A 72,089-nucleotide genomic window follows, 5' to 3' on the forward strand; every position below is an offset into this window, starting at 1 on the left:
TAATTAGCTGCGCGTTCTCCTGTCCTCTGTCCTCCAGACCGCCCCACCCCCACCCCCCCCACACACACACATACAACGGACTGTCTCAGCTGTTATTTTCGTTACGGAGTGTGCACGTACAGCATGCGCGCCTCGTGCACGAGCCTCCTATTGAAGCTGTCGTTACGCTTTTGGCCTAAGGGGGCAATCACGAGCATAAAAATTCTAAACTCCGTAAAGTCCCTTTAAATACAAACATTCCATAAAACATAACATCCTCATGAACTACAGAAGAGGTAAATCAGTTAAAGCCATGGAGTCATTAAACGAAGATCTTAAATAACAAAACTGGAAGGAGGTATACATCAGTGATGTCAATGCTGCATACACATCTTTCATGAAAATACTGTTGAAGTCATATAATGATAACTGCAAATTAATCACATCTACAGGTAAAAGGGAAAATCAACCTTGGATGACTAAGGGATTAAAGAATGCGTGTGCAAAGAAGAATAATTTATATAGGAGTTTTTTTAAATTGCAAATAAGGGAAGCAGAAGATAGATATAAAAATATAAAAATAAATTGGTAACAATAATTAGGAAGCAAAAAAAAAAGATTATTATGGTAATCTATTAAATCAGAATAAAAATAACACAAAAGCTACTTGGGGAATAATAAACAGTGTGACTAATAGAGAAAACAAAATCCAGTATTCCAAATCACTTTGTCACGGACAAAAAAGATATTTATGATGATAAAGAAATCACTGATGAGTTTAATAATTTTTTTGTAAATGGAGGTAGGAGTTTGATGGAGAACAAACCAATAATAGAAGATAAATTGACCACAATGATTAGTACTGTCAATAGTATTGTCCTTGACAAAGTAGATAAAGAAGAAATATGAAACACTGTAAAAAACTGTGGCAACAAACGATCAACCGATTATCAGGACCTGGACATGATAACTGTTAAAACCATCATAGAATCTGTCATTGAACCATTCACTTACATTTGTAATCTATCCCTTTCTACTGGAAATTTTCCTGGTGTAATGAAAATAGCGAAAGTCATTCCTTTGTACAAGAGTGGTGATAAACATAGTTTCAATAATTACAGGCCAGTGTCACTGCTTCCACAGTTTTCTAAAATATTGGAAAAAGTATTTGTATCAAGGTTGAATAAACTCATCGAAAACAATAATACTTTAAACAATGAACAATATGGATTTAGAACTAAACATTCCACAGCAATGGCAATAATGGAATTAACGGATAAAATATCAACAGCAATTGAATATAAAAATGACTTTGTTGGTGTTTTCATTGATTTGAAAAAAGCTTTTGACGTCAATGATCACTCAAGGTTACTTCAAAAATTAAGTCAGTATGGAATAAGAGGTGTGGCTCATCAATGGGTTAAAACTTATTTAGAAAAAAGGAAACTGTTTGTTCAGATAAAGGACTATAAATCTAAACTATGTGAAATAAATTGTTGAGTGCCACAAGGGTCGGTCCTCAGACCAAAACTGTTCATTTTGTTTATTAATGACTTGGTAAATGTAAGACACTCGGTACCATTCTATTTGCAGATGATACAACACTGTTTTACTCAGGATCAAATACTGAGGAGGTGGCTAAAGTGATAAATGATGAACTAATTAAAATTAAAAACTGGTTTGATATAAATAGATTGACACTGAATCTTAATAAAACAAATTTTATACTGTTTAATGATAAAAAGAACAGTGATGTGTCACTGGAAATAGATGGGATTGCAATTCAAAGAGGAAAATAAACTAAAATTCTTGGAGTTCTTATTGATGAAGACTTGTCATGGAAATCCCATATTAGTTACATAAAAGGTAAAATTGGCAAATCCTTAGGAGTATTACATAGAGTCAAGTTTTCACTGACTAATTATGGTTTGTTGGCATTCTACATTTCACTGATTGTACTCCTGATTGTACTTGACTTATTGTGTAGAAATCTGGGGAGCAACATACAAAAGCTATACACAACCCCAATTTATTTTACAAAAAAGATCTCTGAGAATCATCAATTATAGTGGCCGTAGAGATCCATCTAACCCATTGTTTATTAAATATAAATTACTGAAATTTCATTATTTAAAAGACTGGAAAATCTTACAAACTAAGTACAAAGCCAATTTAGGTACTCTGCCAACAGACATTCAGGGGATATTTGAAAAGAGAACTAGTAATTACATGCTGAAAGAAACTGATGTGTTTACAAAACCTAGATTTAGAACTAAAATTAAGGAGTCGAATATATCTGTAAATGGTGTTAAATTATGGAATAACCTTAAAAGGGAAATAAAAAAAACTCTGTCATTTAATATATTCAAAAAATGTACCAAATTCAGTGTACTAAATGATTATGAAAATGTAAATTAAATCAATGATCATGATCGCACTGGAATTTAGAACAGGAAAAAGTTTAAAATGAATCTGTATGTGTGTCTGACAAATGATAATTATATATAAATTGATTTTTTCTACTGGAAAAGGGGGCAGAAATTATAAGATGTTTTTCTTCATTCTGCTCCTTTTCGTTCAAATTAGATTTTTTGTTATGTATTTCTTATTGTTTATATGTTTTATTTGTTTTTATTTTGAATGAAATAAACAAAGAAAAAAAATAAAAATGACGTCTTTAGTCGTCAATGGCAGTGAATGAGTTAAGCTAATAAATTAAAATGTATTGTGACAGACTGAGAATTGGGCTACAAATGGACTTAATCAGAACATTCGGGGACGTGTGCTCGAGCTGGTGGTCAATCATTTATGGAGTTAGGATTGGGACATGTAACTTGTAACAAGTTTTGTAACTTGTAACATGTTTTGTAACTGTAACTTTCATTTTGTAGCATTTCATTCTCATTTTGGCTCACGTAACTTTCATTTTATAACACATAATTCTCATTTTGTAAAATGTAACTTTTGCTTTCTAGCATGTAATTCTCATTTTGTACCATGTAACTTTCATTTTGTAACTTGCAGAAAAAAAAATCTATGTCCAAGTTTCAAATCACCACTCCCAAAACACACATATCAGTCTACAGTTACAAAACGTGCACAAAACATTTTGGTCCAATTCTAACATACTTGTCCAAAGAACCAATTACAGGCTTTGTCTGACCAGCCAGTTGTAATGAATCAATAAGAGGGTAAATTGGATTAAGTAAATTGCTTAAGAGCTATTTATTTTTATTGTCATTACTTGTGACCCATAGCTGTGATAATCTATTAATTATAGAAGAAGAAGAAGAAGAAGAAGAAGAAGAAGAAGAAGAAGAAGAAGAAGAAGAAGAAGAAAGTATAATTTAGATCGTCTCTCAAGATAAAAATCACGAGGCGCTTCACAAAAACAAAAAATGTAAAAATATAAAAAAGCATTTAGAAAATCTTTAAAAATATATTTAAAATGAGCAAAAATAGGCAATTGTGATTTAAAAAATGTTAAGAAAGAGAGAAAGTGAACAGGAAAGAGGGAAATCAGTGGATCCTGAGGAAGGTGGAATAGGTGGGGAGAACAGAATAAAGAGAGAGTGGTGAAGAAGGTCATACAAAAGCCAGCTTGAACAAGTGAGTCTTCAGCTGCTTTTTAAAGGAGTTCACTGAGTCCACTGATCTCAGGCTCAGGGGGAAAGAGTTCCAGAGTCTGGGGGCCACAGCAGCAAATGGTCTGTCACCTTTGGTCTTTAGCCTGGTGCTGAACAACCAGTAGGCTTTGATCACTGGACCTCAGGGACCTCAGGGAGAATATCACCTGCTTGGTCTTTAAGATGATTAGGCAGAAGATTCTAAGACTCTGTTTATTCAGGGACTGTCATCACTTCATTTAGGATTCAAGAACCAGTCAGGTTTGCAAACAAAAAAATTTTTTTTACAAACAATTTAAGACTTGTCAAATGGTTTAAACCAAGGGTGCCCAATCCCGGTCCTGGAGGGCCGGTATCCTGCATGTTTTAGTTTGAACTCTGTTTCAGCGCACCTTATTTCAACCAGCAGCTAATTAACAGGCTTCTGCAGAACCTGATAAGCTGCTGCACAGGTGTTTCAACCACTGAATCAAGTCTGTTGGAGCAGAAAAGCCACAAAACCTGCTGGATACCGGCCCTCCAGGACCAGGATCGGGCACCCCAGGTTTAAACTATTATTTACTGTGAATGGATGTGAACTAAGAGATGGGTGTCTGGAAGTAGGTGTGAATATAGTATTTCAGAGTCGGTATCATGAGAAAGCTGAATCCTGGATGGAGGAAATTTGGTTTGCAAGTAAGCTACAAGCTGTTATATATCAAACTGCATACAGACGCTATCTGCGTGTTTAGGTTATCCATAGAGGCACCCTCTTGACGCTAACAGCATAGCTGACATTTTAACACTAGTCAGAAGGCAGGAACTGCCCCCTCCTCCTTTGCTGCTCTCTCATTGGCTGAGTTTTCAATTGTCTTCTGCTTAAAAGGAAATATGCACCCACACATATGATACATTAATTCAACCTGCTTGGTCCTAGGAGTCTTGTATTAACTTGATATTGTGTTCTGCATTACCATGGCAACGTGCTTATCAACAAGATTTAATAACATTTTAGACACAACTGTATCAGCATACTGTAAAATAGAAATGTTATTCAAAGTTTAAAAGAGTCATGCGACATTGTACATTGCTTTATTAATGCAGACTCCTCTCATCTGTTACCATGGCAACACAAGGAACTACAAATCACTTTAACCAAGTCTCATAGGAATGAATATGAAAAGCTGAATATTGAGCCAATAACAGACTTCTGTTTTTGATCTTTTTGAACTATCTGTACTTAAAACTAGAAACTAGTTAAATTTGATTGACCGTCAGAAGGTGGGAAAGTGCTCCGCTCCCTCCCAGCTCCCTGATTTGTTGAGAGAGGTCAATCATCTTCTGGCTAAATGGAATTACACACCCACACATGTGGGACATCAAATCGATCAGCTTGGCCTAAGGAATCCATCCACATATAAATCCATCCATGCTTCTATCCATCCATCCATCCATCCATCCAATAAACCATCTAACATCCATCCAACGATCCATCTAATGTTTCATTCATCCAACCATTCATCCATCCCATATCAAGTCTGAACATATGTTAATCTGTCAGTTTCAGATATCAGCAAATATTTCTAAATTCACAGTTCAGCCAATTGTAAAAATGTACCCATTCAACTATTCTCATTCAAATGCCAGCTTTTTAACATTTAAAATTTCGAGTTTTTAATCAATGTTCAAAGATTAAAGTTTTCTGCTGTTTAGCATTTTTTATCCATTCTTCACCTATATTCTGAGCTTTATTACACTTGTTGGTGATTTTTGCTTCTAAATCTTTAAATACATTCAGCTCATTTTGACAGTTTAGCTTAGTTTCGGCTTCACTTCAGCTATTTAGCAGCTTCAGCAATCAGTTTCTGGTTTCAGCATCTGATGCAAATGTCACAGTTCAGCTAAATGTAAAAATTAAACTGTTAAGCTAGTCCTACTGAAATAACAGGTGTTTAGACATTTTAGCTGTCAAGTTTTTTAAGCAACGTTCACAAATTTTAGTTGTCTGCTGTTTAGGATTAGTTTTCTTGATTCTTCACTTACTTTTTGTGCTTTATTTGCTTGTTGGTGCTTGTTGCTTTCACATCTTTCACTACATTCAACTCATTTGCCAGGTTAGCTTAGTTTCAGCTTCACTACAGCTATTCAACAACTTCAGTAATCAGTTACAAAATTTTGCATAAGCTGCTAATTTCACAGTTCAGCTAAATGTAAAGATTAAACTGTTAAACTTGGCAAACTGAAATAACACGTGTTTAGACACTTAAGCTGTCCAGATTTTTATGCAATGGTCACAGATTTCAGTTTTTTTCTATTTAGGATTATTTTTCTCCATTCTTCACTTACTTTTTGTGCTTTATTTGCTTATTAGTGATTTTTGTTTCTACATCTTTCAACACATTCAGCTCATTTTGACAGTTTTGCTTACTTTCAGCTTCAGTTCAGCTATTAAGCTGATTCAGCTAACAGTTTAAGCTATCCAGCATTCAAACAGCATTTCTGCAAGAAATGCAATTTATCTAGTTATACATGGCAATATTTAGTGATTATTAATTATAAAATCTTCTTTCTTGAATGATTATTTTGAAATATAAAATTATTACTTTTAATTATGAAATCTTCTTGTCTTCTGGGAGTAAAAGTGTATCTAACAGAGTTCTGTGCAGAACCTTGGGGAAAAGAATGCTACTTGTTCATCTTACGTTATCTGTTGAAGCTTCAGTTCAGCTGATGAAGTCATCTGATTAAAGAGCATGCGTGCAGACGTTCCCTCTCCTGTCGGGGTAAAATATAGCAGAGCGTGTGTAGCCAGGGATATTTGCTCTGGCCATGCATATGAACTGTGGGATCTAAAAATCAGTCTATTAGGTGACGTTACACAGTTATGAGTCTTATATTCCTGCCCAATCATGTCAGGAGGGCAGATGTCTGTTGCAATGCTCACAACCAAACTTGCTTACATTCTCATGCTTTACCAGATGATGGCTGCACTTTTTAGAGAAATTAAACTGATGTAAATGTAACTGATGTAACCCGTATTTCCTCACGTTACATAAATAAAGAATTTACATTTTGAATTAGAGCAGGATTTCAAATCCGAGACACATGATTGGCTGATATGACAAAACCTGTCATTGGTTCTTTGAGAAGAAAGCTAGAAATGAGACAAAATGTTTTGTACATGTAGACTTAAGTTTTGTAACTGTAGACTGAGATGTGTGTTTTGACAATTGTGATTTGAAACTTGTACAAAGAATTTTTTCTGCAAGTTACAAAATGAAAGTTTCCTGTATACATTTCGAAAGTTACATTGCAAAACAATAATTACTTGCTACAAAACAAAAGTTACAGTTACTAAACCTGTTACAAGGTACAAAACTTGGTACAAGTTACATGTACTATTGTCCCAATCCTAGCTCCATAATAATTGAGGTACCAAGTATTCAAACAAAAAATAACAAGCAAAAATAAGCCAACAAGAACCGAAAAGTAAACAATTCCAACCAACAATCTCATAATGAACGTTTTTCAGACACTTGCCATTAAAAACCCAAACTGACGGAGCAACTGAGCAATCATTTGAATAACTTAAAGATTTTCTTGCACAGTATGCTGTTATTGACTCCTCCAAGCTTGTGTTTTTTGTGAAGATAAGACACCAACGTCGCGAATCAGAGACAGCGGTAGTGTCGTGTTGCTGTTAGATAATCAGGAGAGAGATGTTTGAATATCAGAAAATAGACTCCAAATCCTGCTGTTTGAAGCTCCCCTCTGCTCTGGCTAACTTCTAGTTCCCAAAACAGGAGCGCCAGAGCTTTTTTTCACCCAGAGATTGACTCACAAGATATTCATTTATACTAAAGACCACTGCAAATTGAGTGAACTTGGTCTTTAAATAAAAATAATCAGATTTTTCACCTATGAGAAATACACCTATATAAATACAACAAAAACTATATTTGTTTAGCATCTTCCTACAACCAATGGATGACCAAATTGCTGTACACCACATAATCACAGACGAACTTCATAGAAGACCAGAATGGAGGAGTAACGCCCATTGTTAGGCTGACCGGAGCACATTTGCAGAAACGTAGTGATACAGAAGACTGGATAAGCACTATCCTGCAGGTACTTTAAAAAACCAAGAATTTTTTAAATCTTCAAATGGATAAATTGATTTCCATGTGTTGTCCTCTGTTGTCTGGACCTTGTGTTAGCCTCCTGCTGCTAAGCTGTTGACCTCTGATAGAAGCTGGAAGCTTAGCCTTCATTAAGCCCGTCTTCTCTGTACAAGCTGATTATTACTGCTATTAGTTAACCCACAGCTGGACATGTGACCTGACCAACAGCCACCTAACTTTCCACACGCTGAGCTTACGCTGCAGCAGCCTGGTCTGCTGTGTTCCCATATTTTTAGCTACTGCTCCTCCGTGTTGATTTTGTTCATCAAGCTTTCTCCAGATATTTCAGCTCATTTTTCCTTTTTGTGAGTAAATTTTTTTTTTTTTAATATATTTTCAGGGCTACCAACACTCACACATCTGACTGTCTTCACACGCTCTCATGCCACACCTCTGATTTCTAAGCTAAATAATTGCAAGTAGAACTGCCTTCAAAGCTCTGGTACCCACAATGGGGAGGCTGCTGTACGTACACATTTGAAAACCTCACAAACACCTTACAATGATCCTCTGTGTTCTGGTTTTTCCCATCAACGTCATCCTGTGTGTTTGGGGGGGGCTAACAAAATTGTGCTATTTCTTCTCCCGTTACCCCTCCTGCTCTCCTGCACCTGTTCGTTTGCTCAACAATCTGTGGTGTCCTGTCAACCAACATGTCGCCGCCTACACAATTTGTTTTGTCAGCTCACCTGTCATTTCTAACAGAAGGTGATTGACTGCGGAGACGGCGTCCACATACCAGCGTTGGATGACGAGGTGACACATTTTCCATCTGTCTCTCTGTATGAAGGTTTTAACACTAGATTTTTTTTGTGCCGAGGTGATTGCAGCCATCAGTCTTGGCTGAGCTCTCATTATCTCAGTGAGTTTATGTCTTTTGAGATCACAGGTGCAGTAAACGCAAAAACAAAGATCTCAGTGGGGCTACCCAGAATGTCTTTAGGTCCATTTCCTGCAGTGTGTGAACAGGGCTGCTTGTGTGTGTTGATGACGTGTTCGTGTTTTTATTTTGTGAGAGTGGACATAGAAAGGGATGAGTCACCGAGGTCGTGAAATAGCTGGATTATCTCCCAGACAAGCTGTCAGACTGAAATAATCTAGAGAAGGAAAAGACACTAATTGTATGATGAGTCAAGGTCAAAACCGCAACCAGATGTGTACAAGCTAATGTAGCTAACCACCAACCCGGTTTTCCTCATCCTAAAAGCCTTGTCAAGGAAATAATACACACATGACTAATTGTTTGGCTTCTTCATTACAGCACATTCTGTAGGCTGTAATTCAACATAATGGCTATTTGTGGCATTTTCATCACAGCCACTGGAGGTTGGATGGGTGGTCTGGATGTTCAAGTTTGGGTCACTGCTGCACACCATTGTAAATAACATCAACATAGCAAAGATGAAATGCCAAGTGCTGTAATATTTTCTGTCCACTGAGAGGACGCGGTGGAGCGCTTACGTCTTAGAAAATTATCTAAGAGCTCAAATATCATCTCGTTTAAAATGAAATGTTTGACATTTCCTGGAAAACAAATCTGGTATCACCCACCTCTTTTATTACTGGAGTTTAACAAAAATAAAATAAAAGGTATTTTCATATTGAAAATTTTGGTTTTTGTTGTTATTTTTCTCAAATACTGAAAATAATAAATGTGATGTTAGATGATGCGTTGGCTCTTACCCCTTTTTTCCACCGGAGCCGTCAGCAGCACGTTACTGCAGCAGCACGTCATAGCTGCTGATAGGAACCGCTGTGGTCAACAGAACCTTTTCCACCAGAGCCGTTAGCAGCCGTCAGCAGCGCGAGTCGGCCGCGTCTCGGGAGCAGCATGTCGCGACCTTTACGCGCCAGTTCTATTTTCTACGCGCGACGCCTCTGAAACGGGTCAAGTTCGACATTTTTGGGGAAGGAAAGACAGGAAATTGGACACGAAAACGGAGCGAAGCTCCCGAGATTTTCAGAATAAAGAAACGTACTGCCTTCCGGTTGCTTTACTTTTAAAAACAGTTACTAAATGTGCGGCCCCGTGAGAAGTTATCACCTAGCTAGCGGTCTCCTTTGTTTTTCAGGTCCGTATTGGCGATTATAAAACGGACAGAACATAAAACACAAACCTTTTGGAGCCATGTTGTAGTTTTCTCCTGCTTGTTGTTGTGTTTACTGACGAAGTCACTCGTGCGACTTCGTGCTCTGTCGGTGACAGCTGCTCCCCTGCTGCTTCGCGTCTCTTGGGAAGGGCCAAGCAGCAGTTTACGCGAGCAAGATGTGCTGCTGTAGTAATGTGCTGCTGACGGCTCCCGTGGAAAGAAGGGGTGAGACTGTGTTTGCAGTATCTTCAGAAGCGACTGAGTTATGACCCCATCGGCCTTAGGTGGTTGTGCTCTTGACTGAGAAGTAAAGCCCCATTCCCACCTGTACCGGGTCGGCCCGGGCCGGGCAGCGTAGGTTGTTTACATATCTGGGTGGCCTGGAATTTTCCCGGGCCAACCAAGGCTCATTCTCAGCCCTCTTCTCAAGGGGGGTCTGCTTCAGGCCGACCAGGGCCAGCACACCCACTGCTGACAGCAAATTCACACCTTCCATTAGAGCAAGCCTCTGATTGGTGGGTAGAATCAGCCCACATGAGCTTAAGGCATGCTCAATTCATTATCATTCATTATCATGCTGATTACCCAGAAGCTGAAAGTGTCTCTGACTGCATTCCTTGCATACCTAAGCAAGGATGTGTGGAAACAACCGGGCCAGGCTGGGGCCGACTGGGGCTACCCGGCCTGGGCCGACCCGGTACAGATGGGAATGGGGCTCAATAGGAACATTTAGAAAGGAAACAAAAAATCAGATTTTTGAAGTTAAAAAAGCTCACCATTGAGTGTAAACTGACGTGTTTTCTAACCTACATTCAGCAGACAGCAGCAGCAGAGATCAGTGATAAAACTGACCTCCATCAAACTGACAGCGGTGTTCCAGATACCTGCTAATCCCTCCACACACAGCAGTGGGCTCTCATACTTTCCTGTTTTCACTCATTCCTGACACCTAACCTCACTGCAAACTGTCTTCTGTTGCATGGAAGCATGACGGATAACCTCATCACCTTTGAGGAATTAAAGGTGAATTTTGATACTCAAAATGTCTTATTTGAGTCTGTTTGTCTCAGTGGTTTATTCGCCTGTTTACCAGTTTAACTGTGTAAAGATCTTGCTATCAACCATCCTTTATGAAACGTGTCATGGATTTTATCAATATGTTTATCAATAACCCGTTACCTATAGTGAAGAGAGAAGGAGACAATGAGCAGACAAGTCAAACAGATATAACTGTGGCAAGATGCTGAAGCAAATGCCCCCGAACATCTGTTCACAGACTTTATTTATAGAGAGGAAGATAAGAAAGGAGTGAGGTCATTGTGTGTATGAATACAAGAATGTGTGTGTGTGTGTGTGTGTGTGTGTGTGTGTGTGTGTGTGTGTGTGTGTGTGTGTGTGTGTGTGTGTGTGTGTGTGTGTGTGTGTGTGTGTGTGTGTGTGTGTGTGTGCATATGAGTGGGACAAGAATGTGTGTGTGTGTGTGTGTGTGTGTGTGTGTGTGTGTGTGTGTGTGTGTGTGTGTGTGTGTGTGTGTGTGTGTGAGCATGCAGAGAGGCATAGAGCAGTACATATTACGTCCAGTTGGTTGAGTCCATGATCAAGAATTAATAAACATAAATTTTTCCATAACAAAACGTTACACTGATGACTTGCTGTTAGGACTCTCTCCATCACATAACTGTAAAACATTTTTAAAAATGCCACTGAGATCAGCAGTCTGTAGCCTACAGAGTTGTAAAAGAGCCTATTTCTTTCCTACTTCGCCTTCAGGCTTTTGGAGAGTACAGACGCTTTTTTTCTCCTCTCCCTCCCTCCTCATCCCAAAGCTCTTTGTCCTGTCTTTGTGTGTACGGCGCTTTCTGCATTTTTTCTGGAAACTGAAAATTATTAAAAATGGGTCTAGTCAGTTGGTCTCTCAACGCGATTGACAACATTTTTTCAACGATGAGAATGGGAGAAGGGGCTCCCGGATGCCCCTCTGGGATAAAGCCAGCTGGGTATATCAAGGACTCCTGGAAACAGTGGAACCTGATCTGCCTCTCTCAACTGTCGCTGGGTCCCGGGCTCAGCCGGCTAGGGGGTGGGAGGCTGCGGGCAGGCCTGTGGGCTTGCCGCTGATATCTCCCGGGACTCTGCTGGCTGCTGGTTGTGACCCCCAGTGGTGATCCTCTGCGCCTCTCGCGGGGGGCAAGGGCCTTTCTGGTTGCAGTCTCCTTGGGGTTCCTGTATTCTGGGGCAGTGCCTGGATCTCTGGGACTTGGAGCTCCCTCCGTCTCCTACGCATCTTTGGGGGGCAGATCTGTGGCCCCTCACACTCTCTATTGGATGCTCCTATAGAGAAACCTTACATATACAAGCGTGTGTACACACACAGGTGCTCACATGGTGCTCTCATAAGTATGGACTTGGGCACGTTCAACACATGTCTTAAGGCTGTGGTTGGCACTAAATGCACTATGATTCATCATCGTGTGATTGTTCAGTTAAACAATGTTGACTGTATATTTCATCAAGTTGATGCAGTGATAGCTTGATCTTGTTGTATTGTTGTGTGTCCCATTTTTAAATTTTTAAAAGTTTTTCTCTTTCTCTTTCTGCAGGTCTAGAAGCAGACTCTTGTTCATTATTGTTTATTTTTGTGCGACAACGTCCTCTGCTGCCCGCGGATAAAAGAAGGAAGTGACGCCACCATCGGCATCAGCCTGATGATGTTTGCAGCCGCAAACGAAACGTTGCAGGTAAATAAACCTTTTCTGTGTTTTAAAAAGAACTGAAAGATGGAAGCTGAGAAACATTCTCGTTAGTCTCCGATTTATGAAGCGTAGATTGCGTGCAGCTGTGCGTACTCCATGTTTGATAGATCACAAACCTACTTGGGTAAGTACTTTTTTTTTGCTGAGCTGAAGTACGGTTTTAGTAAGGATTCTATGCAATTTATGATAAATGAGACCCCTGGTCACTAGTACAGTTTAGTGCGCAAATGATGCCTTGGCTGCTTTCAGTCCAACCTCCTCCCAGTTTACTACCACATTAGAACATTTGAACTCCCAGTTAACTTACATCAATAAACATACGACGCCACGAACCTCCACTCTCGGCATTCATAAATACTTCAAAGGCTTCCTGAAGACCTCCCCCAGTGGCATGTCATCTCACTACAGCCTGTCAGTTGCTGCTTTTCATAACCAGTTTAGGAGATTAGGAGGTGTCTGCTGCTGTCAGAGTATTCAAGCCAGCAAACGCTGATGAGAGGAAGTTTATGTCTCCAGCGATTCTTCCTTCACAAAACTCAGCCACTATAAGAAACAATCTCCTAAAATAACATTTACTGTCACATTATGGAGTCCGACTGAGGAGCCCAACTACCTTTAACCTTTTATCCTTCACCAATGAAGGCGATGCCCTCTCGACATAGCAGCTGAACCAATTTCACCCTGCATGCCCAGACTGATCCATATCAATTATAGCCTCAATATTAGTGTATAGTGCACTCACATGCTCCAGTCTCCTCATCTCCACCTGTACTTTAATGGACTGAGCCACCAGCAGACCCTTTGCCTCTCCATGAGCAGTCCTGTGTGTAGAAGAAGCTCCAGGAAAGGATTAGAGCTGGTTGCCATGGTGCCTTTTAAAACCTTGCAGGCTTTTCACAAACTACCCGTTTTGTCTCATAATAGAGAAAACCAAAAGGTGTTTGGGTGTCGTTTATGTTGGAGGACACTAGTTGAAATTGCTTCTTTGATTTCTAATTGTCTACATAGGTTTATGGAGGAAAGCCTTGTCTGTGTCTGGATGTTTCTGCAGCTCTCCTCCAAATGACATTAATTCCAGTTCATCAGCTGATGCTTGGCTGCCATTGCTCTGTGTCAGAAGGCATTTATATTAAATAACTATTCTGTTCTTCATCAGAACACTGACACATTGCTGTCTGAGGCAGAAGTGGCTTTGCCTTACGCTTTGAAACCCAAATTTATTTTTTCCTACTTTAGTTATTTTATTCAGTCCTTAAGCATGGCATGATCCTCGTATTTCTAAATACATTTTGCCCCAGAATGTATGGATATTAGTGGTGTGCATCTCTACCCTCCTCACGATTCGATCTGATTCTGATTATTTGCCTAACGATTCGATTTGAGTCTGAAATGCATCACGATTCTTCACACAAAAATTTTCATTACTTAATAAAAGCAGTAGAATAGTTTTCAATTGCTTTTTGATTTCGAAATCCCTGAAAACAACATTCATCTATTCACTATAGTGAGCAATAATTTTTAAAGTGTGCTGCCTATAATTACTTAAATAATATAAGAAATAATGTTTTCGGTAGAGCAGCTTTAAGATAGAATATTACTGAACTTAAAAATAGTAAACAAATACTGTGTTAAGTGATTCTTTCACATCCAGGATCCCAAAACCGAAATTAGCCCAGACATCTGATTTAAATGTAACGGGTACATCTTTGATTACTGGTAATGTTGGGCTGGCCCTGTATCCCTGTATCCCTGTCTGCCTTTTCTGTTTTAAATTGGCGCTAGGGCAACGCAGTGCGCATGTCATTGCAACTTTGCCCCCAGAAGTAATTGTAAAACCTCAAAACTTTATTGTCCTCGCATAGACATAGACATAGGGAGAAAATCTCATTATGTCACGTTGCTGCATCGATGCGGAATCATGCACGGCTGAATCGCGATGCATCTTAGAATCGATCATTTTTCCCACCTCTAATGGATATTTATCTCTACCTAGTGGACGTTGGCTTTTCTTGTTTACTACAAGGCACTGGCTCTATAAGTTTGAAAACGACACTGTACTAGTTGATCGAACCCCTACTTCACACTGGAGGCATCAGCGGCGTGGAAGAGCAGTGGAACAGTTTACTCACGAGTGTCGCTGTGAGCCAGTACACACCAGGAGAATCTCAGCCACGGGGCAGCTTCCCTGCCATGCTCCTCACTGGACTCGCAAGATCACAAAATGACTTGATTCTTCAAAGGTCACGTTTTTCCTTTTTTTTATGCCTTCCGCCACTAACCAAAAAGAATATCGCTGTTTGATGTCATATATGATGTTGTTTCGCTCCTCTGCCAGGATTAAAGCTATTAATACACACCGCTGCTCCTCTTGAATGGTGCTGGAAGTAAGCCATTAGGTCACATGTTTTGATGTAATCTACATAGATATGAAATCTGTCACACCCTGTCCTGTCACCCCGTTTTGTTCAGCCTTGTGTCTCCATTAATTGCTCCCAACTGCCTCTCGTTTCCCAATCACCTTAGCTCCCGGCCCTGGTGTATTTAAACCCCTTCTGTTCTGTGTCTTGTGTCGGATCATTATTTCATTGTCCAGCGTGTCTCATATTAAATAAGTGTAAGAATGCCTACCTGTCTGCCTGTTTCCTCCCCGGTCTGGATCCTCGCCTCACCTCGGCTTCATTCACTGGCACGTGTGACAAAAATCGCATCGCTGCAATAGTCTTTTATTTTGACAATTACCTAGGGCTTTACACTGAAACCATGTGTGATTTACTGGCTAGCCCTATGTTAACTGTGAAAATTGATGTCCCAGAAGCTGCTCGCTGCTAAATTAGAACCCGATTCTATCTTTAGCTGCGCCTTTTCTCAGATGTGCCTGACAATTTCCACATTACAGCTGGCTTGAATCACCCCCATAGACTATTATAGATTTTATTTGAAGCAGCAAAGTTGTAATGCCGTTTAGCACCACTAATGCTTCCAGTGTGAAGTAAGGGTTAAAGGTTGAATAGGGAGCCTAAGTCTCCTCCCTTTCCGGTTGGCTCATGGGTCCCCAGAAGAACGAAAAAAGTAATGCTAGTTAACGGGGCTAAAAACGGTATTTTCTAATCCACTTTGCCTTACGCCCTGGATCACACATATGTTGTACTGCAATTTAAATGAAAAGTAATGATGGGTGTTTCGACCACGCCAGTCACGTACTTTGAGATTTATCAGTATCGTACAGGATAAGGACTCATTTCTACTAATACATTTATTTTACAAAACTATTTACTGTTAGAACATCTTGTGGGCTCAGAATCAGCTGCTTGACTTGTCAAGTCCGCCATTTATTTATTTTTATTTTTTTTTCTTTAACGTGTCCTGTCTTGCTGTGAAGCAAACAGAATTGATGTCTGAATGCTGGTAACAAGCCTTAAAGATTTACTCTCAGGTGGAGCATCAAAGCGTCTGCTTTTAATGTCACGCCTGATACTTAAAACTTTGTTATTGTTTTTGAATGCTTTGTAATTCCGACCAGATACGGAGTCAGAGGTGAAAGAGAAAGGAAAAGACAAAAGGTGGGGAGAGAGGGGAGAAGGGGGTGGGGTTCCACAAAAATAAACAATAATGAACAAGAGTCTGCTTCTAGACCTGCAGAAAGAGACAAGAAAAAAAAGGAAAAAAAAAAGCAAACAAAATGAGACACAACAACAATACAGCAAGATCAAGCTATCACTGATGAAGAAATATATAATCAACATTGCTTAACTAAATCACAGTGCATTTAGTGCCCACCATAGTCTTAAGACCTGTGTTGAACGTGCCCAAGCCCATACTTTTGAGAGCACCATGTGAGCACCTGTGTGTGTACATGCGCTTGTTTATGTAAGGTTTATCTATAGGTGCGTCCAATAGAGAGTGTGAGGGACCATAGATCTGCCCCCCAAAGATGCGTAGGAGACGGGGGTAGCTCCAAGTCCCAGAGATCCAGGCGCTGCCCCAGAACACAGGAAACCCAAGGAGACTGCAACCAGAAAGGCTCCCGCTCCCCTCGAGAGGCACAGAGGATCGCTCCAGGGGGCCACAACCAGCAGCCGGCAGAGTCCCGGGAGACATCAGCAGCAAGCCCTCAGGCCCGCCCGCAGCCTCCCACCCCCTAGCCGGCCGAGCCCGGGACCCAGCGACCTGGGACCTAGGGGCGACCACCCCCGCCGGGGACCCAGCAGAGCCCAGGGACCCAGACCCCACCAGGCCGCCACCGGGATTGATCAGGCAGACGCCAAAAATCTTAAACCCCCTGACCCAGGAGCCATGAACACTCAGGCAGACCAAGGCACCACACTCCACACCAGGTGTGGCAGGGGGAGGGGAGACGAAGATCTATATCATCAAAAGAAGTCCCAGGAGAGGGGAGGAGTCAAAGGCCCCACCTGACAAATACAGTCATACACAAACACAGTCACACACTCCCTCCCTCATGCTCACACATGCACATACAGCCGGACATCCACGCATGCTCCCCATACACACCCTATTCACTCTGGTCCCGGTACTGCTGCACATGGGGTACGACCATCACCAGTTACCAGAATTTGACCCTTTCTGCTTGGGTGCTGATGAGCAGGCTCCCCCGCCCAACGCTGAGCACAGCAACCCACCACCCCAGACCCAAACCAGACGGCCAGATCTCCCTCCTAGCCTCCAGCCCCAGGAAGCCAAGCAACAACAGAGGTGTGCTAAAGTGTGCAAAGACCCCTAGTCTCCCTCCACCTGCTCCAATATAGTGATGTGTGTTAATGAGGTGTATTCCATGGCTGTGGTGAGCGGGCAGTGCGGGCATTGTCTGGCCTATGCCAGCTGATGCCACCGCACCACCCCACTTGCACCCACAGCCCTCTGTGTCTAAGTGCAGTTTAAAATTAGAAGTGGAAACCGGCACTCGGGAGGAGGCTGAGAAATCCTCCTGCCAAGTGCCGTTGAATGTGCTCACTCCCAGGGCCCTAAGTGTGTGTTTGCGTGGAATGTCGTCGGTGGAAGTGTATAAGGTGCAAATAAAATTGGGGGGCAGGATGCCACAGGAAAGTGGAAATGGGGTTCATACCCGCACTCCCTGACTTGTCCACCCCCCAAGATCCTATGTGCATGTTTGTGTGATGAGGTGAGGGAGCAGGAGGAGAGAACTATGCGGGGATGGGGAGGAATGGCTGGTTGGGCTTAGCCCTCCAGGGAGCCAGCTCCCCCAATGGCCCCAATAGGCACCTCTGTTGTCAAATTGCCACCCAGGGCATGGAGACCCCAGCCCATCCTGCCAGGGCCCAAAGCAGCAGCATTACAGAGCCTCACGGAGTCCGAGGGCACCAACCCAGCCCCACCCCAGCAGAATATCTATGCCCATCCCTGCATTTGCACAACTTCCAGAATATATAAGACATAGGACATCCAGGTAAGGTTGGGTCCTCCCCCTCCTTGACCTCCCCCTCCCCTGTGATGGGACAGCAGAGGAGCCAAGGTCTACCCGAGGCCCCTGAACCCGGGCCAGGCACTGCTGCATGTTCCTGCCTTCTTCCCGGCAGCATACAGTACATGTCAGGACCCGAGCCCCAAGGCCCCGCCCAGATCCCCACACGGGGCCGGCCACCCCAACACCCCGAGTCCCCCACCCAGGGGCAATGCAGCTGCCAGGCAGTGACCCATGACCGCCACCAAGACCTCCAAGGGGCCCCACTCACAACCGCCAGCAGTCCACCCCCAGAGGCAACCCAAGCACCTCCAGAGGGGGGCAACAGCCCCCCAGTCCCAGACATCCCAAGTGAACCCACCCCCAGGGAACATCCGGATACTCCAAACTCAGTCCCTCCACCCCCCCACCCACATCATCCCGCAGGACAACATCAACGGTCCCCCATCATCGCTAAATGATGGAACCGATCAAAGGAGCCTAGAGAGATTGATTTGAAGTGGAAGCAGAGGCTAAATCAAGTGTATGATCTAACATAAGATTTCTATACTGGTTAATGCAGAGAGTTTCTCTATTTTTCCAATTCAAGAGGATAGTTTTCTTAACGATGCATATGGCAGTCAGAACCACGTGAACCAAAGATGTTTCAATCGGGACATCGTCCAGGTTTCCCAGTAAACAAAGAGAGCGGGTGGTTGGGATATGACATTTCAGAGACTTTGACAGGTCTTCACATACTCTACCCCAAAATTCCTGGACAGGTGGACAGGACCACAGTGCATGAATGTAATTGTCAGGAATGTTGTTTGTGAAGTGTGTACAGGTGTCAGACGACACAAACCCCATCTTGAACATCTGATGACCTGTATAGTGTACTCTGTGTAGAATTTTGTACTGAATTAATTGTAAATTGGAGTGTCTGATCATTTTAAAAGTTTTTAAACAAGTTTGGGACCAAAAGTTCTGGTCACAGCTGACTGATAGATCCACCTCCCATTTTTCAATAGGGATTGCTATTTTATCGTCTATTTTGGACAGTGTCTCATATACTTTAGACAGTAGTTTGGGGGTTTGAGATTATAGAAGTCTAATACCCTTGGTGGTGTTTGTAATTTTATTGAGCTTAAATTTTTGTTTGACTACAGATTTAATTTGGTGGTATTCTAAAAAGCTATTCTTATCAATTCCAAATTGGGAGACTATTCTATTAAATGGGATGAAGTCCAATCCTTCATATGTGTTCCAGGTATAGGATTCCTTTATTTTTCCAGTGCGGAAGGTTAATCATTTTATTATTTTGCAAACGGGAGCAGACACTTCTGCCTTTTCCTCCCTTATCTGTGTTTTCCCAAGGCTCTTTTTGTCCCGTCTGCCTACAGAGCGCTTCTCTGCATTTCCTCTGCAATCACCTTTTATTTTTCAACATTGACTTAATTAATTGGTCATTCAACGCGACTGATAAGATTTTTTTCTACAATGAGAATGGAGGAGGGGGCTCACGCTTGTCCTCAGGGGACACATGCAGCGGGATATATGTTCGATTCCTGGAAAAAGTGGAATGTCATCTGTCTCTCTCAGCTGCCCATTGAGGACGTCGAAGATATGTGGATATTTGGCCTGATGACCGTTGGATTTCTTCTGATTGGAGTGGGAGGATATCTGGCTTTCCGCAAAATTGGGATGACGGGAGCGATTGGAGGGCGACCCGCAACCATGGACGGCACCGTCCGTGTGGATACCTCACAGACTGGGACGTTGCTCGAGGTGAATCGCAAGCTGGACAATGTCTTAGCTGCGTTACCGGTGTTAGCACGCAGGATTGATAACATCTCGGAAAGGGTCACCGGACGGTGTGGAGATGTTTAATCACTGAATTGGCTTCACTGGAGGACTTGAATGATCAATACAGACTTAAGGCAGAGAGGAAAAATTATCTCTGTCTGACCCGAACAAAGTTTCTGTTATCGAATCTGACGCCATAAGCAGCCTTGGAGTTGCATGCAAAACCCCCACGCTGGAAGGAATGCAGACAAATGCTGTGAATCTCTATCCACCTCCCCCCCCCCCCCCCCCCCCCCCCCCCCCCGCCTTCAGAATGAGGTCTCCACCGAGGTCATCAAGCTAAGGACTCACTACTCTCTGTGCTTCCCCATGACCTCCCTCCCACCTGCGGAGCCAGCTGGTTGAGCGCCACACAGGCCGCCCCCGCTGAGGAACCAGGATCCCAGCACCTCCCCCCTACCTACCGGGTCTCATGTTGTGAACTGTGACGTTTGTTGCTTACATGTCGGGTGTTTTTTTGCATTGGAGTGCTACACCCTGCTGGTGTAACCCTGTTAATGCCTTTTTTTTCTCCCTCCCTGAACTTCCCTCATGTAACACCCTTTTCATCTATCTATTAAGGTAGCGCGACTCATGTTGCGAATGACCGCAGTCACCAATTCTTGTTGTGTCTTACCCACGTATGTCTGATCTTTGAATTGTGTGTGCTGAAACCAAATTTCATTTCTCTGTATGTCCTGCACATGTGGAGAATATGACAATAAATGACTTTGAATCCTTTTTGAATCCCTTTTGAATATCAGGATTATTCCAGATAGGTGTGCGTCTGCATGGTACTAGTGAAGACTGTCATTTTAAGATACTCCCACTATGCTGTCAGAGAGGTGCTGATACAAATATTTTTGAAGCCTTCATGTTTTCTTATGCTTGAGCTAATAAATGGTAAGTCTGAAAGCTCTATCGTATTGCAAAGTTTCCGTTCTATGTCTAACCAGGACTCATCTAGTGGGTTATCTTGCAACCATCTTGGTATATATTGCAGCCTGTTGGCTAAGAAATAATAATTAAAGTTGGGTAGATACAGTCCTCCTCTGTCTTTGGTCTTCTGAAGCGTTTTTAAGCTAATTCGTGGAGGTTTATCCGGCCAAAGGAATTTGGTAATTGAGGAGTCCAGAGATCTAAATCAGCTGGTGGTTTGTTTGGGATCATTGAAAATAAGTAATTTATTCTGGGTAAGACCATCATTTTAATTGTAGCAACTCTCCCCATGAGTGATATCGGTAAGGATTTCCGTCTTGCAAGATCATCTTCCACTTTCCTTAAAAGTGGGATGTAGTTTAGTTTGGTTAGATCTACTAACTTGGGAGAGACATTAATTCCCAGGTATGTGATATTCCCTGACTCCAATTGTGTATTAAGTAAATTGACAAAAGAGAAATTAATTGGTAGAACTGTGGATTTTAACCAGTTTATAGAGTAATCTGAAACTTTTGAAAAAGAGTTTATCAGTTCTATTGAATGAGAGAGAGATGATTGAGAATTCTGGAGAAAGAGTAAAACATCATCTGCATAAAGACTGATCTTATGTTCTATTTTCTTACATTTAATGCCTTTAATACCTGTTGTTTGCCTAATTGCTGCTGCTAGTGGTTCAATAAAGATAGCAAACAGTGAGGGGGAGGGTGGGCATCCCTGCCTGGTCCCCCTCTGAAGACAGAAGCTAGCTAATATTTGGTCGTTTGTCCTGACACGTGCAGTTGGTGAACTGTTTAATGTTTGTAGCATGTTTATGAAGAAGTTCCCAAACCCAAATGTATGTAAAGTTGCAAATAAGAACTTCCAGTTAACTCTATCAAAAGCCTTTTCTGCATCTAGAGATAATATACTAGTTTCTATGTTTCTACTGTAAGAGAAATCTATCAAACTAAGTAATCTACGTGAATTAGTGGATGACTGTCTACCCTCGATGAAACCAGTTTGGTCATGGTGTATTATGAAGGGGGTTACCTTTTCTAATCTTTTTGCCAGGGCTTTACAAATTATTTTGAGATCAACATTAATAAGGGAAATTGGGCGATAGCTGGTAGGAAATGCAGGGTCTTTGCCTGGTTTTAACAAGAGACTAATATTGGCTGAATTCATGTTTGGCTGTAATCTGCCTCTCTCTTCAATATCCCTCACCATTCTGAAAGATGTTGGAGCCGGAATGATCCAGAATTCTTTGTAGAACTCTGCTGAAAACCCGTCTGGACCTGGAGCTTTCCTATTAGTCATGGATTTATGGGCTTCCTGGAGCTCCGCTGATGTTAGTGGCGAGTCCAGGACTGTAACTTGGCTGTCTGATAATTTAGGAAGTGTTATCCTATCAAGGAACTCATTGATCTCGTTATCTGATGGGTTTATCTGTGGTGAGTACAAAGTTTGGTAAAAGTCTCTGGAAGTGTTGTTTATGCTTTCAGGGTCATAAACTATATTCCCGGTTGAGTCTTTAACAGCAGATATGGTAGTTTTCTCTTTATTTATTTTTAACTGGCTAGCCAAAAATTTACCGGATTTTTTACTATGTTCAAAGGTTTCTATTCTTAGTCTTTGTGCTAAAAATTGTGTCTTTTTGTCAATAATTCCATGAAGTTCTAATTTAGCTTTACGTAATTTGCTCATTAACTCTTCTTCTGTGGATGCCTCTAAAGACTTAATGATTTCCTCTAACTCCTGAATACGTTTGTTTTCTGTTTTTTTCTTGTGATGAGAAAGAGATTATTTTACCTCTCATCACTGCCTTTCCTGCCTCCCAGAGAACAGATGCTGATGTTCCAGGCAGGTCATTATGTTCTATTATAAAGCCCACTCCTTTAAAAAATTCTATAAAACCTTCATCTTTAAGCAGTGATGTATTAAACCTCCAGTTTTTGCTTGGTGGGATTGTCTTCTTGTTTACCAGAGTTAAAGAAACCGGAGCATGGTCGCTGACAACTATGAGGTGTATCTCAGTGTCTGAAATGTCAGCCAACAATAAGCTGCTGACTAGAAAATAATCCAAACGTGAATGAGAGTGATGGACGTGCGAGAAAAAAGTATACTCTCTACGGTTAGGATGAAGAGATCGCCATGCATCACAAAGCCCATAATCACTCATGTACTGTTTAACTATATTAGTGGATTGCCAATTGCGCTGAGTCCCAGATGTACTGAGCCTGTCTGTTAAGGAGTTCATCCAAAAATTAAAATCGCCTCCAAGTATAAGTGGACAGTCCAAGTGTTCGGAGAGTACAGAGAAAAAATTATGAAAGAACGAAGGGTGATCAATATTTGGACAGTATATGCTGACAATACATAAGCTTTGATTCTGTACAGATATTTTTAACATTATAAATCTACCCTCTAGATCATAAACTGTGACCAATACTGTGAAATGGATGCTTTTTGTGTATTAAAATAGCTACACCTCTTTGCCTAGAGTTATAGCAGACAGAGAACATGCTGGGAAACTCTGGTGTTTTAAGTTCATCTGCGGATGTGGCAGGTCTACGAGTCTCTTGTAATAATATTACGTCTGCTTGCACTCTCTTTAGCTGATCAAAAATCTTTATTCTTTTCTCTATGGAGCCAGCTCCATGTACGTTCCATGAGACAAACCTTAGTGCACCCATAGAAATATGACGCCTTCATGTGAATAAGATGGAATACGTATCTAAATGTATAAAATAGCATGTTAATAAATAATAGAAAAATAAATAATAATAATAATAATAATAATAATAATAAAGATCCAACAGTGTTTGTGGTTGTATTATTTGACGCATGAATTATGATATTGTGCTGTGGATTTAATATATATATTTGTGTGTGTGTGTGTGTGTGTGTGTGTGTGTGTGTGTGTGTGTGTGTGTGTGTGTGTGTGTGTGTGTGTGTGTGTGTGTGTGTGTGTGTGTGTGTGTGTGTGTGCGCGTGTGTGTGTGTGTGTGTGTGTGTGTGCCGAGTCTGACGCAGTGTTGTAAAGTTGTGTGGTTGTGCCATACAGGTGTAAAGGTACAGAAGCAGGTAAAGAGGAAAGGAAAATACAGATACAGGTTAAAAAAGAAGAAAGACCTAAAAAAAGGGTGATAGGGGTGTGAGGTGGTGATGAACAGGTGATCTTATCTAGAAAACGGATTTAGCAGCTGTTTAATCCTGACGTGATCAAACCCAGTGAATCCTGACAAGAATGATAAATGTCTGACCTGATGTTGGGCAAATACAGCCAGTCAGTCACTCCTCGCTCCTTGAAAAGTTTATTGTCCACTGAGATGGCAGCCCTCTTCCCATGCTGGATAAACTTTTTGCGCAGCGGAAAGAGGACTCGGCGCTGATTCAGGATTTCCCTAGGGAACTGTTCATTTACGCTGAAGTCTTTCCCTTTGAGCTCTCTTCCGTGGCTTTTAACAAGATCCTTCTGCTTAAAATGTTCAAATTTAGCCACGATGGGATGAGATCTTCTGCTGTCGACTCTTTTAGCTCCAAGGCGGTGTACCCGGTGAAAGGTGATGTTTTTTACCATTTCTTCGGGTATCTTCATTTGGGTCTGGTGAAAGTTTTTTATTGTTTGCTCGCAGTTCTCCGCCCCTCCCGCCTGCTCCGGCAGGCCTGCGAACACCAAATTATCCCTCATGCTATGGGCCTGAAGGTCCAAAACCGTCTCCTTCAGAATCTTGTTGTCCAGGGTGATCCGCGTCATTCCCTCTTCCAGGGAAGAAACGGACTCCTGCAGAGACGCGTTCTCAGCAGCGAGCTGCTCCACCTGCTCCTGGCTGAACTCCAGAGACTGACGGAGGTTCTGAAACTCCTGGTGTAGAACTTCTAGCAGATGAAGACGCCCCTCAAATCCCAGAAGCCGTTTATCTATAGAATCCAATAATTCTAATATGTCCTTACGGGGAGATGAGGCCTCAGGCGAGTCCTGAGGACGGCTCCTCTTGGTCCCTGGTGTTTCAGGCTCAGCTGCTGATTTCTTCGGACCCATAACGAATAACTCAAAAACTTCGTCAATATAATTTTGTAAACTTTTTAAATTTTCTTCACTTACCTCCAGATTGAGTGAGTTATACTTACCAGATTATTTTTTGCGTTGTCAGTAAATAAATTAGGCGAAAATATGTCTTAATTGTTTGTGGATGTTTGTTAACGAGCTGCCATCAGCTTCAAACGCTGCCGAGTATCCGGTGATCGGCCGTCAGTGCATGCTCAGCCTCTCTAAGCAGCCAAGTCCGCCATTTTAAACAGTCTCCGCCTCGCCTTGCTGAGTGGACTTTTTAGTGCAATGATGCCCTCTAGTGGCTGGTAGATGTAAACGTAAATCCTGTCGTGCCCGTTAAAAATGTATTTTTATTATTTCTTTTTTAAAATATAGCTTTTTATTTAAATGTTCCATAATCCAATCCAAGGGTTAAGATGGCAGTGATCCTCTCTGGAAGTGTGTCCATTCAGAAAAAGCCATTTTTGGGGCTGTTAGCTCATCAGTCATGAAGGATGTGAACTCTGTTTCACTGACTTGAAACAAATGTTCAACATATAAAATAATAAATAACTTTTACACAGAAACACTTAAAACAGCTGAAATCTCCAGTTAACGCTCTTAATTCTGCAATTGGGTCACACATTGAGAAATAAATAAAAACATTTATTATTCATCTGCTGTAACACAATTGATTCTGCCATGAATGATGTCAGATTTGTATAAGCCTCTCATTATAAGTTGTAAATGCCAGAGTCAGCGTTAGTTGCTACCAATCATCCTGGCTTAATTCTCTCTCCCAGCAGATTTAGAAATTAATTTACACTGTTGTTATAATTTCCTCTATTTCCCCCTCAGAGCTCAGCTGATCTTCTGATCTTCCTCCAGTGTTTCCATCTTCTGTCCACCGTTGACAACAGTTTCTGTCTGCTGCTGAAGCCTATGCAGATCATCTTCAGGAAATAGGACTAGCAGAATTAGAAGTGCGATGGCTTCCCCAGGACCACAGTTGGAGGAACAGTTGCTGTATTTGGGATTTTTTCCACAACCTTTGAGGAAATAATACTGAGCTGTAATGTGTGTAGCGTGATGAATTGTCCATTTCTGACCTAAAAGGCCCTGCTCTGTTTTACTCTGCTCAAAGCAAAACCAGAAGTTTCTGACACAGAACTAATCTGCATGAGATATTGCTCAAGGTCTCATGCTCTGTTCCTAAATTGTTTCTTCCTTTCCAGCTCAAGAGAAGAATGAAGACAAAGGACTCTTTCTTCTAATAAATCAGAAGAACTCTATTTTTAATAAAGCTAATCAAACAAAGTGTTAGTCCAATAATAAAATGTGAACCAATCTGTGAAATGACAATGCTTATGATCAGTAGTTATAATAAGTTTATAACTTTAAATATTTCCACTAGACATTCTCATCCACGGAATGTTAAGAATCACATGACACATTTCCTTTTGCTGATCCAATCAGAGCCTCCCAGATCTGACGTGAGGTGTGGTTTTGGTGGTGCTTGGTAAATCCCTTCTTGATGTCCCTTTTTGATTTGACCGTGAATCAAAACATCCAAATTATAAAACTATGCCCACGTCATCTTAAACTTCAGTTCAAGCGTTCTAGAGAAATTGTCGGAGTGGCCATTCCGTAACTTTCCTCTTCAGCCGAAAGAACCTAACGACAAGCTGGATAAAATCCGTTGCATGTTCCACCTACTGCAACTGTTCCTTTCAGAATAAAAGCTGAACCATCACGACCCCCTTTTTGGGTCACACTAGATGCCAATAAAACTATCGTGACCCGGAAGTTTCTCAAGACTGGTCTGGTCGGCAACCGCTGCTTTTCCTACCGGCTTCGGTTCCAGAGAAGGTCAAGCTGGACCTCGACGTTCCTGATCTAACGGGACTTCCAAAAAGGGTACGTAGGCCGGCAGAATGGCGTCTCAATGCGTGTTATAAATCTCCAACCAAGCTTAGTGCGAAACATCATCTTCACTCCCATCAGAACTAATCGTTTCTCTGGATTTGCTGGTTCTGAACAACATTTCACACATACACCATCCTCAGTCTTACTTCACCTTAGTTACACCACACATTTAGTGTATAAAGTTAGTCTAGTTTTAATTTGTTTAGTAATAAATCTTTAAAGTTTTAAAACTTGACTCTCTTTTGTCTCTGAGTTAATATGAAGTGGTTACATAATCCCTGCAATAAAAAGTTTCAATCTTCTGGTTTAAGTTATCCAAAGATCTATAAGATTGATTTCATTTTTCCCTTGGGAATCTCACATTTTATGGTTCATTAAATAATATGTAAATTTAATTGTTACATAATTGGCGTGCCAGCCCGTTTATTTGTACATTTTTAATACTTTGTGCTCATTCTGAGACAATTTAATCAGTTAAACCAGGGGTCGGCAACCCGCGGCTCTGGAGCCGCATGCGGCTCTTCCATCCAACTGATGCGGCTCTCTGTGCTTGAAAAATAATGAATGGATATTTAAATAAAAAGCTTTATATTTTACTGCATTAATTTTACATCTGTAAGCTAATTCTAAATGTAAAGATTGTCTGCGTAAATCTGAACAGGTCCAACCCGGTCTTACTGTGAGATCGGGTTGACGCGTCACGCTTGTGCGTAATCATATGCGCTTCCTGAGCTGTAGAGGATGTGAGATTCTGGGACTTTCCTCAGACAGGCTCCTGGATGCGTCGCCACATTGGAGACAGGAACAAGCACTATTCAGCCAAAGTTTCATAATCAGGGAACATTTTCTAAGTGAAAAGTCTCTCTGAGAGACAGGGTTTGGAAAACGCTCGCTTCAGTCGGAGGAATCTTCCTGCATGCGCTCTGGTTCTGCGACGCGCTCCAAGCCCCTCTCCACATCTTCAGCTCGCTGTGGACCTTATGCAGTGTTGGGAGTAACGCCGTTTAAGTATAATGGCATTTCTAACTGTGTTCTTTTAAAGGTAACAGAATAATCTAATTAATTACTTTTCCCGCCGTTGCAACGCCGTTACCGTTACTGGGGACGGAAGGTTGTGCGTTACTATGTGCTTGTCGAACATTGAGCAACAGTGTGAGGCTTTCTGACCGCCACACTTCAGCTGCAGCCAGGGAGAGAGAGGTGTCGGTAACGCACTTACAAACACGATGATGATTGGCCGGGTGGGCGGAGACCCTCACCGTCTCAGTCGCTGCCTGCTGTAGACACAACTGAGCAGTGATGGGAATAACGCCGTTTAAAATAACCGCGTTAATAAAAAATATCTCTTTCAGTAACAAGCAAACTAATTAATTACGTCTTCTTTTAACAAGACAATCGCTTCTGTTACTGATAAGAAAATGCGTGCGTTAAGCAGCGCGGTGTGTTGAAGCTGTCAGCTGATCAGGAGCTAAAGAGGCAAATGTTTTCATCCAAGCGCATCACGGCCGTGAAGAACGAGGAGGACGTGATGAAAAGTTACAGCTGCAGACCCGCAGATTCGCTGCTGCTGGTGGGATGCGGGTCTGCAGCCGTGCCCTTCTTGGCGTGACAGCGGGACGTCCTGAAGGTCCGCTCACCCATTCACCGCTCAGACGTCCTCATCTTCTGCCTTCCTAGATCATCCAGCTGTAACCTGTTTCTGATCATGTCTTTAGTCCCGCTGTAACACTGATGCATCACGTCATGGAGCTCAGGTGTTATCAGAACTACCTGTGTGTGTTTACCACCCAGCTTCAGCTTTTCTGTGGTTGGGTCTGACCCACGTTAGTACATTTAATTCCTCCATCAGGCTTATGCCTCTTCTAGTGTCATTTTAAAGGATATTAATTTATTTATTTAACCATTACTAGATTACCAGCAACAGAAATGCTGCTAAAAACATACAATTATGTGAAGCTGGAAAAATTAAAATGCTGTGCAAAATTACATCCATTTCTGTAATTTAACTAGACCGAGATACCATTTAAAGGCTCGGGAACCTTTACAGGTGTTTTAAATGTTAGCTGATTGGGGTCTTGTTAAATATCACACAGTGACCTTTTAATAGTCTAGATTAGTGTAATGTTCCTATTATTAGTTCCTCCTGTTAAATGCTTATTTATTTAAATTATTCAGGTTTATAAAAACATTTTAACATACATTTTATTATGTTCCAGTCATTAGTCATTTATATTTTACTATTGTAGTAATTCTTGCATTCTTTAATGAAAAAAGTAACTAAGTAGTTATTTTTGTTGGTAATTAGTTACTTTTATGATCTTGTAACTCAATTAGTAACTGAGTTACTTTTTTGACAAAGTAATCAGTAACTATAACTAATTACTTTTTTTAAAGTAACGTTCCCAACACTGACCTTATGTAGTACACGCTGACAGTGAGCTGCGCTGAGCAGTGTCCAGCTCAGATATTCAGATGGGAATCTTTTCTTGCGTGATTTAGCTACATCTGCGATGTGCGTAGAATAAAATGTCAGTTCGTCTGCATGCGTCGGGGTAATTCTTTCTATTCTTTCTCCATCAAAATAAACGATCAAACACGGGAACTGTCCAGTCAACACAACACAAGCCCTACTTTTAACTGTTCTGTTTTCTTGTGAAAATAGATCAAATCAAACTTGATTAACACCAGAGCCAGGCGCACAGCGCCGTTATCTCCGTCACTGTAAATGAGGGAAAAACAAATTGATCGGATCCTTTTCTGATCTTCCCCACCTACAAAGTTTAATTACAACAATCAAATATGACAGAGCCTGGATTTGTATTCTGAATAGTCTAAACATGTTTTAAAAAGAAACATATGACAAAAGTGGCACCTGCTTAGTAAAACCATCAACAGGGTGAAAAATATCAAAATATTGTAGGCAGAGACGGGCTACAACTTCTGGATCCATTTTATATAAATTGTTTTATTGATTATCTTTTTTATAATAGATAACTTTGACATACACGAGCGACCGGTACCGGCTGCTGTCACCTGTTGTGATTGGTTAAAGCAGCTCTCTGCTGTCTGAGGGTAGGCCCCGCCCACAACGCCGCGGCTGCTGCGGCTCCCAGTGTTTTCTTTACTGTGGGAAATGGGTAATAATGGCTCTTTGTTGGGAACAGGTTGCCGACCCCTGAGTTAAACACTCAAAATTTGATGTTTCTGGTTGAAAAGAGGTGATATCCTATCAGTCACTAGAGTGCAGCAGACCTCCATTGAAAGTCTAAGGGGGGGGGGGGGGGGGCACTAGTCACCTCCGACAGGAGGCGCTGATTCATCTCTCTTCACCTAAGGCTGACGTCAGCTCAAGCCATGTTGGATTTATTACCACAAATCTAAAAACACAGGCTTCTTCCTGCTGTCATTTTAAAGGTAAATACATGTTTTTATGTCTTTTTCTGAGTGGTTTCGTGACCACTGTGTATTATTCTTGTGTAACGGAGATAAAAGAATTTCTCCACTGGGAGCTTAAAGCTTCCTCCGATTACCAGAAGTGATCAACCAGAAATCAATCCCGTAGCTTGACTAGCATTCAATTGTGACAGTCCTTATAAGCTTTTAAAACGGAAGAGCAATGCTGCGTCACAAACTGCACATGCTAATTTGTCCGAAAAATTTGCACGAAAGCGTCACGAATGTTTGGTTGCTCGGACTGGTCAATTCTAAAAAGAATTAGACTGCAAAAGTCCTGTTTAGCTAACAGGCCCCGCTAGCTTAGCATGCCCAACTGCTAACTTTTAGTTATCGATTTCGGCAAAAGGGAGTAGCTATCCCGACAGTTGTCTATTGACCGACATAGCGAATCTGTCTCCTAAAATCCGCTATTTCCTACGGGACAAGCTCCGACATCGCTCGAGCAGAATTAGCGGCGTTTTTTAACACTTTCGGTGTGAAAAACGAACTTCTTTCTGCCATCTTGGCTACCCGCCATTTTGGGGATAAGGCGCATGCGCACACTTGCTGCCATCTTGCCTGGGTCTGACCCGCGTCAGCACCCACTCCTGGCACTCTGCCGCCATTTAGTGACATCTCTTGTCATTACGATTCTGGTGTTTTCCTGAATCTGGTGATTCAAAACACTGCAGTTTCTCCTGTAACAAAGCTCATTTTCATCCATCCAGTTGAGCAAGGGTTTTCTATCTAGCTTCCATTAATTTTATAACAAATTAAAGGATCTGTTACATCAGTACAATGGCTTCAAGCCAAAATAATCATTTGACTTCTCTCATTTTCCAGAAAAAAAATGAAATTCAAATTCAAAATCAACTCCAAATGCAATTACAGATGCATATTTCCCAAATGCAAATGCCACTTTTCCAGTGGAAAAATGACACACAGACCCAGATGCATATGCAGCTTTCTGAAATGAAAAACATGCAGATGCAGCTTTTCAATCTGCAACAGGAAGTCACGAAAGTCCAAGCTATTGGAAATGCCCCCCATGTGGGAGGGGCTCCATCCCTGTGCTCTGCTGATTTGCCTCCAGACAAGACGGAAACGCTGCAACCGGGCATACTAATTGGCTCTGAACTACAGGAAACACACAAAATGTCTCATCTCACTCCATCCACACAACCTCCATGGACAGTGGCCCAGCGCCCCCTGGTCTCAAGCCTGATGAACTACTGTTGGGACCTCTCCTGCCTCAGGGGATGGGTGGTAAGCCCACGGTATCTGTCATATTGCAACAGGGGCATCCCTGCAAAGCGCTTTTAGAGACTGGTTCAGATTTTGCAACCATGAACAAGTCTCTTTTTGACTGCATCTGCCTGCATTAACTGTCCGTGTCTTATCTCCTTCTACAGTGCTCTTGTCTTCCAAGACTCTGCTCCAATTCACGATCGGGGCTATGAGCTTGACACACCCCGTTTACATCTGTGAGAGTGGAACCATGCCTTTGATCATTGGCGTCAGTCTTTTGAAGCTCTTTGAAGCTTTTATTCAGTGCATTTACATGCAGCCAGTAACCCTTTTAAAACCCGAATATTCACAATAACCCGGTTCCGCAGGTCCTTGTAAACACTGCCAAAAACCCGGATATGCTCATAACCGGGTTTTTAAAAACCCGGTTACTACACCTGGGGTAACCCTTTTCTAACCCGAATGTTTGGTCGTGTGAACGCATATCGGGATATCCCCATCAAAGCGTGTGTTCTGCGCATGCTCTGTTTGCAAGGAATCTTGGTCTTCAGAGTAGCAAGACGTCTTGTATGCGCCAGAACACCGGAAGTAAACAACAAGTTGGGAGCAAAATGGCGAGTCGCAGCACAGCACCACACTTTTGGAGTGACAAAGAAACTAAAGCACAAACAAACGCGGTCGCTATCTCTTCCGAACTGGGAAACATGTTGTTGTTTTCACGGATACCGGAACAAGAAGAACCGGAAATGAGGCATATTGCGTCTGGACGTAGTCCATACGTCTTGACGCTACCCCAACGTCCGCATTTAAATTGGGTTATGCAAGTTAGGGGTAACTCTTTCTATTTATGCTCGTAAACGGGTTATTCTGATCAACTCAGAAACCCGAATACCGACCTTAACCCGATTATAACCCAGATATTGGCTGCATGTAAACATAGTCATTGATCTTGGAGAAGGGGAACTGAGGGCAGGTGTTAGAAAACCTCTGCTGTTCATTCCACCTTCTTTCCCCTACTCACTGCCTTGCGGTAGGTGACCCTGAGCATGGGGAAACTGCATGCTCACTGCCGAGCTCAGAACCTCCATCAGAGATCCCCTCTGATGTTTTCTCTCAAACTGAACAGGTCGTGGACCAAGCAGATGCTCTTACCAACGGCGTCGAGCGGGACAAACTACGACAACTTTTGTTAAAATACAAAGATTTTCTTTCACTCGACTCCTTGGACTGTGGTCTAACCAGTATCCATGAGGTCAGGATTCCTACACTGCCACATGCTGCGCCGACTTTTGTGCGTCAATACAAGATTCCCCTGGCGTCCCACGGACCAGTCCAGCAAATCATTGAAAGCCTCTTGGCTAAAGGGTTCAGCCGACCCTGCAACAGCACCTACTTGGCTCCATTGTGGCCAGTAAAGAAGCCTAATGGTAAGTGGCGACTAACCATTGACTACAGACAACTCAAAAAACAGGTTCCCTTGTCTAGGTGGCTGATGGCACGCCTGGAACAAGAACTCCCAAAAGTAAAAGACGCTAAATACTTCTCCACCCTTGACATTACGTCTGAATTCTGGACTATTCCTGTCCATAAATCTGACCAATATAAACTAGCCTTTTCGTTTGCTAACCGCCAGTACACCTTCACTCGGTGTCCTTTTGGTTATTCCAACTCACCAGCTGAGTTCAACATCTTCTTGGACAAAGCCTGCCCTGATGCTCGAGAATGAGGTACCCTCATCTATGTCGATGACAATCTTGTTCATAAGCGTACCTTGGATGACCACCTGTCTAAGCTGGACCACGTCATGGGTCAGCTCGCAGCTGCTGGTGCAAAGATTTCTCTCGCCAAAGGTCAGTGGTGCAGGTCAAAGGTTCAGTTTGTTGGCCTCCTGGTGGGACCACAGGGAGTGCAGCCTAAACTTGGGAGAATTCAAGGCGTGGCCACCATGAAACCTCCTACGAATGTCTCTGAACTTCGGAGTTTTCTAGGTGTGTGCAACTACTGGCGCCAGTCCGTACAACACTACGCTGAGATAGTAAGACCTCTGAATAATCTACTGAAGAAGGGTGTGCCTTTCGAGTGGAGTGAGCAGCAGCAACAGACCATGGATGACCTGAAGGTCGCATTATGCTCAGCTCTGTGCTTGGCGCTTCCCGATTGTGACAAGGAGTTCCACCTTGAGGTCGGCTTTTCATCTCACTGTTGAGTGCCGTCTCTACCAAGTATATGACTGCTACAGGCGTGTCGTAGCCTATCCTAGTATATATACTAGTATATTTCCTCTGCCATTCCAATGAGTAAACAAACCAGATAGTTATGCTGGTATGACATTGTGATGATGCACTAGAAACCTTATTTTGAGGAATAAGAAATTAGAAAGCTGTGAGCTTATGAGAGCCGGGTGAAAAACCCGCCAGTAGATGGCAGCACCGGGCTAAAGGAACATGATTAATGGAGGTGAGGCACGGTTGCGTCACTCCCTTTAATCAGATCCACAAGCGAACTGAGCTATTTTAGCTGAGCTTTCATATTTGGCTAAAAACATGGCAGTTTTAAGACCCAAAATGTCTACCCCAAAGGGATTTTAATGGAGACGCAGCGTGTCTGCGGCAGGAATCCCGCTCAGTTCTGATGTATCAGATCTTATCTCAGGCACGACGAATGCTACCGCTCGTTGGCAAGGCCTGGATTTGAACAGAATCAGGACTTAAAGGGGCATTATGGAAGTTTGACAGCCAAAACATGTATAGAAATAATAAATGTCTTCATACATTCTCCTGCAATGCCCTGGTCCTGTAGAATGAGCCCAGGCATTTTACTGTGATTGCCTGTTTTTCTGTAAAATCACAGAAAAAGAGAGATGCTCGGGTCGAGCAGGCTGCTTCATGCACGTTCACGCTCAGGCATAGCCCGTAGCATTTGCTATCAGTAGCTTTAGCAGCAGAGTGAGGTAGTGCCAACTCAGCGGCTTTGTCGCTGTTCCTCATGCCTAGTGGCGACGGTGGCACAGGAGTTAAGTGCTCGCCTCGCAATCGGAAGGTCGCAGGTTCGAGACCCGCTCAGTCTGTCGCTGTCATTGTGTCCTTGGGCAAGACACTTAACCCACCTTGCCTGCTGGTGGTGGTCGGAGGGACCGGTGGCGCCAGTGCTCGGCAGCCTCGCCTCTGTCAGTGCGCCCCAGGGCAGCTGTGGCTACATTGTAGCTCATCCCCACCAGTGTGTGAATGTGTGTGTGAATGGGTGAATGACTGATTGTGTTGTAAAGCGCCTTGGGGGGTTCTAGGACTCTAGAAGGCGCTATATCAAATACAGGCCATTTAGTGATGAACCTAGCTACATTTCTGAGGACCCTTAGCTACTTTCTTCTAGATGTTTCCTGCAAATTAGCAACAAAATAGCCATTTTCGCTCCGAACCATTCTTTGAACGTCATCAAGGATATAAGAGCTACAGATACAAAAAATGTTACTGGCATTTTAGCTCATCTAGAAAGACGAAGGACTCCCGTGCAGAAAATCCGGGTTCGGTTCTGGATGTGAACTTAATTTATTTAGAGTTTACTTTTTACATTAATGGTATATTTTTTACAGTAAGATGCCCAAATTTTTTATTTGAGACTCGCCGAACGTTATTGAATTCACAGATAAAAAAGATGTGGGTTCAACTTTCATTTTGAAACAATTTTTCAAGCAAGGGAAGGGAAGCTCTGTGAAGCTGATGGACTGACCCATCTTAAACCTTTGTCGGCTGTGCTGAAGATAAAGGTACAGAACCAAATTATTTAATTAATTAGCTGCGTGTTCTCCTGTCCTCTGTCCTCCGAGCCACACACACACACACACACACACACACACACACACACACACACACACACACACACACGGAGCTGACTGTCAGCTGTTATTTTCGTTAAGGAGTGTGCACGTACAGCATGCGCGCCTCGTGTAAGAGCCTACAATTGGAGCTGCCGTTACGCTTTTTGCCTGAGGGGGCAATCGCGAGCATAAAAATTCAAAACTCTGTAAAGTCCCTTTAATAGGTTAGTTTATGTCCAATGGGACAACCTCTTCGACTGCAACGGACCTGTGCACTGGTTCTCGTTGTCTTAGGCCGGGTTTCAGCATATATTTTGCGTGGTTCATACGCACACGTTTACCGCTATTGTGGCATTCAGACGATAGCAGGCTGTGCTAGTCACTAGCTAAGCGGATGTAAATGCGCACATTCAGTGATGTGTCGAGTTTGAGCACAATCACTCTTCAGACCACAGTCTGGTTGTTCCGAAGGCTCCGAAGAGTCTGAGTAGTTGCTGGAAAAGGTGCTATTTAACAGGTGATCAGACTGTCTAGCGATTAGCTTTGTGCTAACGTGAAGAGAGAGAAACGAGTTTCTCTGACTCAGGAGTGACACAACGTATACAGACAAGGTGACGAATAAACGAATAAACACACAAGTAAACATACATTCACTTACTTTTAGGAATTAGAATGTAATTTGAAGGGAAGCGATTTGCTTTGGATAAACAGGCTTGGCTGCTGTTTGTGGGAGCTGGTGTCACTGTAAAAAGCTTCCCTTCCGGTTTAACCGGGGGAAGAAAAATAAAGGGACAACTTCCCGTTTGTAAATTAATATAGAATTAAACACAAAGTAGAGTGCTTTAATTTGAACGAAACTGGCTCTGCTCACCATATATGCATTTATGGTTCATTAAATAATATGTAAATGTTATCGTTACATGTGCAACAGTTTGTTGGAGTCTTCTGTTAATCTCCACACAATATGATGCTTACATAATCGCCTGCTGCAGTTATATCTTTTGTTATTCCTGCTGCTTGATCCCTTTATCTGCACTCATCTGCTTTATGTAGGAAGGGCTCTCCAGAGGGTGAACGTTTGCAGCTCCTTTCTGAGCGCAGAGACCCTCGGCCTGCTGCAGTGCATCTACCCGTCCTCTGCTTGACCTCACATCTCACTTTCTCTTCTTATGTTCAGAAAAAACACAACCCATCCACAATCCTCTTTTATAATACCAGCAGGAAGGGAGGAAGATCTGTTCCACAGAAGGAAAAAATGTGTTTAGTAAAAGATGGAGATGTTGTCATGCTTTATTACTAATTTCATAAATATTGTCTGTTTACATAAAAAGCCGATTGCAGCAAACGGATGGGATCTGCTTTCTGTTTGCCTCATTATTACTCCAGGACCAAGTCTATACATATGCTGGCTGTTGATAAGGAGGAAGAGTGGCTCATCCATTAATAGCAGGATTCTCTTATCCATGCGTCACACCATCTGTTTGTTTTGCTTTATTTGTTGTTGCAGCAGGGTGCCAAACCCTGTACCACTAAAATAGACTAAATTAATTCCCAAATCCTTGATATACATTTTATCTCAGCCCGCCCAATAAAAACTCACCTCATAAACAATTAGTGTGAAGGAGTCTAGGGTCAATAATATCATAAAAATATCTTGGTAATGTTTTAAGACAGCAAAATGGCAGATCTGTTTGTACCAGCACCAAATACGGAAGAAAAGATTAGACATTAAATTTGGAGTTTTAAATCAGATTTTATTCTGAACCACCGTTCGTTTGTTATACAGGGTTCTTTAAATCCATAAAGTTCTTGGATTTTTAATAAAGTGCTTTAAACCGTAACTGACGTTGGATTTTAGCACAATGACCTTAATGAAACAGGAAAGGGAAATAATCCTTTTGAGCATGCATGCTCTGTGTAAGTCGTCGCTAATGTAAGACGGATTACGATCTTGAAAAGTCACATTATAGGTGCTTTAAAATAGTTTGTGTCTGACTCCGTCTAAGGTTTATGAGCTCTGATTATAAATGAAAAACATCGACAAACATGTGTAACGTCCAAAAGGGTCAAATTTCACCTATATATTGACCAACATAACAAACTTTCATCTACAGAAATAAATCCGCTTTCTAGTTGGCCGTCTAAATCCAGAAGGTTCTGTTCAGCGCGTGTTTACATACAGAAGACAAACCATTCTCTCCCATGGTCCTGCACTCTCTGCATGAAAGCCAGACGTCAACATTCTTCACTCTGAATCAGTGAAGACTCCACGATTTTATAGTTATAAGTTAAATAATCATATGTGATGAATGAACAAGATGTTTAAATGAAATGTTTGAATAATCTGTGCTTAAATCAATGAATTTGAAATATTGTTCTTACAATGATCAATTTATATCACAAATCACTATGTGTTTGATTTAACACGTTATTCATTGTTGACACTCACACACATTACAATAAGATACATATTAAGGTTAATATGCACCTCACATAAGAATTTTAACGATTCTTATTCACAAAGTGTTAATAAATCTTTGTATCTGAAGGAGGGCGTGGCTTTCTGAGGGATGTTGGTAAATACTCAGAAATTCTCTCCCAATTCTCTCCACGGCTTCGGATACCTTGAGGTCACCCGACTTCTGACAGTCCTGGATCTGCACTGATGGTCTTCACACAGGAAGACACAGCAGATTGCGTCTGATGCTGTTTTTAATAAACAACTCTCTAGTCATCAGAGACGGCTACAATATTTAACAGAGAAGGCAAGGAAGCTGAAAGATACTGAAATGACGTGACAAAAGACTCATTATGATAGAAGGTCCCAGTCAGCATCGTTTCAACCCGGCCAAAGAGTCTTCCTTCAGAACATGAGGCTGAGAACACGGGGGAACCTGGCTGACAGGTGGGAAGAGAGGCCATATGTGATCATGAAACACCCAGATGCCAACTTGCCTGTTTAAACATGATGGAGAAGAACAGGAGAAAGTCGTCCATGGAACTTGCTGAGACCAGCACCAGAGACTCAACCGGGAGAGGGCCGACCCAGTGGGAACCCCCCATGGGAAGGGTTTTGGGTCTGCACAGGTTCAGGAGCTAGAAGTCCTCCCCCAGACAACCACGGAACCAGCCCAGAGGTCGTCGAGCCAAGACGGTCGACCAGAAGGACCAGAGGGGTGCCACCTCCATGTTATCAAGATGCTTGACGCGGACTGGTCGTTGAGGACAACGACCGTTAAAGAAGGGAGGGATTTAATCTGGTAGAGCTGTATCACACTCTCTGTGTGTGTGTGTGTGTGTGGGGGGGGGGGGGGGGGGGCTGGGGGGTGGCAGCAACACAGGTGATTTAAATTAGAAAAAGGTGTGCTCTACATAAGGGGAAGGCACACATAGCTCTGCATCTATTGCAGCTCTGCTGAACTCTTTGCAGGTAAAGACTCACGGGAGAACCTTGCTGTCTCTTAACTACTTCCTCTTGTTAGTTTGTTTTAATGTATTTAATGACTTTTATTGATCTATTGCGGCTGTGCTGAACTCTTTGCAGAACTCCTCGCAGAAGCTCACAGGTGTGCCAAACAGGGGAGACCAGGAGTTTACTGATCAGAAGGACCAAACACCTGTCCAGCACTGAGTCGGACGGCTGGAGGCACTGGGCCGATTGGGGGAAGCTCAAGTCATCGTCACTACCTGGCTTCATACATGTTGGTTTGGTGAAGACAATTCAACTTCCCCCTGGATTTTAACTGGTCTCCCTGCCCTGTTTTGTAGGCACAACCTGCACAGACTGAGCTTTTATATGAACTTTTAGCTTTTGTAATTTTTAATAAATTATCTATTTTTGAAGCGATCCGATTCTGTGCTTCATTGCCCACATTAATGCTGGTTGGTCAGATTCTCTTCATGTAACATTTTGGGGGTTGATCGGCGGGTGTTTCACTTGATATGTGAAGTCAGTGTTTGTTTGTTTTTTACTTCCGGTTGATTTAAAGGCTCAGTGTGTGAAATAGGTGTTGCTGAAGTGAAAAACAATGTTTTTATTGTTTAGACTAGCTTATTCCCTTTATGTGTGTGTGTAGATTGCTTATATTGGTGAACATTAAGTGTGGTTTTGGAACGACTTTAAAACCGGAAGTAAATCCGGACCCGGTATCGGGTCCGTGGGTTTCAAGAGGTTAAAGCTGAATTTACGTTATTTACACACAACACACAGTTCTGAGATGATTTCATTCACTGTTCACATGACTAAACAAATACCCCCCCCCCCCCCCCCCGAAACAGGCAAACAAATGGAGACGGGATGGAAAAAATATCGGTTAATATCGGCCCGGTTTTATTCATCGAACCAATACCAATATGTCAAAAAATAACTAACATCGGCCGATTCCGATAGTGATGCCGATATATTATCCATCCCTATTTAAGTCGTCCCTATTTAAGTGGAAATTAATAATAATACATCAAAAAATATCCTGGTTGGTTGTGTTTATAGAGCACCTGGTGCTTGTATTAAGACATTCACTGAAAGAATCAGTGAATTGGGCGATCACATAAAGAACAAAACCTTGCTCTTGTGTGGAGACTTTAATATTAATATAGAGCAGCCTGCTGGACAGAAAACAAATGATTTCATCAATTCTATGTACAGTTTAGGATTATTTCCGTTAATCACCAAACCAACCAGGATCACAGCACATAGTGCTACTATAATTGATAATATATTTACAAATAAAAAAGATGATGTATTGAGGAGTGGGGTATTGATAGCCGATATTAGTGATCATCTGCCTGTCTTTGCAGTACTGAAAAATAAACAATTGATAAAGCAAGAAACCTCGTTAAATTACAAACGAGATGGATCATTTAGAGCATGGGAAGCGCTAAAGAAGGATCTTGAAATGCAGAATTGGGAGGAAGTATATGTAAGGGATGTCAACATTGCATATAAGTCCTTCATGAAAAAATTGATGAAATTATATAATAATAATTGTAAATTATTCAAAAGTAGTGGTAAAAGGGTAGATCAACCATGAATGACTAAAGGAATAAGAAATGCATGTGCAAAAAAAACCAGCTGTATAGGATTTTTTTTAAATCACAGACAAGAGTAGCAGAAGACCGATTTAAAAAATATAAAAATAAATTAATAGCAATAATTAGGAAAAGGAAAAAAGATTATTATGGCGAATTATTGGAAAAGAATAAGGCTAATACAAAGGCTACATGGGGAATAATAAATAGTGTGACGAACAGAAATAAAACTGGATCTAAGGTACCAAATTACTTTGTCAAGGACAATGTAGACATTTATGATGTAAAAGAAATCTCTAATGAATTCAATGATTTTTTTGTAAATGTAGGGAGGAGTTTGATGGGTCATGACACTTTAATTGAAGACAATTTGAATACAGTAGTAAATAATGTCAGTAGTATTTTCCTTGGCAAAGTAGAAAAAGAGGAAATACGAGAAATTGTAAAAAACTGTGGAAATAAGCGATCAACTGATCGTGAGGATTTGGACATGATGACTGTAAAGACCATAATTTAATCTGTTATTGATCCTTTTACTTATATATGTAATTTGTCACTTTCTACTGGAGTCTTCCCTGATGCTATGAAAATAGCAAAAGTGGTTCCACTGTTTAAGAATGGTGATAAACATAATTTCACAAATTATAGGCCAGTGTCACTACTTCCACAGTTTTCCAAAATACTTGAAAAAGTCTTTGCATCACGGTTGGATAAATTTATTGAAAAAAATATGATTTTACATAATGAACAGTATGGATTCAGGACCCAACATTCAACAACAATGGCAATAATGGATTTAACAGAGAAAATATCTGAAGCGATAGACAATAGAGAATACTTTATTAGTGTTTTTATTGACTTAAAGAAAGCTTTTGACGTTAATGATCATTCAAGGTTACTGCAAAAATTATATCAGTATGGAATACGAGGGGTTGCTCATCAATGGGTTAAAAGTTATTTAGATAACATAAAGCAATATGTTCAGATAAATGGCATTACATCAGAGCTACGAAATATTGCTTATGGAGTGCCACAAGGGTCGGTCCTTGGACCAAAATTTTTCAACCTGTATATCAATGATTTGGTAAATGTGTCTGACAAACTAGGTTCTGTTTTGTTTGCAGATGATACAACATTGTTTTATTCAGGGTCTGATATAAATGAAGTAACTAATGTGATAAATATTGAACTGATAAAAGTTAAAAACTGGTTTGATGTAAATAAATTAACACTTAATCTTAAAAAAACTAATTTAATTCTATTTAATGACAAAGAAAATATAGACGTAATATTAGAAATAGATAACATGGAAATTCAAAGGGTAAAAGAAATCAAATTTTTGGGAGTAATGATTGATGAAGCTCTAAGCTGGAAATCACATATAGGCTATATAAAAGGTAAAATGGCCAAAGCCATTGCAGTATTATATAGCGTAAAGTTTCTACTCAATAGTGAAGGATTGTTATTACTATACAATGCACTGATTCTGCCATACTTAAATTATTGTGTAGAAATCTGGGGAACTGCATATAGAACGTATACACAACCTTTGTTTGTTTTGCAGAAAAGAGCAATGAGAATTATAGACAACACTCATAGTACAGCTCCATCTAACCCAGGGATTCCCAAAGTGTGGTGCGCGCACCCCCAGGGGTGCGCGAGCTGCCGCTAGGGGGTGCGCGAGGTGAAAAGTGTAATGGATGCGGAGCTCAGAGAAGTCTGTCATATGTCACCATTAGCGTAGAAACTCATTTGTGGGTGGGCCAAAGAAAAAGTAAGTGGGCACAATAAATGTAATTGAAAACAAGTATATTTTTGCGCGCCTGTCCTCCACATGTGCCCTAGCTTCATAATAATAATGCGCCGAGCTTCAGCACTCTGGCCTGCGCACGCTGATATGTTCCGTATTTGATCATGTTTAACGGTGTTGGAGGAATCTGAAGGTGGTGAGTCATTCTGGCAGATTGTAATTAACACCTGTCTCATGCAGATGTTCTGACATTGTAAACCTCACACACAGGACATTGTGGATGTAACAAAATAACAAGAAATGATTCCCATTCAGGCTTTTGACAGCGCGCTGAAGATCTGAAGTTCAGAGTGCGTCTGTCAGAGATCAGACGCGTTCCGGCTGAACCACGGCTCACGGGTGCACAAGTGAGCACATCTGGGCTGGGCAGAAGGAATTTTACAACATTGGTTTAAATAGCGCGAGACGCGGTGACTTGAGCGGCTGTGCGCGCGCGGCACACACACACACACAGATTCAATAAGCGCACACGCTGCTTTAACTCCGGCCCGCTGTCAGACTGAAGGCAGAAATGAACGCTGCCTCCACCATGATAAAAACTTTTAAGAGGTTATTTTTCATTCAAGGTCAAATTAAGATATTAGCTTCTGGGATGAGTCGGGTCCGCTCCAGCCAGTGACTCCGAACCTGACAAGTCCACTGCAGCATTATTCCAGTCCGCATGACAGCGGATCGCAGATTCAGCCACACCATAAAACAGCAATAAGTCGGTCTGAGGCAAAAGTGAACATCATGGCTATATCTTGTCCCCTATTGACATTTGATTACGCACAAGTAGGTGATCAGCTCAGGTTTACGCAGAGTAGAAGGAAGGAGAGCGCTCTGGCCGCACAGGTTAAACGTTCCTACTTTAAGAAAACCGTTAAATTGCATTGTTTATGTGCTACCTGGGCACTCTAAATATTTATTCAAAATGAAATCAAAGGAAATTGTAATGGTATCGAATGCTTATTAATTACTATTTAAAAAATGAAAGCGATGGGGAATTTTTTTAACCCTTTCTGTTTAGCTTGACATCTGATATATATATATATATATATATATATATATATATATAGAGAGAGAGAGAGAGAGAGAGAGAGAGAGAGAGAGAGAGAGAGAGAGAGAGAAGAGAGAGAGAGAGAGAGAGAGAGAGAGAGAGAGCCATGCCCCGATGTGGGGGCTGGTGGGGTGGCGGGGGGGGGGGGGGGGGGGGCGTCGACATGGTCGGGACATAGAAGGGGGTGCGCGGCTAAATAAGTTTGGGAACCACTGATCTAACCCATTATTTATAAAATATAAAGTAATCAAATTTCATGATTTGGTCAACTGGAGAATATTGCATATAATGTATAAAGCAAATAAAGGTACATTGCCAAAGAATATTCAGCATATATTTGAAAAGAGAGATAGCAGTTATTCGTTGAAGGGATTTGAAATCTTCAAAAAAACCTAAATTTAGAACAAGAATGAAGGAAATGAGCATATCTGTGAATGGTGTGAAGTTGTGGAATTGCCTGGACAGAGAATGGAAAGAGTCAAGAACTCTAAAAGTGTTCAGTCTACACATTAAATCACGTGTGTTGAGTGGATATGACAACGGACAATTGATGTGGACGTAATAATTAACAAATGTGAACAGTTATGGGACTGAAAGAATTGATGAGGGACTGCACAAATATAAATTGATATTTAAGTTTAAAAAGGGGGCAGAAATAATAAGATTGTTCTTCTATCTGCTCCCTTTCATTCAAATATACATTGTGTTTTTTGAATATTGTTTAGTATCTGTTGTGTTATATTTTTATTGAATGAAATAAAGATAATAAAAAAAATAAAAAAAAAAATCCATAACTTTTTAACGTGAAATTATCTAAATGTAAGCTTTTCTTTAAGTACTGTGATGATAAGTGACACATTTCAAAATTAAACCAAAACTGACAATAGGCACAAATAAACTGTTCATAAATATGTTTTTAATTCAATATTTCTAGAAACATGAAGCATTTAGATGCTTTTACATTCTGGAATAGCCGTGTACTTGGACCAGCAAGAGAAAACGGTGAATCCCTGATCAGTATTTTACTCGCTCTGTCCCCTCAAACAAAGAATTGTAACAAAAAGAAGTTAAAGGCTTTGGCCCTCAATTGAATGGGAGTACATTGTTGATTTAGATTAGATTTTTAACCCCTCACACCAGGTGTGGCAGGGGGAGGGGGGGACAAAGATCTATATCATCAAGAGAAGTTCCAGGAGAGGGGAGGAGTCAAAGGCCCCACCTGACATATACAGTCATACACAGTCACACACTCCCTCCCTCATGCTCACACATGCACATACAACCCAAGACTTACAAAATGCACGCCGGACACCCACTCATGCTCCCCATACACACCCTATTCACTCTGGTCCCGGTACTGCTGCTCATTAGGTACAACCATCACTGGTTACCAGAGTTTGACCCTTTCTGCTGGGGTGCTGATGAGCAGGCTCCCCCGCCCAACGCTGAGCACAGCAACCCACCACCCCAGACCCCAACCAGACGACCAGATCTCCCTCCTAGCCTCCAGCCCCAGGAAGCCTAGCAACAACAGAGGTGGCAAAGACCCCTAGTCTCCCTCCGCCTGCTCCAATATAGTGTTGTGTGATCATGAGGTGTATTCCATGGCTGTGGTGAGTGGGCAGTGCGGGCATCATCCGGCCTATGCCCGCTGATGCCACCGCACCACCCCACTCACACCTTCAGCCATCAGTGTCTAAGTGCGGTTTAAAATTGGAAGTGGGCACCGGCACCCAGGTGGAGGCTGAAATATCCCCCTGGCAAATGCCGTTGAATGTGCTCACTCCCAAGGCCCTAAGTGTGTGTTTGTGTGGAATGTCGTCAGTGGAAGCGTATAAGGTGCAAGTAAAATTGGGGGGCAGGTTGCCACAGGAATGCAGAAATGGGGTTCATACCCGCACTCCCTGACTTGCCCACCCCCCAAGGTCCTATGTGTGTGTTTGTGTGATGATGTGAGGGAGCAGGAGGAGAGAAATATGCGGGGATGGGGAGGAATGGCTGGTTGGGCTTAGCCCTCCAGGGAGCCAGCTCCCCTACTGGCCCCAATAGGCACCTCTGTTGTCAAACTGCCACCCAGGGCCAGGGCCCAAAGCAGCAGCATTACAGAGCCTCACGGAGTCCGAAGGCACCAACCCAGCCCCACCCCAGCAGAATATCTATGCCCATCCCTGCATTTGCACAACTTCCAGAATATATAAGACATGGGACATCCAGGTAAGGTTGGGTCCTCCCCCTCCTGGACCTCCCCCTCCCCTGTGATGGAACGACAGAGGAGCCAAGGTCTACCGGAGGCCCCCGAACCCGGGCCAGGCACTGCTGCATGTTCCTGCCTTCTTCCCGGCAGCATACATGTCAGGACCCGACCCCCAAGGCCCCGCCCAGATCCCCACACGGGGCCGGCCACCCCCAAACCCTGAGCCCCCAGGCCCCCACCCAGACCCGCCCAGGGGCATTGCAGCCGCCAGGCAGTGACCCATGGCCGCCGCCAAGATCCCCAAGGAGCCCCACTCACAACCGCCAGCAGTCCACCCCCCGAGGCAACCCAAGCACCTCCAGAGGGGAGCAACGGCCCCCCAGTCCCAGACACCCCCAGTGAACCCACCCCCAGGGAACATCCGGATACTCCAAACTCAGACCCCACACCCCCCCACCCACACCATCCCGCAGGACAACATCAACGGCCCCCCACCCTCGCTATGTGATGGAACCGATCAAAGGAGCCCAGAGAGATTCATCTGAAGTGGAAGCAGAGGCTATATCAAGTGCAATATGATCTAACAAAAGATTTCTATACTGGTTAATGCAGAGAGTTTCTCTATTTTTCCAATTCAAGAGGATAGTTTTCTTAGCGATGCATTTGGCAGAACCAAAGATGTTTCAATCGGGACATCGTGCAGCTGTCCCAGTAAACAAAGAGAGGGGGAAGTTGGGATATGACATTTCAGACATTTTGACAGATCCTCACATACTCTACCCCAAAATTCCTGGACAGGTGGGCAGGACCACAGTGCATGAATGTAATTGTCAGAAATGTTGTTTGTGCAGTGTGTACAGGTGTCAGACGACACAAACCCCATCTTGAACATCCGATGACCTGTATAGTGTACTCTGTGTCGAATTTTGTACTGCATTAATTGTAAATTGGAGTGTCTGATCATTTTAAAAGTTTTTAAACAAGTTTGGGACCAGAAGTCCTGGTCAAAGCTAACTGATAGATCCACCTCCCATTTTTCAATAGGGATTGCAATTTTATCGTCTATTTTGGACAGTGTCTTATATACTTTAGACAGTAGTTTGGGGGGTTTGAAATTATAAAAGTCTAATACCCTTGGTGGTGTTTGTAATTCTATTTTATTGAGCTTAAATTTTTGTTTGACTACAGATTTAATTTGGTGATATTCTAAAAAGCTATTCTTATCCATTCCAAATTGGGAGACTATTTGATTAAATGGGATGAAGTCCAATCCTTCATATATGTGTTCCAGGTATAGGATTCCTTTATTTTTCCAGTCCGGAAGGTTCATCATTTTGTTGTTTTGCAAAATGTCAGGATTATTCCAGATAGGTGTGCGTCTGCATGGTACTAGACTCGGTCATTTTAAGATATTCCCACCATGCTGTCAGAGAGGTGCTGATACTAATACTTTTAAAGCCTTCATGTTTTCTTATGCTTGAGCTAATAAATGGTAAGTCTGAAAGCTCTATCGTATTGCAAAGTGTCTGTTCTATGTCTAACCAAGACTCATCTAGTGGGTTATCTTGCAACCATCTTGGTATATATTGCAGCCTGTTGGCTAAGAAATAATAATAAAAGTTGGGTAGATCCAGTCCTCCTCTGTCTTTGGTCTTCTGAAGCGTTTTTAAGCTAATTCGTGGAGGTTTATCCTGCCAAAGGAATTTAGTAATTGAGGAGTCCAGAGATTTAAACCAGTCAGCTGGTGGTTTGTTTGGGATCATCGAGAATAAGTAATTTATTCTGGGTAAGACCATCATTTTAATTGTAGCAACTCTCCCCATGAGTGATATTGGTAAGGATTTCCATCTTGCAAGATCATCTTCCACTTTCCTTAAAAGTGGGATGTAGTTTAGTTTGGTTAGATCTGCTAACTTGGGAGAGATATTAATTCCCAGGTATGTGATATTCCCTGACTCCAATTGTGTATTAAGCAAATTGACAAATGAGAAATTAATTGGTAGAACTGTGGATTTTAACCAGTTTATAGAGTAATCTGAAACTTTTGAAAAAGAGTTTATCAGTTCTATTGCCTGGGGGAGAGAGGATTGAGAATTCTGGAGAAAGAGTAAAACATCATCTGCATAAAGACTGATCTTATGCTCTATTTTCTTACACTTTATCCCTTTAATATCTGTTGTTTGCCTAATTGCTGCTGCTAGTTGTTCGATAAAGATAGCAAATAGTGAGGGGGAGGGTGGGCATCCCTGCCTGGTCCCCCTCGGAAGACAGAAGCTAGCTGATATTTGGTCGTTCGTCCTGACACATGCAGTTGGTGAACTGTATAATGTTTGTAGCCAGTTTATGAAGAAGTTCCCAAAACCAAATTTATGTAAAGTTGCAAATAAGAACTTCCAGTTAACTGTATCAAAAGCTTTTTCTGCATCTAGAGATAATGTTTCTATGTTTCTGCTGTAAGAGAAATCTATCAAATTAAGTAATCTACGTGAGTTTGTGGATGACTGTCTACCCTTAATGAAACCAGTTTGGTCAGGGTGTATTATGAAGGGGGTTACCTTCTCTAATCTTTTTGCCAGGGCTTTACAAATTATTTTGAGATCAACATTAATAAGAGAAATTGGGCGATAGCTGGTTGGAAATGCAGGGTCTTTGCCTGGTTTTAACAAGAGACTAATATTGGCTGAATTCATGTTTGGCTGTAATCTGCCGCTCTCTTCGATTTCCCTCACCATTCTGAAAAATGTTGGAGCCAGAATGATCCAGAAATCTTTGTAGAATTCTACTGGGAACCCGTCTGGACCTGGAGCTTTCCTATTAGTCATGGATTTATGGGCTTCCTGGAGCTCCGCTGATGTTAGTGGCGAGTCCAGGACTGTAACTTAGCTGTCTGATAATTTAGGAAGTGTTATCCTGTCAAGGAACTCATTGATCTCATTACATGATGGGTTTATCTGTGGTGTTAGTGTTTTCTTTATCCAGATGTACACTGGGAAACAAAAGTGCTTTACCACATATTGTTGTGTGCCTTGGGAAACCTCTGGAATCAAAATTAAACTTCTAGACACAGTTTATATACATTGGAATGTCTATTTTGCCACAACCATAATATGAGATTAAAGGGTAACTACACTCAATAGTCAGCACCATATTCTATCGAGCTGGGTGGTGAAAGGGTTACAATTTGATTTAGCAGCTGATGAAGTCTCGAGAGATTTGGTTATCCTGCAAGCCCAGCGAGCACGGAACGAGGCGTCGGGCTGCCGTTACGTGCCGCTGATGCCTCCAGTGTGGACCCGGCGTAACCCAGAGACAAAAGAAACCACAGACTGAACTATCAACAATCAACAAAGAACAGCCAGCAAACAAAATAACTTTAAAATATGAAAACCCGATTGAATAAACACAACACAAGAGCAGATATGGAGGTCGCTCTTAACCGCAAAAATGCCAAAAGCAGGAAACTGCTGCATCCAAGGAGCAAACTCTGCCTGCTGAAAGAAAAGCAAACATGGAAGGGACAACAATGAACCCTAACCCTCCTCCTCTAGGTGCTGGCTCCAAAACAGAGCAAGTTCCCATTGACTCCCATGTTAAATAACATTAATCTGTTTGCTTTTTATGATCCGAGTGTAACCCCATCTATTTAAGAGAGGTAAAGGACTTTATTTTTTATGTTCAGCTTGCATGTGAAACTCAAAGTGTTTAAAAAGTAACAAGTAAAACGGTTTCTCACTAAATCTGCTCTTTAATTGTAATCAAATTACATGATATCTTAATCAACCATCTCTATTATCAGTTCTTGGTCACTCATTGTTTTCCTAACAGGGTAGGAATTTACTTTGTGACGCCACAGGATCAGCCATCTTTTCGGGATTATTTCCCTATTTTTGCACTAACAACAATCTTATATGACTGAATTTACTTCTGATATTAAGCTTTGGGATCTGTCTGTTGTTTGTGCACAAACCACGTTGCCTCAGCAGAATGAGGCCTGTTTTTGAGGGTGAGATATTGAAGGATTTTTGATAAATCACCATCAGGGACTGAAGTAGATTAAAGTGGTTTATAAGAACTGTTTACGCAGGGAGAAGACTTCTAATTTTTTTTCCCTATCACACACAAACACTGTGATGTAGGTGTCATCTGTTCATGATGGAGCGAGCTTTTGTCAGTATTACTCTCTTGTTTGTGGGTTTCTGGCAGTCTGCGGCCGGTTTACATAATCTTTGTGGTGCTTTAGTCACTGAGCTGCACCGTCATCCCGACACCTGCCGCGGCAACTTTAGTGCCCGACCCCTGCTAGGCCAGCACGAGGCCTCTCTTCTGTATCGGGAGGGGAAAGAGAGCAGAGAGACGAGTGGGTGAATCGGTGACGATGGTTTCTTCAAGACAGCATGCTGTCAAATATGAACAAAAGAGAAAAGTACAATAAATAGAGATGTTCTCATTTGCCCTTGATCGCAAGAGGACTGTATTTTATCCCTAATAATTTGGGTTTAAAGCCTTAGAGTCGCCTTGACATGTTGTTGGCAAATCCTTGGTAAATTATGCCCTGTAGTATTTTCTCTTCTTGATTAAATTTTGGACTTGCGTTAGTGAGAAACGTATAAAAATCTTCCATTTACCATATTTAGACGCAACAATTATTCTGTTATGAGGCAACTATTCACCGCTCTGAGCATGCATCTTTCATCAAATCATCCATTATTTGTTTCAGAACTGTGGTTATAAAACTGCTCCTTCAAGCAATAAAAGACAAACACTGATAGACGCTGAGGGGAGAGCCTGCACAAGTAGGAAAATCAATGCTGTCATGGAGACAGCCGCTCCATCCTCCTCCTCTCTCCTCCCTACACAGCTCAGTTTCTATCTTCTTAATTTCTCTGCTATAATCACTAAACTCTCCTTTCAATTCAGATCTGGCCCGCTGCACCTGCCCTCCAGCCACCCACCAGCTGCTGCTGGGCATTCCTCGGCTCCTCAGCTGCTCTTTATAAAGTGGTGAGGGACCGGAGTTATCAGCTCGCTTTGTTCCCTGAGCAGGAGCAAAGCAGCGTCCAATTTACCCTGGCTTAAATGGGCCTTAATTGTACTTTACTTCAGCTCAAAGCAATTAATCACTTTTGGCACTCCATTCTCCTCCTGACTTTATAGCTAAGGCCCCCTTCACACTGGATAAGGACCCCGCTACCTCCTCCAGGGTATATTAGAACGTGGCTGGATCACGGCAAATTTGGAAACCCTTCCGTCTGATGTCTGTCACAAGACAGCAGGGGTTTCCGTCACTAATTTCAACTTCTACATCAGTAGCGTGTTCTCATGATCATCTTACCTAATGGCGCCCCCAAGGGGTGGCCAGGGGTGGCCATGGCCACCCCTAGAAAATTGCTGGGCCCCCAGCTAAAGCCATTGTTAACCAAACATATTCATATTCACTCAAACCATAAATTGATCTTATTTATTCAAGACACAATTGTAAAGCAAAATAAAAATAATACAATAAATAAGAAAAGAAATAATCTGAATAAAGATATATAAATATGTTTCTGCTGCTCACCATTGTAAAAAAGTTTTTATCTCCATCGTTTTTTGTGAACACAGCAACAGGTGAATTAAACAAAAAATAACACATTTTAAAATAAAATTTGAAATAACATTTTAAATAACTGAAATGTTTGCGTTTGTAAAATTTAAGTTAAATACTTTGGATACGTACGTTTTTTTTTTTTTTTATAAAAACAAATGAAGGAGCAATCCTGTACATCACTACAGGTTAAACTTTCCCAGAGTTACCACAAGGACCAATTTGGTGTTCCACCCCAAAAGTTTCTTTGGCCCCATCTGGCCACCCCATCAAAATTTTCTGGAGGCGCCCCTGATCTTACCATGCTAACCATGACAGGAGCATGCCTTTGGCAAAGACAGGGTAAGACTTGGATTGTGTCAGAATGCGGGTACAGCAACGTCGGGCTGACAGGGTCTGAGCCATGTCCATCTGATTTCTACATTATAACTAACTTTCTGTTGGGCCTTTGAACCAGAGGAGTAAGCTTGGCGCATCATCCACGAATCGTAGTACGCATCAATTAGCCGCCATTATAGTGGGTGCGTTGCCATCAGCTGCGAAGCGTTGCATTTTGGACACATCCCTGAGTGTAGGGATGCACAGCTCTGCTAAATTTACACTTCAAGTCTATTTTTTATGTGCTAAGATTCCAGATTCCAGAACGGGTCAAGCTCAGCAGTTCACATCAGGCTGGACAGGAAGTCAAATGCAAAAACTGTGTAAAACATCTGGAATTTTTCAAAATAAGCCACGTGAAGATTAGTTGCTTAAATAATAACTACGTCATTTCCTATAAAACCGCTATGAGGTAAATATAAAATAAAGCACAGACCTTATTGGAAACATGCTGCTGTCTGTCTCCCTGACCTGTTGGAATCACGAGTGGATCTGGTCATTTCGTGACCTCATGGTACCAGCTGCGTGGAGCGCTGTCTTTTTGCATCGAAAACACTCACAGTGAGATGGGACTTTGCAGGGAAAACATGTCTATTACATTACGTATCCAATGGAAAGTCGGGTTAGTCTGCTGTGTTTTTATTCATGGCTTGCTTGTCAAATTTGTTCTAGATGGGAGTAACCGTAGAATAAATGCTTGATATAAATGCTGATTTAAAGTTTTAGTAACCAGTAATCTCCAGTAACCCAAAACAAGCCTCCAGTCTACCACCTTACGATGGGGGCAGCTGGGACGCCTTATGTGATTCTGCAGCTAGGCTGAGATGAAGGTTTGTGACCTTAACATTTTCTGTAGCCCAGAACTTTCTCAATTCTGCTTTACAAAACCACAAAGCCGGGTCTTTTTGTCTCATCTCTTTTTTAACTTTGCCAATGCATCCTGCAGACTATAATCGACTAACATGTTGCTCATGATGCAGGAGTTTCAATTCTTGCTTAAATTTAAAAATAAATAAATGGATCTAAAACACGATGACCAGAAAACTACTGTTATTATACAGATGAAAAAATGCACCACTGTGTCACGAACAGAACTCAGAAGACCCGTAATGACGCCAAACACCGTAAAGTTCCTTAAAAGTCTTTATTTTGATGAGGAGTTACCAGAGAAGGGCGAGGCAGGAGACAGAGTCGGTGGGCAGGCGTGAGTAAAAACCAGATCGGCACAAGCAGGTACAGGGAGCAAGCTGGAGACGAGGTAGAAGACAGGCGAGGGTCGAGATGGCAGGCAGAGTTCAAGGCAGGGGTCAAGGCGGTCCGGAGGCAGAGATCAGGCAGGTGGATGGCTGGAGAATTTACTGGCAAAGGCTTTCAATAATCTGGCTGTCTGGAGAATATATAGCAGGGGAAGCAGGTGTGTGGGATGAGCTGAGGAGTCAGGAGCAGGTGAAGTGGATGAAACTGATGACAGGAACAGGTGAGATGAATGGAGTTGATGAGGTGCTGACTGAGGTTGCTAGGGAAAACAGGGCTTGCCAGGAGCTTGGTGAGGGGACCAGGTGAGCTGAATGAAGGTTAAATGAGGAGGGTGAAGGATGGGAGTCATGACACACTGTGCACTAATTTTGGTTCGTTGTACATTTTCAACAGTTCAAGGTCTAACAAGTTTCAAATTCTCTGATTTGTTTTTCATCTATTCATCATTTTTATTTTGAGATGTATATTAAATCAGTGTTGCTGGACTCGTAAACTCAAGTTATTTTGCCTGAGCCAGTAAATGCTGCTCTTGACTGGTCTGTTTGCTGTGAAGGATGACCCTCTCCAGTGTCCTCAGTGCTCTTTGCACCATAATTTAGACTGTTAGATCTGAATGTGTCCAACACATCCTGACTAACTGATTCCGACGTATCTGCAAAGCTTCACCTTTCAAACTCCAGAGCTTTGTCAGTATTCACAGAGTTTTATCTTTGCCTTTTAATTTCTCGTGGTGCTTCCATATTTTTATCACTTTAATCTAACAGCTGAACTGTCTCCTCAGCCTTCATTAGTTTCTACAGGAGTTATTCATCACTGAAATACGCTAATCAGCTGTGTTCACGATCTAAAACATGCAGGAAACATGCTGGAAGCAGACTCCAGTGCCAGGCAAGTCCAAAAGGGAGCGGGCAGGCAATCTGAAGTTGCAAGTGTGGTATTCTGGCCACAGGGGGTGATGGGGCTGGGTAGCCTTTCATTAACCCTGTAAAGCACAGGTGTCAAACTCCGGCCCTCGGGCAAAATTTGGCCCGCGGTCTACTGTTATTTGGCCCGTGAGATAAAATATCAATTTTGCAGCAAAGACTACAAATCCCACGGTGCTTTGCGGTGTTAGCGCATCAATCGAAGCTCCCCCTCCTTTCTGTTTACAGTCATTAGCATCCATGCTATTAGAATTAGCATATGCAGCAATACCCTCCTCAGTCTCAAACAAACTAAAAACACTCCTCTAAGCGCTGAGTTTACGCAGCCATTTGCTGACTTTGAAGCCCAGAAATGGAGATTTCAACTGCTCTGTAGTCCGTCTGCGGCTGACATGAAAAGCTCGCCAACCAGCTTCCAGACGGAGCTGATAGAACTCCAGTTTAATGACATGCTCAAGTCAGAGTATGACTCTATAGAGCTCCGGACGTCACGTGACTCTCAGAGAGTTGACGCCATGTTGGCAGGCAACAAAGGTAAACAAAATGAATGGGATCAGCTTGGATTTTACTCCGTCGGAGTTTACTTCACACTTTAAAACCGAAGAAATCATTTTACATAGTCAGAAATTAAATAGACTAAACATCTCCGACCCTTACTGTGCCCCTGGGATACTTTTTAAAAATGCCAGAAGCTGTCGGAGCGGACCTGGCCAGGGAACGCCTTGGGATTTCCCCGTAGGAGCTGGCCCAAGTAGCTGAGGAGAGGGAAGTTTGGACCTCTCGACTTAGGCTACTGCCCCCATGACCCAACTCCGGATAAGCGGATGAAAATGGATGGATGGACAAATAACATAGATTTACATATAAGTAGTTTAAATAGAGTGCCGTGCTGTTTGAATGTATAAACTGAACTCCAAGAGAAATCACTAGTCTGATTTGTTTTATTGCAATGATCCAACGTTCATCCCAGTTTTTTATTTCGGCCCAGTGTGAATTTGAGTTTAACGTCCCTGCTCTAAAGGGACATTTTAGCACATGCTAGCTCAAGAAATCATATGAAATGTTGAAAAAGTTACATAGTTTCTCTTAAAGCTTTAGATCTAACTCAGGATGCCAGCCTAGTTTTGGTTGTTGCTTTAGTTTAATCTTTAGCCTTCGGTTTGCTTTTCAGTAATAAAGCTGCATTAAATGAGTTGTTTTCTTGGTTACCATGTAGTTTTGTGGCAGATCTTTGGTTAACTAGTTAAGTCCTGTTAAACCGTGTTAGCTTAGTTAGCTTTTCAGTGTTTCTTGTTTTTCTCTTGTAAGGGTTAGTTTTAAGTGGTTGTAAATTCTAAAGAGGCATTTTTGTTTTGTGTTATTTCTTGTGATTGGAGTGGAGGGCCCTTCCTTTGTGTGAGGTCAGAAATCAGCTACCACAGAGACAAAGATAAATCTATTTACTTTTATTTACACCTCACTCATCTCTTTATGTCACACCCTGCCTCATATTCCTGGCAAAACCAAGTAAGGTTAGAGAGTTCTTCCTTATTCTTTCTTAATCTGGAGGATTCTGCTCTTTGGTTTCCCTAAACATGTTGCAGAGGTGTGACCAAGTCACTGCTTTGCAAGTCACAAGTAAGTCACAAACCTTTCCAGTCAAGTCTCGAGTCAAGTCCAAGTCAAAGACAACCAAGTCCAAGTCGAGTCCAAAGTCAATGATGTGGAAGTCCAAGTCAAGTCCAAGTCCTTAACTTTGAATTTTCAAGTCATAACTTTGAAGTTTCAAGTTCCACTTCTGTAATCGACACTTTGATTTACTCATTGTGAAGTTACACTTCCTCTTTTTAACGAGGTTTGCCATCCTCAATCGGACAGTCGATCACAGGAGAAGTCCTTAAACAGCATATCCTACCGCAGCTATAGTGTCCTTCAAATCAAATCAAAGATACTTTATTAATCCCAGAGGGAAATTAGAGTTTCAGTATACACAATTCAGAGATCAGACATACATGGGCAAAACGCATGACAAGAATTGGTGACTGTGGCCATTTGCAACCCTGAGTCGCGCTACCTTAACAGAGATTCAGCTCACAAATAGTTTCCATGAATGCACAGGGATCGTTTCGCTTCCGTATGTTTTTATTTTGCAAACCTCAACATCAGTCGTTTGACAGTAGGGCTGTCGCGGTAACCGCAAAAATGAAATATCGCGATATGAAGAAGCCCACCGCGCTGCATCATGCGCCACCGCGATTACTGAACTTGGTTCAACTCAATGATGCATGTTGAGAAGGATGGCTGCACTGGTATCAAAACGAAACGTTACTTCGCTCCTTTGGGAGCACTTTGGTTTTCAGTACGTCAGCTGCTGCGCAGCCAGGGTCCTTGGCCGAGACAGAGCTGCCACCAGCGGCAAAAATAAATAAATAAATGCTCGGAGACCTGCTGAAGTCCCGGACAAGCACTGCTTCTGCAGCCGTCCCGAAGAGAGTTTGAGCCGAGCTGGAGCTCACTCGCTACCTGCAGGAGGAATGCATACACCCTAAAGAAAACCCCTTGACACGGTGGAGCAACAACCGGGAGAGATTCCCTTTGCTCGCCAGAGTCGCACGCAGGTACGTGTGCGTTAGTGCAACGAGCGCTCCATCCGAGAGGGTTTTCAGTGTTGCTGCAAATGTTGCCACCCCTCTCAGATCCTCTCTCAAACCGTAGTTAACATGCTGGTTTTCCTTGTAGGTAACAAGGACGTGACTGAGCTATAAATCACCGTCATTCGTGTGTGTGAAAGTGAAAGTGAAATGATAGTGCGCCCGCCCCCCGGCGCGCGCGCGCCCGGTACATGTAATTTTTTATGCTTGATTTTAAACAACTAAACAAAATGGGGACTTGTTTCTTATTTGTTAGATGCTGCAGCCAAATTTGCATTTAAAAGTTTAACCTTCTCCTGAATTTTGTTGTTTTTAAGTTCAGTCGGACTCCGACTGTCGGAGAAACAAGCGTTACTGCGATTTGTGTTGTTACTGCCCTTTGATCTGCATTCAGTAAAGTGTTATAAAAGAAGGCACGGCAATTTTTAACCTTTTTTAAATGTGTAAACATTATATTTAGATAGTACTGCAATAAAAAAGGGCTGCAATAATATCGCACACCGCAATATTAAGCCACCCTGAATCACCGCAGGGGGAATTCCTCAACCGCGACAGCCCTATTTGACAGTCAAGTGCAATTTATATCGGGGATATTAAACCCTCCCACTGTCTTTATGGGTGACCCTGCGAGGAAAGTTGACCATTGAGCAGGATTGATGGTTTATCCGTTGAGTTCCACGTGGCAGGGTTGAGGTGGTGCTCACTCCTCACCCCGGCCACATGGATCCAAGGGATAAACCATCAACCCTGCTCAATGGTCAAATTTCCTCGCGGGGGTCACACCCATTAGGACAGTGGGAGGGTAAAAAGATGGAGGGAACGTCATGATCTACAGGGGCTCAGACCTGATGAAGGGTTGGGAACATTTCTTTTGGAAGGGTAATTACTGAGTAATTTAAAGTATTTGGAGAAGTGGAACCATCATGATATAAAATAAATAATAGTGCAGATAATTTTTGGATGTTTAACTTAGTATGGTGCTAACTTGAATGATAAATCGATCTGTACTGAATTAATGTAAGTCTGTAAATTTCAAGCCAACTGTGGCAGAGGGGGGAGGGAAACAAAATGAGATTTATCTTGTGCAAATGAAAGACCCAAATGCAGAAAACAGGTTAAAAGCAGCCAGTTCTAGACTGGACTTTTAATAAACAAGGAAACAAACCAAGAAATGCTACAGAAGTGGTAATCTGATAGGAACAAAAAAAATTAACTATTTAACAGTAGAATAATCTGTATTATCTACAAACACTGACCAATTAAGATCATGCACCAAAGAAAACACAGTTTGAGTAGTAAACGGTGCCTAGGGAGCTTTAGGGATATCCGATGCATCCTAATAATTTGTCAAGTATTGCTGCTCTGGCAGAAAAGAAGAAGAGTTGCTTTAGATTGCAGACATTTGGAAAATTATGGTCAATTTCAGCAAGTCTAAAAGGTCATTAAAGAGCAAGTCACTCCCTACCAGATTCTTACTCAACTCCCACTTCCTGTTTGAAAAATGCAACAAATGCTGTTACCTAGCAGACAGGGAGGGCGGAGCCACTAACAAATATATACACACACAGGCTCACAACGACATTGTGACATCATATGGTACCAGCTAACGTTTTAGGGTACCTCTTAGCCAATAGTGATGGCAGATTTAAATTCAAATGCAGTGCAGTTTTTACCTGACAAAAGCACAACACTGACAGTTTTAGGCAGAAAATAAAAATATTAACTAAAATGCACCGAAGTGCAAAACTATATACAACACGTGTCTGCAGCATGAGTAGACACACATTAATATAGTTTATCAGAAAAAAAGTTGATTTGGGGGTGACTTTCTCTTTAATGAGCTGCAGGCATCAGCGTCAGCATGGTGCGTAGTTGGGTCTATTTCAACAACTTCTGAACAATATTGTTGTTTTACCACATGATGGGTTTTTGTGACACTGGAAAAAACGCTTAAATGGTACCACTAAGCAGTAGACTCATTGAAATGCTTCACTGTGTTGTAATTAACATTTACACATAAGAACACATGTTTGTGGAATATTTAGGAAGCATTTAAGTAGTCACTGACATGCAATGTCATGTAGTGAATGAATGAATAAGCAAAGATTTAGAGGAATAAGGAAGTGACGATAGAAATGGAGGATAAGAATCCCACTAGACCTGAATCTAAATGCCATAAATCGGATTAGGATCACTTATTTATCTGAGGTTTACATATCTGAGTAACTCCTTCCTCCTACTCACAGCTATTGCGGAGAGGGATTGGTGCAGTCAATGATGGTGGGGAATGGGAATGAAGGGATTATGAGCTTTTAGCGTTTCCCCGACTCATAGACAGAACCTCACCCATTCGTAAGGAGTTGGAGAAATTCTAATTAGGCTTCCAAATTGTGTTCTTGCTCTTTTCCTGCCTTCCCCTCATGAGGCTTTGATGGTCTGAGTCTCGATGGACTCCCCCATCACCGGGGAGAGTCGAGGGGATCGAGGGTCTTTGACCTTTTTAACAACACAAGAAGGTAAGAGCCAATTCAGACTGCGGCAGAGATGAAGACTTGACCTGTGGTGGATGTGAGATGAAGGTCATCAACGCAATGAGTAATTATGGCCCAAGAAAAATAACTAGATGGTTTAAAACTTGTGAGTCAGGAGATCTGACTACCGGGGGAATCACTAACTGATTTATAATTGACTCTAGAAATGTGGAGGAGAGATGAGTTTGGACTGCGGTAAAAGTTATTAGCTGAGGATTTACCTCTGCTTCTTTCACAGAGACATTTGGGAGATGTAATGATTATTTAACTCAGGAATGACTGTGAAAGTTCTGCCAGAACTTTTTCCTTTATTTGAAAGACGTGAAGCTCCTCGTAGACTCATGCACCGATCTGAAACAAGGCAAAATACCTTCTTTTGCTAGTGAGGATGTTTATAGAAATCAGAAAATATGACTAACTGCTGCTTAAAAGCTAAATGTACAATTGATTAACCTTTGGAGTCAACTTGCCTTCAGATTTGACCGAACCAAATATATAACTCCATCATTCCTTAACATAAAACTTTTGGATTTAACTCTGTGGCATGAAACAAAGAAAATAGACGAGGAAACGCTGGTTTGGAAAAGCCAGGCAGATCTACGTCACACTGAAAATAGGCATTCATGTACTCATCTGTCTTGGTTTGTGACGGCGAAGGCTGTTGTTGGTTTAGCATCCAGGAGAGAGCAGAGTGTGACTTGGCTAGTAGAAGCTAACAGTTAGCATAAGCAACTCCACAACACAGCACATCTCCTTCAAGCTTGAGTTATTTGTGGAGACAAAATATCGGAGTTGCAAAACAAACCGAGTCAGTGATAAGAGTCATGTTGCTGTTAGCCAATCAGACGCAAGATGGCTAAATATCACAAAATAAGACTCCAAATACAGCCATATTCTGCTCCCCACTCTTGTTGCTAGCTTCTACTTCCTGAAACAGGAGCGCCAGAGATTTTTGCCTACAGAGATTCATTCACAAGGCATTTATTTACACTAAAGACAACTGCAAATGTATTAAAAATACAAGTGAACTTGATCTTTAAGGTAGGGGTGTCCAAAGTCTGGCCCACAGCTCATTTGCAGGCCTGTGGGTGAGTCTGCTGAGTTTTGGTGTTTATTTAAATTTGTTGACAGTTACTTTCGTTAAAAAAGCAGGCTTTTGAGTGCAATAACACTCAACAAAATGCACTAAACATCACCAAAGATAATATGCCCCCATATATGTTCCAGGAATAATGGACTTTTTGCAGATGATGTGGTCCTGGTGGCTTAATCAGAACGTGATCTCTGGCTCACATTGGAGCGGTTCACAGCTGAGTGTGAAGCAGACGGGATGAGAATTGGCTCCTCTAAATCCGAGACCATGGTTTTGAGTCAGAAAAGGGTAGAATGCCTTCTCCGGGACAGGGATGAGGTTCTGCCCCAAGTGGAGGAGTTTCAGTGCATCGGGTGAGGGAAGGACGGAGCTTGAGATCGACAGGCGGATTGATGCTGCGTCTGCAGTGATGTGGATGTTATAGCGATCTATCGTGGTGAAGAGAGAGCTGAGTTAGAAGGCGAAGCTCTCGATTTACCGGTCGATCTACCCTCACCTATGGTCACAGGCTTTGGGTAGTGACCAAAAGAAGGAGATTGCGGATACAAGCAGCTAAAATGAGTTTTCTCTGCAGAGTGGCTGGGTTCTCCCTTAGAGATAGGGTGAGAAAATCGGTCATGCAGGAGGGGCTCAGAGTAGACCTACTGCTCCTCCACATCGAGAGGAGCCAGTTGCTGTGGCACAGGCATCTGGTTAGGATGCCTCCTGGACACCTCCCTAGTGAGATTTCCTGGGCACGTCCAACCAGGAGAAGGCCTAAAGGAAGAGCAGAGGTGGAAAGTAACAAATTATATTTACTTACATTACTGTAATTAGATTTTTTGTATACAGTGATCCCTCGCTACTTCGCGGTTCGTTTATCGCGGATTCACGACTTCGTGGATTTTTTCTTTGGAGCCTTATTCAAGGGAAATTTGCCGATTTGCGGTACTTTTCACCGATTTGCGGTATTTTTCTATGTGAAATATCAAGAAAATCCTGTTTTTTTTTCATCAATTTCATCATAAAATGCACTTTTTGTAATAAAACTATAAAAAAACCAAGTATTTTTTTTTTCTATGTAAAGGGAGGGTTTTTTAAGTCTGAATACTGAATACGTGCCTGTTAAATAAATACTGTAAATATGGTGTCCCTACTTCGCGGATTTTCACCTATCGCGGCCAGGTCTGGAACGCATCTACCGCGATAAACGAGGGATCACTGTATTTATGCTTTTTAAGTCGTTTTTAAAAGCTATACTTTTCCTTTTACTTGAGTACGTTTAAAAAAAAGAATTGCAATTCGCTACATTTTAAATCAGAGCAGAGATAAGCTAGTAGATCAAATCAGCACTAAAATGTCTGATGTAGGTGACGGACAGTTTCGTATTAGAGAGGAATGGCGACCAGCAGAAGCAGATGTGTGCTTTTGTAGGAACATCTGAATGTTTCTGCTTTACGTTTGCTGGACAGAAATCTTTCATACCTGTGGTAACTATGAATAGAACTAAATATGTGGTTACTTTTGAACGTTCTTCAGCCCTGGTGCTTCTACAGTTTGGGCATTCAACTTTAATAAGCTGAGCCTTCTGTGGTTTTTGCTGCCTGAATGCATCGATCCCTTACAGCAGCATCAGAATGAACTCTACAGGACAGACAAAATCTATTTAGGTCTGAAGGCGTGGTTGTTTGTTGTTGTCAAGATGTGAATAAAATGCTTGCTGCGCATCTTTTTACTCCTCCAGTCATGGGTGAATAAAACATTTTTCCTTGAGGTATTCTTCAAGCTGTCTGCCACTAGATATATTCAGCTCTCTTTATGTTTTTGAGAGCGCAATGGCGGCCCTGTTGACGAAAGCGGCGTCCTGACCAATCACAAGCTTGTGTTCTCTGTCTCGTAGCACGGATGTTTAGAAAAGTGTGCTCGACTCCGTCCATCCTTGCGAGGAGAGGCTTTACTTGCGAGCTTTGCTGCGCGCCAGTAAGGCAAGGCAAGGCTGCTTTATTTATAGAGCACATTTCAAACACAGAGGCAATTTAATGTGCTTTACAATTATCAGGAAATGATGTGAAAACACATAAAAACACAAATTAAAATACACACAGATAGAATTACAGTTTAGAGCTAAAGGAGAAGACAACGTTACAAGGCAGGTTTCAGTGAAGATGACGCAACATAAGAAACTATTCATTTAAAGGCTGATGAGTCCATTAGGGTTTTTGGTTTGATTTAAACAACACTAGGGTTGGGGCAGATCTGTGGTCATGGGGAATCTGATTCCATATGCGAGCAGCATAGTAACTAAATGCATCTTCACCATGTTTTGTTCTGACCTGAGGTTCTACCAGCTGACTGTTTTTCTCAGAGACCTGTTGGGTGTATACACAGGAATGAGATCGGACATGTATTTTGGTCCCATGCCATTGAGTGATTCATAATCTAGTAGGAGTACTTTGAAGTCTTTTCTGTAGTTTACTGGTAACCACTGTAGGGATCTAAGAACAGGAGTGATGTGCTCCGTTCTCTTAGTTCTTGTGAAGACTCTAGCAGCAGCATTCTGAACAAGCTGCAGTTGCTTCATAGCTTTTTTGGGGAAGACCATTGCAGTAGTCCAGCCGACTAGAAATAAAAGCATCAATAAGTTTCTCTAAGTCTGGTCTGGACATGAGATCTCTCACTCTTGATATTTGATGAAGATGATAAAACGCTGATTTAGTTATAGCCTTAATATGTCCAGAGAAGCTCAGGTCTAAGTCAGTGACAACACCTAGATTTTTAACCTGGGTCTTTGTCTTTATTCCCCTGGAGTCCAGCTGAGCAATAACATCCGTCCTATCCTTCTTGTTGCCAAAGACAATAACTTCAGTCTTGTCTTTGTTTAGCTGAAGGAAGTTTGACTGCATCCAGTACACATCAGGAAAGTCTCAACCGCAAAGCAGCTTCTTCGCCATCCTCCTCACTTGGCTCGCAAGATCACAACATCCTTGGAGCCTTCAAAGGTCACAGTTTGTTCATGCAATCCGCCATTAAAGCAAAAATAAGGAAATCACGTTTGACATTGCTGTTTGATGCCATATTTGATGTTTTTCTCTCCACTGCCAGGATTAAAGCCAAAATAACACACGTTGCACTTCTGAAACACACGTATGGACGTAAGTTACATTGACATGAAATTGCATCGCTGCAACAGATTGATTTTAATTACCAGAAAATTTAAACCGTTTCTGTCTAGCCTTATGTTAACTGCACACACCGCTGTGTCCCAAAAGGAGCTCGGGGCAAAAACAAAACCGGATTCTATCTTTAGCGCCACACTGCACTGCATGTTACGCTTCTGGGACACGCCTGAAAATGTCCGTATCGCGGCTGGTTTGAATCACCTCACAGCTTTAATGGATTCTATTTGAAGCATCGACGTTCCACTGCTGCTCCGTGCCACGGATGCTTCCGGTGTGAAGAGTCAAGAGACTGGTTTATAAAGCTTGCTTATGCACAAAACTGCATTAACTACACTAACTTTGCAATTTAGAAAAGAAAAGTAGATGGGAAAAAAGTGTGCATCTTTAAGCAAGCTCTGACCCTGGCAAAGGCACATTTTGGAGATGGGAAACCAGCCAAACACTAAAACTGCACCACGGCAACTAAACATAATTGACCTCTAGTTATTTTCTTTATAGCATTTAAGAAAGCCAATGGGATGTTTTTTTTTATATTAAACAATTGCTTCTAACATTTTAGAAACTACAAGGCATTTCTCCAATTAGAAAGCACCTGAGGCCAGCCTGCTCTCAACAAGTGGAATTGTTGTCATGGTAACCAGTCGTAAAGAGACGTGGTGTGTAATTCAGACACACTCCTATGCAAACACAAGCCAGGCGCTGCTTTTGTGTACTCCATTTGTTAAACACTTGGAGTATATACCAAGTCTCCCTTAGGGGCCTTTGGCCCACCATCTGTAGTTACGGGGGGTGGGGGCTCTGCCCCTCAGTTAGCTGGGGCAGCTCCTGGCTGAACACAGGGCAGATAGGTGCCAGAACATATGCACGTCCCGTACGCAGAGGAAAACCCACTCACACCCCTGGCATCTGCTGGGCAAAACTCAAGATGCTAACCTTGTCAGCCAAACTCTGATAACTTCACTAACATATTGAACAAATTCATTCAAAACTGTTCCTCGCAGCGTTACGGATTACATTTAGATGTTCTTATCTGTGCAGCTGGTTCTCACCCTCCCACTGTTCTGCCTGTCTGACCTGCCTCCGCTCCACCGTTTCCATGTGCTGGCTCTGCACGTTCCCACCTGCATCCGTAATCCACTGCAGACTCAGTCTGCACACTTTGTCCTGATTTCACACAACCCTCTCTCACCTCACAAATCGAGATTTAATCATCCATTATCGGTACTTAACCAAGTCGTTGCGTCGAAGTTTCTGTTCATGTGAGCTCTGTGTGGCATCTTGTACCACAGAACAGGATGAATCAGTTCCAATAGGTGTTTCACGATGAGGCCCACAGGTAAAACTTATGATTTTACAGATTTATCTGACCCCCAATGGTTCCTTTTTGCAGCAGTTTTTTTCCTCAACCACTCATGTGAAAGCACACAATCGAGTATGCTTTTAATCCCATGTGCTCAGTTTTCAGAGGTCTCACTGAGCATGAGTCAGTACGATGCGTCCTACAACACAAGTGGTTCATTTCTCAAATTTCTCAAGACTCATCAGATTTAAACAACACATGATGACTTAATAAAGTAATTTTAAAGTGCTTTTGAGTAATAAATCACAAAATAAATCTCAGACACAGAAACTTTTTTTCTGTGTTCTTTTGTGACAATTGAAAAATGAGTTGAGAAAACGATTTTCTTTAGAGTGTTAAAGATGGTGATTATAGCGTTAACTTGGTCAGACTTAGAATTATACCTCAGGGCGTGTCTCTCTGGCAGCCATCTTGGAGCAGCTAAAGAGGGAGCCTGCCTCAAATGCAAACTTTTTATAGGAAATGTTTGACCATGATTGGAGGAAACTTAAAGAAATGTCTTCAACAAATGATGTGTAAATTGCATGTGGTTTAAATGTCGGATATTTCCTTATAGAGATGGTAGTATGAAACACTTTAATGTGTTTTTATCATGTGAAAGATGGAGGTGATTGGCCAATCTTAATAGGAGGTGGGGTTTTAAGGGTGTATATAGGTGGACTGTTGGGTGTGGCGAGGAACTGAGAGAGAATCTGTGAAACTGAGGCCCGATCTCAATATCGGCACTGCGCCCTGCGGTCTTCAGCAAAGTGCACTTGGAGAAAGTGTGCAGTAGGGTTCGAGTGCGTAGTACACAAGTGTGCAAATATTTGCACAATTGAGACAGGGAGCAGTGTGTCATCGATCGCAACACATGCCGGGATGCTGGTTGCTGTGAAACTTTTTTCAAAAACCTTAATTAACAACTTTTAAACAAACAGCCAAATTGACATTTATTGCTGCTTTGTCTAAACATTTTAGAGCATCAACTAATCATCCTAAAATGAACTAATTTCATTAGAAAATACATATTTTCAGAAAAGGAACTTGAGTCTTTTCTCCAGCAGCAATGACTTGTAGGTAGTACCCTTGCCCGAGGTCTGCATCGCTGCAGACTTGGGTGAAGTGCAGATTAAGGGTGCAATGGGGGCGTGGTCAACTTCCACACTTGACAATCGGGGCACCCTACGCACTCGCACCCCTGACTGTGAACGTGCAAATGAAGGGTGAAAGGGTGGAAGTGCAAGTATTGGGATTGGGCCTGAGACTCAGAGACTGGAAGAGGCAAGGATAAGGTGCCATTTTGAAAGCTGAAAGAAAATAAATGAACTTCTTTGACTACTCAACCAAGGCAGCATGATGAGTCCTTCCTCACGACCCTTCACCGTGTAACATTTTAACTCTGAGGTTAATGGAGAATCATAGAATATTCTGGTAGAAATGATATATTTGGGTTCATACTGCCATGTTGTACTTCTGCATCAGGGCGATATAAAAGCCGGTGTCTATTTGGGTTTCAATTTTTTGGTATAAACCAGCTAACTCTCATCAAGCGTCTTCACGTGAGTCACAGAGCCAGTGTAACTCAACCTTACTGAGAAAAGTTGCTTTACTCTTCCCTAAATAATATCACACCTGACTTGTGTCGTCGTGTCATTGTAGACAGGAATTACAGGAGGAGTCTCCGGACAGGTCCTCAGGTCATCACAGGGCTTCTCGCAAAACTGCAACTCATCACCAACAGTCACAATTTAAACATGTTTGGATTTAGATCTTTATGTAACATTTTGTGTATCCATCGTTTTTAAAATAGGGTTAGGGTTAGTGTTGGGCATCGCTTGATTTTGAACGATTCCGATTCTTTCAAGACATGACATGCTTTACAGGAGCCAGCTAACCACAGGTCCCACTTGATGAAATATTCCCAACTTCAACATGAATTTTAATTCTATCAACAATAACATCAACTTCATTTAGACAAAAACATGTTTTGGAGGAAAAAAAGAAAAAGACTTGCAGCACAACCAGTGTGTTTGTTTCTGACCACAACCAAAGTCTGGAAGAAGCCTCTGGGATGAGAGGCTAAATGTCTCCAACATGTCCAGAAACATCCAGCTGTTTTCAGCTAACACTCTCAGGATGATCATGTCCAGGATGACTGAGAACTACACCTCCATGCTGCAGCAGCATTCAGTCAGAACAGAAAGTGAAACTTAAACGTAGCTGCTGTCAGTGACAATCTAACAGATTTTAAACATTAAAACTCTCAACAGAAATAGTTCAGAAAGGAAATTAAAATGTTATTTATTATTAATGTTATTATTATTATTATTATTATTATTGTTGTTATTATTATTTAAGGCAGCAGAAGCTGGTGTGGTCCACCACAGAGAAGCTTCTCTAGCATGATGACTTTAATTATTCTACAGGTTATTGTTCAGCCTTCTGACGCACACACACACACACACACACACACACACACACACACACACACACACACACACACACACACACACACACACACACACACACACACACACACACACACACACACACACACACACACACACACACACACACACACACACACACACACACACACACACACACACACACACACACACACACACACACACACACACACACACACACACACACCAAGTAGTGTTTGTATGGTTACATTGTGATTTATTAGTAAATATTCTATATTGTATTTATCCTAGTGAATCTAAAATTAAACGGGTAAACTGGTAGTAGAACATTTAATATCAAAGGAAGTAAAGTGTTATTATCAGGAGAGGGAGAATGTTTAAGTTGTTAGCAGCAGCCCCCTCCATGATGCCACCACAGCTCAGCAGAACATCATTGTAGCTTCTTCTGGGGAGAAAACCACTTAGAGAAAAAAATAAAGTTAACATCTGGAATAGCAGGAAATAATACAGTTAAAGAGCAGATTGTAGAAGAAAGTAGTCGAGTGTGGAAAGTGGTCAGTGTATCCTCCAGCAGTCTAAGCCTATAGCAGCATAACTACAGAGATAACTCTGTATAACCTAGCCTTTTTAGATGGAGGCATGTTGGAGGCAGGGCAAGGAGCCATCTTTACAGACTGTACACTCCACCTCCCTCTACTCCCCCACTTGTCCAGATCTGGGCTAACATCAGATTTTAACCATAGACCCTATCAAATAAAAATGTTTTAAGCCTAGTCTTAAAAGTAGACAAGGTGTCTGCATCCCGGGTTAGCAAATGTTGGGTGGCATTGTTATGGAAAACAAATTTCTATTTCAAATCAGGGATTTAATTCACAACTGGAACCAATTTTAAAAAAGGAAGTTAAAATGGGTTTAAACCTGTTTTCCTCTGTTTGTTGCAAATATACTCATCAACTTCTTGTGTGAAATATTTTATGCCCTCATTAAAAGCCCAATGAATGTATATACCGCTGACTTTTATGTTTTTATAATTAGCTTTGCTCTGTATTTCTGCAGTGAGAACACACTCACCAGCTGAATGTTTGGCTTCCAACCGCCCTGTTAATCCTTAGAATAAAACCGGTTCCCAGACTTCGATCCTCCCCACCGTCTCCTGCCAAACAAGTTTACACCTCGTTTTGGGCCCACAGCTGTTCCGCATTAAACGTTCATTTATGCTTTTGCAGCTTTTTATGAGAGTAAATGAGAAGGCAGGTGCAGCCAATTTAAGTTAATGCAGTAGTTATAGATCACAAAAATGCAAAAGCAATTCTTTAAACAAAGGTTTTAGGCTCAGCAGGAACAGAAAGAATTCGGTGACAAAAACACGATGTGTCACTGGATTGACCGGGTATTAGGCTGAACTTTTATCTGGGTGTTTATGTACTTGCCACAATTTACCGTACACATACCAAAAGCATATTTAGGGTTGGGTATTGAGCATTGTTTGTTTAATTTTTCCCAGAATTGTTCACATTTTTCTATTCCGATTCCTAATTTCCATACAGTCCACCAACCGGAAGAAGAAGCCTCTGAATACCAACGAAGAAGAATCTATTGATGTCACAAACAGAACTCAGAAGACCCGTGAAGACGCCAACACAGTAAAAATATATATAAAAAGTCTTTATTGAAAGCAGAGGTACCTGGAGGGCAAGGCTGAGGCAGGTTCAGAGGCAGGCTAAGGTCAAAGTGGCAGGCAGAGAGCAAGGCAGGGGTCAGGCAAAAACCAAGGTCCAGAGGCAAAGATCAGGCAGGGTGGATGGCTGGAGAACTACTGACAAGGCTGTAATAATCTGGCATCGGTTGACTGGATGGCTGGTTCTTTTATAGCAGGGGAAGCAGGTGAATGGGATGAGGCTGATTACAGGAGCAGGTGGAATGAATGGAGCTGATTGAAGCTGACAGAGGTTGCTGGGGAAAACAGGGCTTGGCTGGAGCTTGGTGAGAGGACAAGGTGAGCTGAATGAGGAGGTATAATGAGGAAGTGGAGGAGGGTGAAGGATGGGAGTCATGACAATTGAAAGTGCTTGTGCACAATAAAAAAAATGCAGAGGCGTTCTAAAGTGTGGCTTCACCTTAGAAAGTTCCTAGAATTAAAATTCATGGAGAGGTTCATTCTGTTCCATTAATAATGGTTATGTAACCGGATTACAGGATACAATAAGATAATTAAAAGAAAAAATAAACAAATGGGCCAATAATTAGGTTCGGGGAGAATTGGAGGTTGTTTAAGAATGACTGGAGTCACGGGTATAGCATGAAACGGTTTATATACTAAATTTTAATAATAATGGGAAATATAACACATAAAGATAACACACAAAAACAGATGAAAACAATCGACAATAGTAAAATGGTCGGTATGAGATTTGATCATATGAGTCACAAGTCAGCCGGCGTCAAGTCAAATCCCCACGCTTGGGGTGAAAGTCAGAGTCCGGTGGTGCGATTTTTTCCTACCGCACCGTTGAGATTGTTCACAGAAGAGAGCAGTCTGCTCTTCAGTTACTTGAGATGTCCTGGTTCGTTCAGTGGTTAAGGCTCGCCATCTCCCTCGTCAGGAAGAAATCCAGTTCTCGTTCCAAGTGAGTGATCATAGGAGTCGGGATCAAACCCAAGGAAAAAAAAAAAACCCAGCCTGTAAACAACAGGACTGTTAGCGAGTTGGCATCGACCCTTCTCGTCACATCACAGCATAAAGTCTTACAGACTTAAACAAATGCTTCACTCTATTGGCATAGCCAATCATGTTTGGGTTCACAGTTCAACTAACATAACATCAATTTGATTGTCTATTAAAATAATTCTCAGTAGCTCTGGAAATATAATTACATATGACAACAATTGTTCAGCTCAATAGGCTCAGTTAGATTCTATTACTCTACACTATTCAACAAGAAATACATTCATGACAACAAGGATACATTTAGTTGTGTTTCTATACAGCATTGTGACACCTTGTATATCTGTAACACAATAAATAAATAAATAAATAAATAAATAAATAAATAAAATTTTCTATAACAAAATTCAACAAAATATAAATTCTGGTCCTTTGGTCCACCTTTGTAAAATAATTCCTCCCTAATCAGTTAGCTTTTATTTATTTTTATTTATCTATTTTTTTTTATTATTAAATGTTTGGTTAAGGGACGCATTGCTAATTCTATGGCGTTAGCTATAACGCCCCTGAGGACCTTGTACATCTAGGCCGTACCACCATTAACTGGCGGTTTGAGCCGTTAACTCCTGGGAATCCCATATGCCCTACCGCCGTTAACTGGCGGTTTGAGCCGTTAACTCCTATATGCCCTACCACCGTTAACTGGTAGTTTGAGATGTTAACTCCTGGGATCTAACGTCTAGCAGCCCACTGCTGTCACCTCGGTTGCTGTAATTAGCTTTTTGAATTTAATAATTTACTGAATTTAATCTCATTCACTCACCAACGCGCTCCAACGGTTCCCTCCTACAGAGGATTGGTTCACTCTGTCGTCTCCACACAAATCTATAAGAATGGAATTAATTTGATAAGCTATTTAAGTTTCCTTTTTTTTTTTAAGTTGCATCGTTAGCTTTTTCTCTTCTTTTTTCTTTACTTACCGCGTTGGTTCCAAGTTCCTAGCTCTTATTAGAAGGAGTCAAGTCCGCCTCTCCCTCTATCTATGCGGCACCCAAATCAGGGTTCTTCACGGCCTCGACCGTTGTTTTTTTTTCTCTCTCTCTCTCTCTCTAACCGCTCAGTCTTTGCTTTCTGTATCTGCGTGCTGCACAGCCGTTTGTCTCTCCTCTCGCTCAGCTGCGTCGCACGGTTTTATTTCGCGGAGGCGGGACTTATTTCTCTCAGCCAATGAAATTTCAGATTCCCACCTGGACCAATAGTATACAGCTTTCCTCTTCTGTTTCTGTTAGTGATGTTCAAGATTCTTGTTTTAACCGATGTTTAATATTAAACTCGTTATTTTAGTTATTCACCCTTCCAATAATTCATTATGAAATTATCTATTAGTTAATTAGATATCTATTAATTAGTATTGTTAATTTCCTTAATTTATATTTTATATTTTATCTAAATTGAGGATGGATCATATTAGTAAGCCAATTAGTTAATACCTCATTAAGGTTCTAGCTTCTGGGTTACATCCTCCCCCATTAAATATCATGCACGTCCCTGTGCATTGTTTCTACGGGGCACACAACTTCTTGAGTAAGAGAGTCAATAAAAGCTTTATTAAGTCCTTGGAAAAGGGACCTAACTACGGTCACTAGTGGATTGCCCAATTGAGAGTAAGTTAGTCTTTGAGGAGGCTGACTACTTCGTTCAGATCTCCTGACATACATCTCTGGTTGCACAGTATCATGCTCATCCGTTTCGGTTTGATTCTCAACTGAGACAGGACGAAGTGAGCTCTCTGTTTCCGACAGAGCTGATGAGCTATTCTCTAAGACTTTGGTCTTTTCAGATGTATGTGTCTGATCGTGTATGATGGGTTCAAAACTTACATCACGTTGCTGCGACTTTAGGACACCATCCAATTGAGGTAGGTTTGTGTTAGTTTCATCCCCCGTTTCTACGTCAGGTAAGTATACTTCGTTTTTTTTCGTTTTTTCAGGTAAGTATGTTGCTGCTTCTTTCACTCTTTCAGGTAAGAATGTCGCAGTTTCACTCATTCTGTCAGGTAAGAATGTTTCGGTGTTGATGCCTTTGTCAAGTAAGGACAATTCAGCATTTTCATTACCAGCTAAGGTTGGTTCCTTGCGATCCCCTGTGTGTAAGGATAGTGTGTTTTGTTGTTGAATATTATTTACCGGTCCTGAATCTGCTATGAGTTCCCTATTTGGCAAGGTGACCGCTATTTGATAGGATGGTCGGTTTAGCACTTGTGGAAGATCAGAGTAATAAAACTCATCTACCTCTTCGTCAAGTGGCTCATCTGGGTCAGGTTCTAAGGCTGAACTCTGTCTTGTATGAGGTCTGCTAGGTTTCGTAACGCGTTCTGTTTCATTTTCTAATGAAGAGAGAAAACCACAAGGCAGTAAAAGATCTCTGTGGAGTGTTCTGTTGGGTCCTTCTCCGTTCTCTGGTTTTACAGTGTATACTGGCAAGTTTTCCATCTGTTTGAGAACTATATACACTGTTTGCTCCCATTTGTCTGCTAATTTATGCTTTTCTCTTAAGCGAAGATTTCGGACTAAAACACGATCTCCCACACCTAGTGTGGACTCACGAATGTTTCTGTCGAACCGTTCTTTGTTCTTCCTCGCTGTTTTTTGAGAGTTTTTTATGACAATGTCATAACTCTGTTCCAGATGACTCTTCAGTTCTTTAACATACTGAGAATGAGTTATAGAGGGCTTGTTCAAATGCGGTAACCCAAAGGCAATATCTATAGGCAACCGAGGCT

At 41.9% G+C, this 72,089-nt stretch overlaps 1 long non-coding RNA gene across 1 annotated transcript; it reads left to right on the plus strand.

Annotated features, from left to right (window-relative positions):
* The first annotated feature begins 8,385 nt into the window (after positions 1 to 8,385).
* LOC129166883 (uncharacterized) lies at positions 8,386 to 27,055 on the plus strand. The gene is made up of 3 exons (XR_008565777.2): positions 8,386 to 8,524; positions 12,459 to 12,596; positions 25,682 to 27,055. It is a non-coding gene; the product is annotated as an uncharacterized lncRNA (long non-coding RNA).
* Positions 27,056 to 72,089: the final 45,034 nt, after the last annotated feature.

The sequence above is a fragment of the Nothobranchius furzeri genome, chromosome 12 (genome assembly GCF_043380555.1).
Source record: "Nothobranchius furzeri strain GRZ-AD chromosome 12, NfurGRZ-RIMD1, whole genome shotgun sequence".
In the NCBI taxonomy this organism is placed as follows: domain Eukaryota; kingdom Metazoa; phylum Chordata; class Actinopteri; order Cyprinodontiformes; family Nothobranchiidae; genus Nothobranchius; species Nothobranchius furzeri.